The 57869-nt window shown below is 40.4% G+C and overlaps 4 protein-coding genes across 5 annotated transcripts; 2 read left to right on the top strand and 2 right to left on the bottom strand.

Annotated features, from left to right (window-relative positions):
* Positions 1–23495: 23495 nt before the first annotated feature.
* On the bottom strand, positions 23496–29215 carry nsun3 (NOP2/Sun RNA methyltransferase 3). Of its 2 annotated transcripts, XM_053866832.1 has the most exons (7): positions 28973–29215; positions 28151–28254; positions 28040–28074; positions 27629–27949; positions 26564–26718; positions 26199–26320; positions 23496–25358 (listed from the first exon to the last, which is right to left on the bottom strand). In XM_053866832.1, exons 1-7 carry the CDS (start codon positions 29132–29134, stop codon positions 25028–25030), a joined length of 1230 nt encoding a protein of 409 aa, XP_053722807.1. In that variant the 5' UTR covers positions 29135–29215; the 3' UTR covers positions 23496–25027. The 2 variants fall into 2 exon arrangements, with proteins under 2 accessions (XP_053722807.1, XP_053722806.1); XM_053866831.1 differs by having other exon boundaries at positions 27629–28074.
* Positions 29216–29822: 607 nt separating this feature from the next.
* Positions 29823–31954, bottom strand: LOC128758899 (ATP synthase F(0) complex subunit C3, mitochondrial-like). The gene is made up of 5 exons (XM_053865373.1): positions 31868–31954; positions 31539–31616; positions 30645–30716; positions 30270–30466; positions 29823–30161 (listed from the first exon to the last, which is right to left on the bottom strand). The coding sequence occupies exons 2-5, from the start codon at positions 31575–31577 to the stop codon at positions 30047–30049; spliced, it is 423 nt and encodes a 140-aa protein (XP_053721348.1). The 5' UTR covers positions 31578–31616; positions 31868–31954; the 3' UTR covers positions 29823–30046.
* Positions 31955–33264: 1310 nt separating this feature from the next.
* On the top strand, positions 33265–36093 carry rrad (Ras-related associated with diabetes). The gene is made up of 5 exons (XM_053865803.1): positions 33265–33342; positions 33440–33830; positions 34421–34494; positions 34603–34807; positions 35240–36093. The coding sequence occupies exons 2-5, from the start codon at positions 33458–33460 to the stop codon at positions 35515–35517; spliced, it is 930 nt and encodes a 309-aa protein (XP_053721778.1). The 5' UTR covers positions 33265–33342; positions 33440–33457; the 3' UTR covers positions 35518–36093.
* Positions 36094–36606: 513 nt separating this feature from the next.
* On the top strand, positions 36607–57635 carry cdh16 (cadherin 16, KSP-cadherin). Its single transcript, XM_053866211.1, has 17 exons — positions 36607–36651; positions 36734–36832; positions 38194–38328; positions 38585–38714; positions 38911–39069; positions 40962–41158; positions 45360–45485; positions 46877–47027; positions 47365–47577; positions 48344–48420; positions 51945–52136; positions 53575–53816; positions 53892–54022; positions 54679–54918; positions 56722–56838; positions 57348–57464; positions 57541–57635. The coding sequence occupies exons 1-17, from the start codon at positions 36607–36609 to the stop codon at positions 57633–57635; spliced, it is 2466 nt and encodes an 821-aa protein (XP_053722186.1).
* Positions 57636–57869: the final 234 nt, after the last annotated feature.

Genomic DNA, 57869 nt, shown 5'->3' with positions numbered 1-57869 from the left:
TGAGGCATTTGCATTGCTAATGCTCATTTTATTACTGCTGTTGAACGGCAATTTTAATAATGTTTATCTTTGTTTAGTAGATCTGAGGAATATGTCAAGCTTTCTTCTGATAATGTCATACAGTATGGATATTGGCAATAAAACATTGTTTTGGTAGCTATCTGGCAAGATCATCTGGAAAACAAAGCAGGAGCTGGAGGTTGTTGGGTTTTTTTTTTCTCACTACTTTGCATTATAATCTCCGTATAAAAACTCTATATCCTGAGCACAATCTGAATTGGGGTCACCAATGAAAATGAGATCTTGGGTGTTTCCAGAATTGCAACACGTAGACACCCTCACATGGAGCCACCCAGCACAACTCAGGACAGGAGTCGTGAAAGTAACAGAAATGAATTATTAAATCATGATAAACAAAATGTCCTTTAAAGCTCAGAGTTCCATATGAGACTGCTGTAGTTGCTGTCACACTTTCAGGACTGTCCTTTGACAGTGTGTCATTGTTCAAATCAAATAAAAGACATCAGCCAGTCATTGCATTTGCGACAGGCTCTAAACATCCATGCAACCATGAGTTGAAATGCTTTAATAGTCAGTCTAGAGACAGGTAGTTCAGCACCTCTGTCTGTGTTTCATGTCTGACAAACAGTATGTAATGAACAGGAAGTGCGTCATGTCCGTCTTATTCCATTGCTTTTATTTCCGGTTGTGTTCCATGTTTTCCGTTTCCCTGTTTTTCTCCAGCTTTCCGAGCGACATGGGTGGCATTAATTTGCTAATCATGCTCCCACAGTTATCAAACACCTCGATGCCAGCTTGTGTTGCCAGATGGTTACTTCGCGTTCCTATGGTAAACTCTCCCATGACTCCACTCTCTCGTTTTGCCTTCTTGAATTTTCTAAATTGTGTGCGCACTTGATTTCCTTTTCAGCCGCCTTCTTAGCTTCATTCTTATCGCTATTTCCTGCGTGTGTGGGTGTGTGTTTTCCACCACCGAGCGTTTTCAGTTTATTGGGCCTCCTGAGTTATTTTCCAAGTGCGTTTGTGTTGTCCCCGTTTGTTAGGCTGGATTATAAATCGCCTATTTCAGGTTTTCCCCGGACCCTTGAGTGCATTTCCCATTCTGTGTTCTGGCGTCGGCGCGCTTGGTTCTCCGTATCTGTTTGTCTTTGTACTACTCGTCTTTGTCGAAGAAATCTCTTAATTTAAACTCGTTCTCCGAGTCTTCTGTCAGTCAGTACACACACTGCACCTGGGTCTGATTCCATAGACAGCCATGACAAAAAAGTGTCCCCTAAAATATGACTTATATTACATGTTGTAGCACACTTTGAACACTCTTATACTCAGTGTTAACCCGAATTATATCATTTCTAAAATGAATAAAGCAAGTCATTTGAGGCACGGGGTAGTGCCTCAGCACCCCCTATTGACTGCCATTCACTGCTAACTACTCAAACCTTGACCAACAGATGGAAACAAAATCTCACACGAAACAACCGCAAAAAAAATGGTTTACTAAGGTGAAAGGAAATTATATTTTAACATTAGTTTAATATACGTTTCAATTCTTTGGCTGCAGATGATGTATTGTGTTGATATGATAAACACAGTTAAACACTAAATTATTCTGAGGAGCCTGAAGCTTGATATAAACGTATCGCGGCGCTATTTAGCTGCGCACAAGGAGTCTGTTAAACAAGGTTTCTATTGCTTGCAAAATACAAACGTAAGCACCATCAACACATATTTCTGTAATCCAATGGTTTGAAGTAGTACCATAGGAGAGTCAGAGACAAAGATGTTCTGCTTCACTTTAAACTCCTCTCTTTCCATTCTGCCTAATGGCCTGTGATCTTTAATCTGGAGCAGGGTGGAGATGACTGCTAATAGAAGTCCACTGTGAGTTAAAGAGAAGGTAATGACCCCTCTTCCTCCAGGGCAGCAGCTCAGATGTGAGAGGATAAAAAGGGCTTCTTGGACTAAAGCGTCACACATCAGTCACTCGGTGTCTTGTTGAGTGACAGCTGAAGGTTGCATAGGTGATGTCAGCAAGGAGCCTGCTGACATGCAGTGATCGTATTAGACTTAAATATCATGTTTGTGTCGACTAACTGGTTTTATAGATCAGTGCATTCATGAGAGACAGGAATAAAAATAGTGACAGTGTTTGGACGACGCAAGACGCCCAAAAGAGATTCCAGTAGGCACAGGTAATTTCATGGTAACAATAATTATGAAGTAGTCAAAATGTATAAAAAGAAAAAAATGCTTGAAAAGATGAAAACGAAGCAGGGATACCTACTTGGAACTGGAGTTTTTTCTCTTTAGTGGTTGTGGTTCAGTACATGTTCTAACACAGGAGATGACATGGAATAGATCAAGCTCTGGAAAAGACGACAGGGAAGTCCAGCTGAGACAAGTGGTAAGTGTTTTCCTCGCAATAGTTCTGGAGGACTAGTGGTAACAGAACTGGTTCAAAAACAATAAAAGGCAATAAGATGAGAAGCAGCAACAATTCAGCCATAAGAAGGCCAGTGTGTTTTACACCTGAGGGAGCATGATTGAGTTTGGCAAAGTGCTGTAGGTGATTAGGGACAACAGCAGAGATGAGTCAAGAAAAGTGGGTGCAACCCCACAGAAGGCTGTTATCACTTCAGAACCAGACACCCAATTTGTTCTGCTCACATCTGCTTTTCAGCATATTAATCATCCAAAACATCACAACACATTAGCAGTGTATCGGATAAATGCTATTCATGTAATGGATACTATGGCGGCGACAACCTTTTTAAAAGACTTGCGCTGGTGTCACAGTTATTGATGCCGCAGCCTCACGGCATCAACGAGAGTATGTTCTGGGTTTAACATGTCTCCGTTTATATTCATTTACTGCTCATCCACAAATAAGTTAGACATGGCATCTCCAGTCAACGAAAAGAAAAACTGATGAACTGATGCTCTGAAAATTGTCGACTCAAAATAGCAACAAAAGCCTTGATTTTTACATCATGTGCATTTGCTGTTCATAGAGAATGGGCTTTCAGCACCAAGGACAGAGGCGGCACTCAGGGAAATCGCTATCAAGGTTCAAATTTTGATATTTAAATGCAATTATTCAATTATAGTTGATTAAATTCAAGGGAGTAGCGCTAAGAAAATGATCAGCATTTTCAATCCACTCCTTGCAGAACTCTCCTCACTAGTGAAGAGAGCAGATCTCTCCAGCTGGTCCTGGGTCTGCTCCATGGCCTCCTCTTTCTGGAGATCCCAGAAAACCAACGATGAAAAGCAAAAACATGTAGACGAGGAAAACTTTGGATATTTGAGAGCCATGTCGTGAATATTGATTTCATTTTTAAACCTGATGCACTACTGACTTGGAATTTGGTTGTGTGCCTGTGCGCGCGTGTGTGTGTTTTACTGTTGTGGCCACAGTGGGACGGCCATCAATCCTCCACTCTGCCTGCTGTTTGAAAGACTCATGGCATGTGGCCATTGATTTAAATGGTCAATTTTGAACCATTTACTTCCAGCAGAGCAAAGGGAGTGTAAATAGTTTCTATATTCACTGGAATCTATGCTGCATCACTTGGCTGAGCAAATGGACACAAACCTGATGTGTGGATGCATTCTATATCAGCAACAGATATTTATATTGGCATTCTAGCCACACTGGAAGGAAGCTACATTGGCAAATCACTAGCTCTGCTTTTTGTTGTCATTTTGTGTTTGTTAGACAATAAACACCTACAAAAGAGACTCCAGTGTATTAGCCGGGTGATGTATCAGTAGCACCAGGACTTTCTTTAAACAGGATCTAATCCCTGCCATGGTTACATGGGAGAAAAAAAAAACTAAACAAGAAACTTCATGTGCATTTTTAATGTAAATAGTTCTCAAGACAATCCTTTTTCATGTGTCACATTCATATTTCATTTATTAATCGACTAAATGATGCATACATGTTGCCGGGCGTGTAAGAAAAAGCTGCTTGAAAATGATAAAACAACATCCATAATGTTAATGTCCTATGTTTAAAAATGATTTTTCATTGGCTGTTGGTAGTGATGATGAGGCTTCATGAAACAGTGTCCTCATTCCCAGTTCAGAAGGTGGCGCTCTTTGTTTGTTTGTACAAATGATGCAGTTTCCTTCAAATACTTGCTGGGAGCCAAAGATTTTAGAGCGCCATCTAGTGGGCTCCGAAATCATAATGCCTCGCCAGCACATCACTAGCCATTGGTCTCCAATGAGATGCTGTGAACATGCTGTATTCTAGTGGTGTCAGAATGACCAAGTTGCTGACCATAAACAATCTTTTTTTTTAGCAGCACTGCTCTGCAGCTCTCTTGCAAAGACAGTGACAAATCCTACAAAAGACTCCTGGATCCACATGGTAATCCAGAACACCACCAAACAAGCAGTTTCTCCATTCCCTTTCCCTATTTTCAACTGGCAGAGATGGACAGGCATCACTAGCAAAAACGTAACCTTCTTTGGTTTAATAATTTGCTGTGTTTTCAGATAAAAACATTCATGTGTTTCTTGAATGTAGCCATTAACGTAATGCTGCTATGCTCTTGTTCACCTTGCTCAAAAATGCCTAAACCACATCGCTTTGTGGGTTCATCCTCTTCCAGACCTTCCAAGTGATAAACACAACCACTTCTTAAACCATCTAATGAGCATGAAAATGCACTTCTTATATGCAAGATCAAGATTGACATAAAAGCTTCGCATTAAATTGTACATAAACAGGAACCTGTGATGACACTCAAATTCTGTCACCTTGATGTGTGCGAAGATACATAAGCTATAAGACTCTATTAATAGATGAAGCTCAGAGTGGCAAGAAGGGTAGCGCCAGGATGACACAAAAAAGGAACAGATCAATAAACGACACATTAAAAACTGTAGGATGAAAGGTATGCTGATAGTGTAAAAATGAATGTGTCCTCCAGCTGACTGGAGTGGCTTCTGCAGAGCATTATCTCTTCGTTTGTGTTGGCTAAACCAACCTTTTGCAGCCTTCAAAAACCGAACCTGATAGCTAATGATTATGCTGCGCTCTCCTCTAAGGACCTCTGACTGCAGAGCGCCAACTTCTATATCATGCATGTCACAGGCTGCACTCGAAGCGCATGCAAATATAATGATGAAAACAATCATGCACAGCAGGCCAGCAGCGAGCCTGGATATTGCAGGCTTTGCAAGCGCAATATCAGTAAGTCCACTGTGCTGAACTGGGTGGGATGTTCATTATGGTCAGTACAGAGTGAGCGGAAAAGTCTAAACTACTGCCTCAAAATAAGAAAGGCAATATCCAAAGAAAATTATTTTCACAAAATACCAAAAACATGGAGAGTTCATTGACAACGCAGTTGTGAAGTTCATGCTGGACTTTGGTGGTTTAGGATAGTTTTTGGCAACATTATCAGCTAATATGAAGCCAGAATTCAAGGACATTGTTGAAATCAGAAAAGAGGCCATTGGTTCCAGCTTTTTCGAGACACAGCTATTCCATACACTCTATATGCGTCCTGATAATTGTCTGGCTGTCACTCTGCATCTTCACATGCCCATCTAGCAGCAACACTCCTCTTTCGTCAGCCCCGTCTACTTTATCACTCTGTTCATCCCCCTTTCTCAGCCGAAATCCTCCCCACTTCCTTTGCTACTTTTTACTCTTTACACACCTGATTCCTGCTCCTACGTCCTTGGTCGAGGCAGAACCCACGCACACATTTCCCCCGGTCTATCTTCCACCGCATTATGTGTGACCTCTCTCTTTTTTCTCACTCTTTCGTTCTCTCCACCTCCATCCCTCTCTCGCTCTGAATATTTCATGATTTGGTGGCAATAGGCTGAGGTGAGGAGTCTTCCTCTGTCTAGAGCACAAATATTGACTCTCCAAGCTCTGCTTCCAAGAGTAGGACAAGTGTATGTGTGCGTGCGTGCGTGAGTCTGTATGTATTTGAAGTGGTGATTACATGTGACATGGGACCCAGAGGAGAAGGCAGGTCTGTGGTCCCATCAAACATTATCGTTACTGCTCCATTTCACTCCACCCATTCATCTACACGTCTATTTATAGCAATACTTACATGCTAATATTTCTCTTCATGTGCCACTAAACTCTATTGAATCAACAAATTGATTTGTATTTGTACAAGACATTAAATATTTTGTGGAATGAAAGAAACGACACTAGAAAGCGCCAGAGAACATAGGCCACCAAGCAGCTCTTTTCCACCCGTGTTATTGTCAACTTTTTTTTCATCATTTATCAATATTATTAACAGTCAATTTTAAATGATGTGATTTGGACAGCAGTAGTGTTCTAGAACTCACTTAAGCACTAACCCATCTTCACTCGCAATATATTGATGTTGGGAGTGTAGGCTTTTCTGTCCGACTCCTAGACAACACAGGCAGCCTTCAGTGTTACTTGTTGATGCATTGGCTGTGCGACCTGTACAAAAAAGAGGATGATGTTGGGTAAGCCATGGAACGTAGAATGACTGGATCGCCATCACTGAATCACAGTGGATGTCAGTTTCTTTTTATAACCTCTTAGGTGGCTTTCCTCCATAGTGTCAATAGTCTCTCTAGTTCTCATCCTAACCTTTTTTTAACAGGGTCAGGATGTGCTGTGGAAGTGCCTCAATTGGCAACCTAATACACCAAAATGCTGTATGTTGCTTTGTCGTCAGTATAGGACGCAAAAGTCCATTTTCCCAACGTCAACTTATTACGCCATAGGCGTGGGGATGGGCGTCCGATTGTGATGTACTAAATACAACTACTGATGAAGAAAAAAGTAAATTGTTTTATAGCGTCTAATTTGTTCCAAAACTTTCTTTTTATTATAATTTCTAAACGTGTTTTGGAAAGCTTTTGTTTCGTTTCTTTTGTGCTTTTATTTGGTTATTTCCTGTGTTCTTGTGTGTCATTTCCTGTTCCTTCTCGCTCTTCAGCTTCACAGCAGCGCAGCTGGATCACATTCCGCTAATCAGACTCCACTGATTTCTACACCTGGGTTCCAGTCTGCGCTTCCAGATGGTTGTTTCGCGTCCTCACGGTAATCTTTCCCTCGACCCTCCATTCTTTCATACTCATGTACATATTCCACATTCTGTGCGTGCTTGATCTTCTTTCTGTCGCCTCCTTAGTTTGTTCTCCTTGCTCAGTTTCTTGCTATTTGTGTATGAGTGTGCTTTGTATGTCCTTTTGCTTTCCTCTCGTCATAGTTATTTCCAAGCGCTTTCTGTTATTTGGGCTATTTGAGTTAATTTCGGAGTGGGTTTGCATTTTCCCTGTTAGTTAGGCTTGTATGTAATTATTCACCTCTTTTCTGTTTCAGGTTTGTTCCCTGCCCTTGAGTGTATTTCCCATTCTGGGATCGGCGCCCTTGGTTCTCCGTTCCTGTTCGTCTTTTGAGTTCTCATGTAATTGTTAATAAACCTTGTTAAATCTACCCTCAATCCCCCGAGTCTTTTGTCACCCTGCAACAATTCAGCAACTGGGTCTGATCCCACAGACAGCCATGACAGCTGGTCGCACAGCCCCAGCCATTTTTCCTCACTGCGGATTGCACTACAGTAGGAAGTCACACACATGTGGTAGAACAGTCACGTCACTCTCATTGATACAGCTAGTCGCTGCAGCACAAGACGATTCCTTTGAAAAATTCATTGATCCAGGTAGTAACCCAGAGCGCTACCAAAACTGAATCGATAGCGATTGTCGAGTGGACTTTGGCACTCAAAGTCAGCCGTCTGCTTTACATGTGACACAAAATGCATGGGGTTTGTCCCACCACTTTAAATGGCACCGCAAATTCACTTGACTTTTGCACATTTTCAGTCGCCACTGAAACACCTGTGTCGCTCTGGTAAGCCAAAGTCCACTTCCGATGTTCGATGTGTGATGCCTCAGGACTGAGAAGGTGTTGAACCAGCTGTCACATTCAAACATTTTTTTTTTAAATAGACCATGCATTATTCAGTCATTTTGCTAACAGGCAGATAAAAGCCATCGATCAAATACTAATTCTTTTGAAGGCGATAGAGGGCAGATAACAAGGAAGATGGGAAGCTGAGCCGTAACACTTGGGACAACTAACCACAACTCCAGGGTAGCCGATCAGAAAACAGTATTCTTCCCACCTTTGCAGACTATATCCTCTGTGTTCCAAACTCAGCAGAAAAAGAAAGAAAAACTTCGATTGATGTGCGACCACCTGATGTTACAAAATCGATCTGTGTGACGGGAGGAGAAGGGCAGATTTGTGGTTTTAGGAATTTAACCGATGCTTTGTCTAAGAGGCCCAGTGGGATGTTGAGTCCTCGGAATGATTGTGGGACGAGACAGGCTGTATGTCCTTCAAACGTGTTTCATAAGTACAGGTTTTTCTCGTCTCTGACGGACAACCGCACAAAGAGAAGGACAGCCAAAGTGTGTGTGCACATAACTGGGCTCATTGGACCACTCTAAATATGACAGAAGTCAATCTTTAAAATGCTAAAAACTGAAAAGCAAGACGTCCTTGTTGGGTCACACTCTGCAATAATTCAATAAACAAAGTGAGGATGTGTTTCAGTCTCATATCCTTTACATGCTCTTTCCTAAAATGAAATACTGATGATTATGTAGCAAAAGAGAGGTTTTCTGGAGTTTTTCTTATTTACATGTAGTAACCTTAATACAGACAGCCATTTTGAGTCCAACAATATGCAGAGGTTAATTGGTGACTCTAAATAGAAAGAGGGGATGGGGGTCAAATGGGCAAAACTGCAAGGTAAAGAGCTGATATGTTTTCAGCTTATGTGTATGACATTAACTTTTTTGTTTATATACAAGCTTGGTGGGCAACAAACAAAACAAAAACACAAAAGTTTTTTTTGCAGAAATGTACACACTCCTTGTTTTCACAGCTGTTCCAGTGTGTCCTTGCTTTCAATAACACTGCGAAGCAGCAGTGAAGTTCTGCAAAATGTTACTTGAGTAAAAGTACAAAATAAACTAACCACAATCTACTGTGGTTAAAGTTGAAGAGCGCTTTTGTCCTCATTGAAAAGGGGAAGCAGTCAAAACATTCATGAAAGATAAAGCATTTTGTTGTTTTCAAACACATGAATTAAGACTGAAACAACCCGTATTTTAAAGTGTTTTTCGACGTTTAGAGGCCCCTGGGATCCTTGGGTCTCTGGCAGTTGCCTGTGCACGGTAAGCCCACCCATACAAAGGACTTGGAGTGTGTGAGTGAGACGGACATCATCTCAATTTCTTTCTGATCCATTTCCCGTCACAACTGGCAAATATTACAGAAAACATTGAAACCAAGTTTCCGTACACTGGTGTCTCCCACTGTTCCTCAAATGCAGCACGAATAGGTTCTGAAATAAGGCTCATCATCTCTTCCTTGCATCATCCTGACAACTTGACAAAGGAGGACAACAAACCACAAGGAGTAGACAACTGCACCACAGCAACCCTCGTTTTCCGGCTTGCCTTTAAAGTAGTGCTCTCATGAGGATTAAACCCAGTAGGATAAGATGAGTCAGTGAGACACGCTCCTCCGGGGGAGATTCTAAAGTGTGGCAGCAGACTGCTGACCTCTTGCTGACCACAAAGGCTGTCTACATTGCAACTTGCAGCTAAATCCTCCCACGCTTTGGTCCAGCAACAGACTTATGGTTAATTTCATCCAAATATTTCTCGCTAGGCTTCAAATACATGACAAGTGCAGCATGGTTAATGAATAATCTTTAAGCCATTTGCAAGCGCTGGCTTTGAGAAATCGATTGTACAAATCAATTTAAATGAAACAAATCCTGATTTAACTGACGGTACGGTCGCATACTTCACAATGGATCAATAGTGAACCAAACTTCCAACATGTTTTTGTCTTGCATCTATTTTGGGGGAGGTTCCATTTATCTTCCATGTGAGGATGCATCATTATTTTTATGACTTTGCTCTTTTTGTCACACAACTCAACTACTGAGTTGAGTCAAAAGTTACATGTTGGCCTCATACATAGCTGAGCCTTGTTCCTGCCAGTATCATCTGTGCCAAGGTTAGCTACCTTATCTCAGGATACAACATCTACCCATTTAAAAGAAGCCACATTGGACTGTACATGTGTATGTCGTGACCCATTAAACAGTAACGACTAGTTTATTTAAAAGAGATAGTGAATATGATTTGAAAGACAACCAACTTGTGTTGCGTTTACACATAACTCTCTAATCAAAGCAGATGCCTGAACAAAAATGCTCCATGCAAACATGTATTTCCGAGTGAAACTACCTGTGTCATCTCATTCCATGTCCAATTTCCTTCTTATCAAGAAGAGAGGATTATGCTGAGCGTTGAACGGGTTGTCTGTCCGCGTCTTCTCTCTGCATGTCCCGGCCACTTGACCAGTACGGTCCATCTCTGTGACTAAAGAAAGCGCGGCAGCAGCAGAACTGGCAGCCTCAACAGTGAAAGCTCCGCCAACAAAGCCGCCACAGAGGGTGGATGTCAATATCAAAGCATTGCAAAACAAATGTCTTAAACAAAATACAAAAACAAATAAATGTAATAATGTAAAATTCATTGTGAGAGCGTGTTGGTTGCCAGGTAACAGATGGCGGTTTGTATGTTTGTATGGACTGACCAAGTAGCGCAGCAGACGAGTTTTTTCTTCTATACAGCTATTTAGACTCTGCTTTATGGTGCTATGTATGTCAGATGTGCGGTTCGAAATAAATGCTTGCTGTATAAGCATGTTCATTTGAATTAGACTAGAATTTGTATCATAGTAATGTACAGTAATTACAATTATTATCATTTTGTGTCATGAAAACAGGGGAGAGAGAGAGATTATATTTATGGATATGTGTATAATAGATTTACTTATCTTTACTTATATTTTATTTGTTTATTTTGTTATGATGTCTGTTTATATATTATGGGCATTGATTCATTTATTTGTTTTGTGTTGTTTTCTAGCTTGTCATTTCATGTTTGTTTGTTTTTTAAGCTTTGTGTTTTTTTGTTTTATTTTTTGTTTACTGACACTATGTGGACAACTTTGATGTTTTTTAGGTACCTTTAATGTCTTCGTATTCTGCTGTCATTAGTTTCTGTGACACGTTGAATTTCAACACTGTGGGACAAATAAAGGACATATATTTGTATTAGTGGTGTGACTTTAACAAGTGAATTACGATTAGTAACAACATTATTACGATAAATGAATTACTATAAATTTAATTTAATATAATTGAACAGTTTGCTCTCCAGACAACACAGAACCTTTGTAAGTGCAGGAGTTCCTGGTCCACTCTGATGCACAAGACATGGCAACAAAGCAAACAGATTGCTTTTGTTCAGTTTCTCACTACACAATGGCCAGGGTTTCCACTACTCTGAATGTACTTGAAATTCTTATAAAATTGAAATTCTTATACAAATATTTTCAAGACATTAAAGGAGCTTTAGTTTAAATCAGGTGATATAAAAACTTGAATATAGCCATCATCGTGATTTATTGTGCTATTGTCAAACTGATGCAAAACAAACAATATTTTGATGTTTAAATGTATGTATGGGTCATTTCATTCAGTAATATACCAAATTCATTCCAATTGAAAAATGTGGTTTCTTGTGGCAAATATTCTTGAACCATTAAACTGCGATTAATTGAGATGAATTCATCACAAATTCTCGAATTAAATAGATAAATTTTTTAATCGAATCCTACCCCTAATTTGTGTGTGTGTATATATATATATAGCTATATCTATATCTATCTATCTATCTATCTATCTCTATATCTATCTATATATATATATATATATATAGATATATAGATCTATCTATATATATAAATAGATAGATATAGATATAGATATATAGATAGAGAGATAGAGAGAGAGAGTTTAATACTTACACATGACTATTAATCCACAGAAGATGTCAGCGCAGACAAACTTGTGCAGCGTGATGGCTTGCTAAAAAAAACAACTGACTGCTAGTCTCAGTAAAAAAAGAAGGAGGCCAAGTTAAGTGAAGAACAGCAGGAACACTGAGGTGGATCTATTAAACCTTCACTGGAAGAGTAAAGCCCACAAATAATTGAGATGCACTTATTTTACTCTGAGGAGCTGACGTGACAACAAGTAGATGAAACATGGCTGTGAAAAATTGATGTCTGGGGACCGAGGAAGTAAAAGTGATGAGAGTTTTAATCAAGATTTAATGAACATTTAATTAGCAGAAGAACAATTGAAAGTGAAAATCACTGGTGTGATAATAAGACGCCGCGCATCGTCGAGAGATTGCACTTCTTTATAAATTGATTCATTTCTGAAGCTAGTGATTTACTTGATATCAATAATAATAAAAAAAACGTTGCAATTCACCTGATGTGAAAAGTTGAGAAGAGTTTTCTGCGGCTGCTGGGTCACAGTCAACAAACAGGTTGTGATAATTGACTGCCGAACGCTGCGAGCAAAATCTCAGGGCACCCACAAATACTTTTTATTATTCATGAAGATAATTAAACTACAACCAGTGGAACAATTTAGTTACCTGCATTGTTCGAAGGGAACTGGCGTAATGACTGTGGAAAAAAAACGATTTGTTTTCAAGCCGTCACAATAAGAAACAAAGCCGGCTCCAGTTCAATGAATAAAAGCAGAGCATGTGACAAGAAATGGGTCAGTCAAGGTAATGATAAGCAGCACAGAAGAGATCATGAAGTTGCTCCACTCCATCCACGATACATATTCTATGCCCAAACAGCAGCTCCTCCTGTGTGAGCCTGCAAATGTATATTGTGGGTCTTGAGTGCTTAGTGCACTTGTAACTTTCACTAGAACATCAAAACACAATCAAGTCATGTGAATCCCTGTGGCTCACGGCTGCGTGCGAGCACTTAGGGAAGGTGGGGGCGAGGGGATGAAGGCGTAAGGTGAAGCACTGAATCATTTATTACCATGTAGTTATCAGAATCACCCCAGTAACTAATAGAGTCATACCAGCAAGCGTGTTTATAATTAATTGACTAGTTCATCATTTAAAAGTTTGAACCCCTGCTGCTGCTACCGAGAAGCTGAAAAAAAAAAGTCAATCACTAAGAATGAATGTTGGCAGCCGGCGAATCGGAGTCAGGTGGAATTAACTGTCTTGGATTTTTTTTTTTTTTCACCCTCGTGGTCAAGAAAGTCTGCTCCATCCTGCTCATTTTTTCCAGCTCCACTGTGAGCGATGGTGATTGAGCCATCACTCCGCCACAGAGAGAAAGATGAATGGGCGGCGCGGTGAGAGGGAATGTAAGAGGAAGAATGACTAAAGATTAACTCACAAAGAGGAATGAGAGCAGAGAAATGTTGCTCTCCAAACTAGCCTTCTTTTGTCTGCGGCTCAGGACTGCTCAAATAAATCCCTCAAAAGCACCATCTAATCAGACACTTCTTTCAATCTTCAATTAAAGGCTTCTCCAGCTGACATGTTCAGGCATTAGCTGTATAATCCAATTATTCAAAGCAGCCTGTGGGATCTTTATTTCGCGACAAATCTGCTTGAAGGGAGTCGATGTTTACATGCTGGTTTTAGTAGAATTTTACATGCGGAATATTCCAGCTGTCACCAGTGGACGCTAACGCTGGGTAGCGACAAAACAACCAGGTCCAATGGAGCCTGCGCTCCCGCTTCGGTGGGGTGCCATTTTCTGACCGAGGCTGGGAAAGGCTCTCTTCGAAGATCATCCTAAAATAATCCAGTGTAATCCTATGTATACCTGTAAAATATTGACAATCAAAAATCTGAGCGCTCTCAAATTGAACTGAGGCATGAAGCGGAAAAAGAGAGCTGACCAAGACACAAAGAAGCAAGAGGAGTAGTTTAGATATTTGTTGGTTTGATGACAGTAAAATTGCTCATTTTTAATCCGGAGGAGTAAATCTTGCAACCATCTGGCCCCGTTTTACTTTGGTTCCGCGAGCGGTGGTTGTGTTCCTCTCATTTAATTTGGTATTTATTCATGTAGACTTGCGTGTTGTGCTGCAATGTTACTTCTTTGTTTCATCTCATATGATAACACTAGATTTCTGGATGAGCTTTTAGGATAGAATCGTGAGGTTTTCTTGATTTTTTTGTTTTTTCTTAATCTGAATGTGTGGAGTTTCTGAATGAAAAAAATCCCATATGATTTAGAAAATCCTTATATGTACCCTGCTTTAGATATGAGAGGTCAATTGGGAGAGGCTTGAAGTAGTGCCACTGCAAAGAGAAGGTAGTTGAGGTCACGATGCCTGCTGAACGCCTCACTTGCGAGGTTTTCTGGGTCCCAGGCAGATAGAGGACCAGAGAGAGGGAAGTGCAGGCCTCTAATTCTGCTGCAGCCCCTGAGACCTGAGATTTGGATAAGCACTGGAAGAGGCTAGATAGGTACTGAATTTCAACTGACGTGAAGGACAGTGAACTTCGAGAAAACACACAGGGATTCTTTTCATTGCAATGTTTTCCACATGCCTCGGCGGGTTTTCACAAGGCCCTTCGGCTTCCTTCCACTATAAGAATTGAGTTCAAATGTGCATGTTAGTAGCTGTTTCTGCTCAACCCGACCGGCCAGGACCGATTTTTGCTATGGGCAATGTGGGCAATCGCCCAGGGCGCAATTTATGTAAGGGCGCAAAAAAACATGACTACCGCTCATTTCAGGGTTTCGCTATATGAGAATGACGGTGGCGCATGGCCATAGGTAACATGAGAGCTGCCCTGCCTTCAGCAGGAGGAATCCCCGCCTTCTGCCCCCCCTTTTTTTATATAATTATTGCCATTATTACTATTTTTTCATATTTATTTCATTTACTAAAATAATTAGAATTGGTCAGAAGCAGGACACATGGAGAAGAGGGATCATCTCATGCACACATGTAGGCATACAGACACAGTCATGTCTTTAAGTTTTGTGGGAGCATTTCATCAAAACAAATGGCCAACCTCAACCAGGGCCTAAACCAAACCTAAACTCAGTCTTAATGACCCAGTTATTTTGAAGTTTTTACCCGCAAAATGTCCCCACAATGCCCGTGTTTCCAAGCACTGTATACAGTCAGGTATACAGTACCTATACAAGTACACACTTAGTCTTCACTAGAGTTAATCTAATGTAAATCAGAATAAATTACTTACCTGATGATAAAAGTCATTAAAACTAGTGAAGAAGAGGCCATTTTCCTCCCACAGAAATATATCAATAACAGCACAAGCTGCTTCAATTAGCAGTTTGCGTTGGTGGCCATCTAGAACTGATCACTTCCATAGATCAAGGTGAAATTAATTGCCAACTGAACTAATAAAAAAATAAAGTGTGTGGGTTGAGTTTAGATGCATGACTTTGCCTGTCCTTACTGGAGAGAAGGACGCGCTGGCTCAGTATAGGAACTACTGTCTGATTCTGATATATGCTTCAGAATATATGATTCATATAAAATAATGTAAAAACAATTCAAATTAAAACAATAAACAAACACATCACATCACCATCATCTTATCGGACTTCATGAATCTTTTTAATGAGTGGAAGCAGAGCCCATCTTGGTGGAAAAAGTAGACAAAAGGAGTGTGAAATCGGGGTTTTGTTTATGTATGTGTGACTCTTAAGAGCCATGAATGCATTTTGTCACATTTTTTTCAATGACAAATAAAAAATGGAAGTCAGCTCAGTTGACCCAATTTTACCTACTTGCACAATGGACATTACAATCCAGTCCAATTCACAAAAATATTGGGTTTACAATTATCAGTATTCAGGCCCTGCTTTAGACCCTGCAGTCAGGAAATGATGTCTTAGTAAAGCCACTGCAGGAGGCAGGGCAAGCGTTAAGACATTTCAGGTGGAGGAAAGCCACTGAGCATCAGTGTCTACCTCTGTTCCAGGGGAGGAAAGATTAAAGGCTGAGAGAGACATGCAGGGAGAGGGAGAGGGTGGTGGGATGGGGTGGGCGGAGAAAGACAGCCAGATACATTGACACAGACAGAGGAAAAAAGTCAACAAGGAGACAGGGAGAGTGGCAAGTTCTGAAAGCACAGACGGGAGAGGGAGGCAGGTAAAGTTAAAAAAAAAAAAAAAAAAGTTGACATGGAGGATAAAAAGAAGACATTTCCCTTCTGCCACCTGCATCACAGATGACTGCAGAGGTCTCTGGACAAGGAGAAAGGCAGGTATGGAAGTTAGGAGGTCATAATGCAGTGACGACTCAGCCAAGCCTATTCATCCGTGAATAACAAAAAAATAATAACATTTCTAAACATCAAAAAGTGAGCAGAATGTAGACAATCAGCATAGTGACCCAGAATGAAATGGAGGCAAAGTCACAAGGAGCTAGTAGAGAAGAGCCATGGAGAGACCATGTCGCATCCAGGAGAGTCTTCAACTCAGCACAGGCAGTGGAGCAGCAGGAGAAAGAAGACTTAAAGCTTATATGGAACAACCGCTTCCTGACTAGCTGTCCACCAGCAATATAGAAAGTGATACAGAGATGGACTTCCAGAGGATATGGGTCAATATTATAGCAATCGGTTTGAAGATAAACTGATCAGAAGGGAGTAAAAAAAATTTAAGAAAGACCACATTGGTTATGTCCAACTGGATGAGCACACACAGTAAAGACAGCTTAAAAAGTCTGACTGACTCAGAAATAAAGTCCACAATTAAACAGAAAAAGAGACGCTTCAGGTGGAAATGGTGTCTGAACCGAAGGAGGACCATGGCGGGGTCACATGATGGCCCTTCAATTTACACTGGCTTGAGTCTGCCGTGACTATACGGGCCGTCATCACAGCTCGTCGATGCAATCAAAGAAACAGTTCTGCGGGAATGGCAGGATTCAAAGTGGAGTGGTGGACCATTGAAGATTGAGAGCACAGGCTTCAAAGGACTTCTCAGATGATTTGGAAGATGGACCGCCCGTGCAGTACTTTGTGAACAGCATTCCAGAAGCTGATATATATCGATCAGGTTTATGGTTAATATACCATCAGGTTTGTATTGTACTGCGCCTTCTATCAGGTCGAAAGTTCAGCGGGTGAGAATGGCTGAAGCTCTTCATAAAGAAACACATTTAGAGAAACTGAAACACTAACAAAAATGATTATTATGAGAGAACTAAGGAGGAAACACTGTTGAAAAATGCATTTTATGGGCTGTTCTGACTCGGGATGAAGAATGGTTATATTAATAATAATATTTCATATTTAATAATAATATTTGCAGGACCAACACTATGATAATTAATTTAGCAATCCTGACCCGATGACACACTCTACAAGCTGATGTCCTGGTTTGGATGCAGCACAAGTAATTCTGTGGTCCATAGCAGTCAAATGAGGCTAAAAGGAGGCTGTGAACTGGTAGACAGACTCGATACTGCAGCTTGCAGGTGAAATGAATGCCACAGATTTCATGCTGTGGTTGAGCACAGACTGTGTTCCATCTTTAAGGTTGGCAAGGTTCAATCGCCATGTGGTCAACACCACCAGAGCTGAGACCAAAACACAACCAAGACCACAACAACCTAGCCAGACCAAGACTTTCCGAGGGGGGAAAAAGTTTCCACCCTAACTTGGGATACATTCTACAACGTTAGCTTCATAATGTATGAAACCACACAGTATGCATATCAGATCAACATTAACACCCTCTACAACCCAAAACTACACATTATTAACCATGTTTATGGTATTCACAAGCTAAGTAGGCATGTCAGCGCTACATGGACATAAATCTGAGATGTCCGTAAACTACTCTCATAGCAGTTTAGAAACAGTCCAACAGAGTTGAAGAGCTTCAGGAAAGTGTCAGGAGGCTTGGGACTGAATGCTAAACTCAAGCCAATGGGTGACATCCCTTAAAGGTCCTGGGGTGTGAGAGTGTGAGATGGGGAAATACAAATAACTCCAGCAGGCACAGTCGACTATAATAATAGTGGTTTAGTCGGAAACTGCAGACGCTCAAGGACCATCGGGCCAACAAACTGTTGAAACCACATTAACATGAAAATGTTAAGTTTGAAACCAGCACTTAACACTCCATAAGTGTTTACTATTCAGAGCACTACAATCCGACAAGTCACACGTGGGTCAACCTGTACGCATCATATACGATAAATCGTCGATAGTTGTGACTAGTGGACTGTGCATATGGTTGTAATTGAACGTATAACTAGTGTTCCCTATAATTTAAAGGTATTTTTTTTCTTTTTTCTGATGACTATTTCCCACAGCATAATCACCTGTTTAAGTGTATTAGTCAGCCTGCAGATGACACGCCGACAAGCAAGTCGGTGACTAGTCAACTATTAAAGGAACATACTACTGCTATTCCATCATAAAATGTGTTTTTCTCTGATCTTAGACAAGTTGATGCATCCCTCTACTGACTTGGTGCTAGCATGTAGCTCATGGTTTCATTAGGTTCCAAAACGGCTAAGTTAGAAAACTACAAATCTACAACTTTCAGCCTTAAGCACAATAGTACTGCCAACATACCGAGCCCAGCAGTGCATTGACTACACTATTGTTGATGTTATCAAAATGCGGTAGCCTGTGCATATTTCCAGGCAAGGTTCAATCTCTTTGTGGACAATTTTTTTTTTCATAAATGCATCGTAAACATTTCTTTTAAAAGATGAATTCCAAGTATATATATAATATAAGCCCAAAATGCATAGGACACATTTGCAAGTCCAAGTCATTCTGCACCTACACAGTGAACGGTTGCCTAGCTACACACAATTTAGTGTGCGTGCACCTGAGCACTCGCATAGCACACAGCTGACTTTACATGCCACTCTGTGAGTGAGACATCTATTTTGGCTCGAGACCTGGAGGGACTAGAAGATATTCCGAGACTGGACTAGCCAGAGACCACTCCAACAACAAGGATCAAATAAGATTTTCTTTAGTCAACACAAGGGTCAAGAAAAAAAACAGCGTTTACATATCATCTAAATATGGATTTACAAAACATCAAAGAAAACATGAAGCCATTTCTGTTGGAAATGTATCAGCACCTATCAGCTCTTCTTCTCTCTGACATCCTTTCCCCTACATTGTGTGTGAAATCAATTATTCAGAGTGTCTTCTCGCTCTCAAGTGTCCGCTTCACTAAGGTTTTGAAGTCTGCAAGTTTCTCACAGGTGTTGCAAAAATTGAGATGTGGCAATTCATTTTGAGGAAACTTCACTTTCGTCATTGTAAAGTATCTCACCGAGTTCAGAATTGAGGGTCAAAGAAACCCTGGCATCTTGAATCTTGGCTGAATCATGAAATAAAAAAGATAGCTGGAGCAAGAAGGGAGTAGATTTCGGTTTAAGGATGTTTTTATAAATAGTGTGACATTTGGGGAATGTTTGTGGAAAAGTGATCCAAGGAGAGAAGATACTTCACTTGATATAGGAAACGTTGCCCCAAATTCTCCCACCATTTCAATTGCTTCTTCTACATTTTAGCGCCGGATGAAAGCAAGTCTGTATGGTGAGCTCAAATGACTGCCTTTTCCGTGAACTACAGGTCATTACGGTAACGCTCCCTCTTTTTTTTCCATTTATTTTCTGGCAACAACTGTCAGCACAAACATCGATTCCACCCGCCGTCTCAGCATTAATAAAACATGGATAGAAACCAGCTTCTTAGAAGCGCAGAAACTTTAATTATTTAAAAGCAGAAAAAAATAATCATACCGGAAGTGTTTCCAAGAACACAGAACCTTTTAGATGATGTGTATATTTTGTTAGGATTTCAATCCTAGCCACAAGTCAGAGAACAGAAGTTGTACGTGTGTGTGTTGAAGAGGAAAGTATGAATATGGATTTTGTCTCTTTCTGCATCAAAGACTTGGAGAGGGAGGATAAAGATGCTGCAGTGCAACTGCATATAAACCAGAGTAGTTCATCGGAAATTATAGCAGTTTTTAGCTGATGAGGACTACATTTATGAATAAATATATTATTTTCAAATGGTCTGTGATAACAGGTTTCGTATTGAACCGAGCTCTCAGGACAGTATGAGGAACCTCCAGAGGATCTAACTTTCCCTGGGCGACCCGACCAGGAGCTTGTCCTGAGAGTGAGCAAGCCACAGCCCACCCACATGACTATCAAATCATTTTACGGCTCATAAACATGTCAGTGTCCGCTACTCATTTTATTGTATTCAGTGTTGCTGCAGGTACTTTGAAAAAGTAATCCGACTACTGATTACTCCCTGAAAAAGTAACTTAGTTACTTTATTGATTACTTGAATTTAAAAGTAACCAAGTTACATTTGGCAGCCGACTACAGCTCTCATTGCCTAAACAATATCTTTTATGTCAATTTTGAGGCTGGAGTTCTTGGGGGTCCAGTATTTTTCTATGTTTGGGGTCATTTTTTTGGCAATCTCAATTATATGAATGTACAGTGAGTGTTTTACTTTGACATAGTCTGACCCGTTGGAGCGAAAATCACACGCAAAAGCAACAAGTATGAAAAACAAAAAGTGATATATTACATTATTACATTATTCATGTTAAAATATATTATTATTTTACTTTCTTGCTTTTTATTAACTACAAGGCAAAAGTTGAGTTAAGTCTTAGTGTGTCACGTCTCCCGTTGGCCACCTGGAGGCAGGAGTTGCACTTAACTGTTACTCGCCTCTACGCTCCGTCGTGCTGGAGGATGATTTTTTTTCTGACTTTCGAGAGAAAGTGCAACATCAGTACGTTACATCCCTCCCGTTTCTTCCTGCACCAAAGAAAAACAAATCTATAAAAGTCGTAACTGGTACATAATGTAGTTTTTTTGAGTCCGCACTTTTGACACATTTGCAAAGCTACTTTATTTTGCTCTCTTTAACCGGTGATTTCTTCGCGTTGAAGGAACCTGCAGGCATTAATACTGCCATCAATAGCAGACACTAATTCAAAGTAGTAGCCAGAAATGTGCAACTCTCTCCTCATGCCATTATTTACTGCTGTGTATCCGGCAACTTGACAGGTATGTATATATATATATATATATATATATATATATATATATATATATATATATATATATATATATATATATATATATATATATATATATATATATCCAGTTGTTCTTTTTCATTATGTATTGGTTGTTGTTGGTGTCAGTGACACTCTAACTCACACTTACAGTCTAATCTTCCTAAAGGTCAATTGAAAACTACTTGCCTAAACAACTTATTTCATCATTGGTAATGACAGAAAATGATTCCATATATTCCACAACAGTCAGTTGAGCTCTTCTAGCACAGCACAGATGAGCCTGAGTAGAAGGACTACTACTGGGAATATGAATTGGTAACTCATCAAGTGATTTCTTTTATTCCACCTCCTATACTGTCGATGAATAGGGGGTTTAATGATTACATCTGGTGCTGCCACAAATTAATTCCTGCCTCTCTTGCAAAAATCTGTTCCCACCTGATTATGCAAAGTAGGCCTACATTCTCGGCCTTTGAAGTGCAGGAAAAGCTGCTTAAACATTCTTCCCTGGAGGAAACTCTGCAATATGGGGAGCACCAACAAAGTGGAGTTCACGAAAAGGTCAGGGAGATGAGTAACCTCGTTGGAGCCTCACCACACATCCATGTTTCACTGCTTTAAAGTCGTGTCAAAGTAGCGTGGATGGAAGAGGAGAAATTTTAAGGGCATGGATAGAGCAAAGTAGGTCAGAAAAACGGTTAAATGCAGGCTATTTTGATCGCACAATTATTTTGGGCCAACTAAATTAGTCATTTTGGCATTATGTCGGTAAACAAGTTACAATGCAACAGTTTAACACATTTGCATGATTAAAAGTTAATAAAATATTTGGTATTCGCCCTTGACACATTTTTCTTTTTTTAATTTCAGAGATAAACATGAAACCTAAAGAAAAAAGGTATTGCACACTTTGTGTCCAAGAAGGATTATTTTCAAAATGCATTGAAATATTTGTTATGTTATAGAACAGTTCATACAGGTAAACAATTGGTACAGTATTACCTTCATTTATTTATCTTGATTTTTTTTTTTCGTTAAATAGGATGAAATGTTTTACATACCGGTGAAATGCCATTTGCTCAATCTTAAGCACCTTTAGATTTTAGTACTTGACTGGTATTCTTGTCTCATTTTTGAATTATGAAGGACAAGTCATCTTTTGAACTAAAGTACTGTAGGTTTATACGCAACTGAAGAGCCCTTAAAAACAGACTGGTGTTAACCATGAGACTGAATAATCACTTTGTCAAAATAAAGCCATTTCCTTTGAAAAGTTTTCTCAGGTTTTGCACCTCACGGGGACGAAATGTAATGTAATGGAAATTCGGGAATATCTCCCAAGGGGATTATTAAAGGTCTATTTCATCTCCTTTTTTCCTCATAATAAAGAAAGGGGATATGTAACCGTGTTTTTATCCCCTATATAGGAAATTGAGTTCCAGTTGCCAAGAGCAATTCCGGGTTCAAAGTCTTGCTCAAGGACAGGCCAACATGGCCCTGCAGGTACGAGGAATCAAACCTGGTGTTTTCTGATTTCAGGCTGACAAATTCAGACAGAAATCCAGAAGGGAGAGGCACAAAACCAGTTGGCACATATTAAAGGAAACACTGCTTGATGACAATCTTCCTACAATTATTGACCAACCTTTAATTGTTGCCATTATTTATTAGCAGCAAGCTTTTGGAATCACATCGATGATGGAATATATTTTGTAACCATAGCTCCATGTCATTATGGCAACAGCTAAAATATCTAGAAACTCTTACCTCATCTCCTGACAAACTGTTTAAGACAGTTGAAGTATTTTTTTTTTTTGGTTTGGTTACGGTTATATTTTGCAGTACATAAACAACGGCATCATTTCTCTCTTCCATCTCAATAATGTAGCTCAAAGGCATGACATTCAGAAGCAGGGTTTCTGCCACATGTTATCTAGCACCACCATGGCACTGACATTTGAGTACAGGCCAATACCAAGTACAGATACAGGTGAACAATAACATCATGACAACCATTTTAAATTATGATTTTGTTCCCTGAGCAATCTATCCATATGCTGACATATAAGATCCGAGAGCCTGGCACTGACTACACTGCAAAAGATCTAAAGACAAGATAAAAACACTCATTCCTAGGTAATATGTACTTGAAAGAAGTGCAATTTTCAGTCCATGCCCCATGATATTTTCATTTGACAAGATTTGTTGAATTAAAATCGGCATATCTAAAAATGAGATGTACCCAGTGGGCTGTAAAATTAGCAAAATAATTGCAGGTTTTTTGTTGGCATTGCTTAAAATGTAACTTTTGATAGCTCAATAGTGTAGTATACTTATTATAGCATAATACAGCAGAAAATATCTGGTTTTAAGTTGAGTCAGCTGACATAACAGCTCCAAAATGGGTGAAATAAATTGCTGTTTGACCAGTTATGTTCTGGCTGTATTTCAACATGCTTGAAATAAGAGCAATACTTAAGAATTGAATGTAGCAACTTGAGTTTATTACTAAATCTCATAAGATCTATTTTTGATGGGACAGGGGCAGAGATGTAAAATATTATATTTCAACAGTTATTTACCTCATTTTAAGATTTCCTGTTTATTGTAGACAAAAAAAAGACAAGGTTAGATTTATGATCTTCGTGAAAAGTGGAACACTAGAAATAAGAAATGTTGGCTTAAAACAAGATAAGTTATCTAACACTTCTAAAACTAAGTTTATACTTTATCTTGTTAAAACAGTAGCGCTGGAGGACGAGAACATCACACATTAACAGAGTAGAGTTGTGTTACGTCACAGGGTTTCATTGTTACATTAACTTTGGTGTTAAGACGCAGCAACAAACATCCAATATACCAAGATAACACGTGAGTTCGTTTTGTTTTTATTAGCAAACAGATTTGTTTAAGCTGTTAGCTTTAAATGCTCCACTGCGTGACATTTGTGATCCATTGAAACTGGATTGGATTCATGGGCATGGCTCATTCCGACGTGTTTGTAGTTTTTTGTGATCATCGTCGGCCATTCAACGTAAACAGAGCATTTCAAGCGAGGGAGCCATTTTGCAAAATATAACTTATGACTTGGAAATGACAAACATTTTATTGTGATATGAAGCTACTCCATTAGCATGTGGGATTTGATCACCAAAGAGGGAAAACTGGAACAGAGAGACCCTTTACAACTCAATTTACAAGGAAAAAAAAACAAATAAATATGATCATCTTTGATGTTAATTCTCAAGTATGTCACATATTTGGTTGAGCTCCATTTGTGCATTAGTCGAAACTGGCACAATGATGACAGTGACATTTAACCAGTGAGCCAAATGAGAAGCCACAGTGTTTACTAGTTGCATAAAAGCCCTAAACAGTCCACACTGCGGTGTATGCCATCATTACACATTCAATTTCTGAATTTATTAAACAAAAGAAGCTTCTGACTTGCTACTTGTTCTTTGCTTGTTTCCGGGTTTAAATTGGGTGCTTGTGAAGGAAGGAAAAACTCAAATGTGACACCCACAAAAAAATAAACGTGTTTACTATAATGTTTACAACACTAAAGAATAGAAGTAGGACGTGCTCTTCTTTATCTTTGTAACTGCGTCTATGTTATACATAAACACATGAAATAAATATTTTTTCTACGTACAGACAAACCATGTGAAACACATGAACAGTTGAAGATCACTTATCAATGGAAGATGTGGCAAACTTCTGAATCACTTTACATTGGAGAGCACCACGGAAAACTGATGACCATGAGAATTATTAGCATCAACACTAAGGATGTGCCACCTTGATCTATGACTCGGCTGAACCTATTTCTGTTGGATAAAGTCACTGTAGAGTCAGGTTCAAGTGAAGCTGAGAAATGCTAGTGACAGAAGAGGGTTAACACTTATTTATCATAGACAAGTCTGTGTTCTTGTACTTTTGATGAAGAACATGAAAAACAAGTGTTTGTTGTTATGACCTCCTTCTTATCCGGGACAAAAACATTGGTCCCCAAGTTCTGCTTGGCTGGGGAACAACTAAGAGGCCAAGTCTGTGGGCATTTAAGGACACAGCACCACCCTGTGGATGTGAAGACATCAAGTGTGGTACCTGTCCTTGATGAACAGGAAGGAAGGTAAAATAGTCTGACAGCAGAAAGCCAATCTCCTCCCACAGGTCCTCGACTTCAGCGTCAGGACAGTCCTTCAGCACTGTCTCTACTACAGCAAAGTTCTCCAAACTAGACAAGGTACATGTCGAGTAAACAACTGTTCCACCTGGACGCACCGCTGTCAAAGCAGACCTGCAAGAGTTGGACAGTGAGAAGTAGTGGCAAAAATAACCCTCGTACAAGGCTCAATGTTCCCTGGAATATCAGCTATTTGTGGCTGTTTTCACGTTATGTAATAACTGGTCAATAATTCATTTTATGCTTTCACCTCACTTTTGCAAAAAGCTGTAACATACTGCAGTCAATGCAAGATGCAGATAATGAATTTCTTCAATAACATTTATCTATATTCTGTTAGCTAGACATAGATATGTGTTAGATGTATGTTTACACCAAGAAGTTGGGTAAAAACACTACAAAACTGCAGATATGTTTGACAGAACCATCATACATATTGAACTGTGTGTGTCCAGCCATCATCATCTTCATCTCCCTGTATTTCCCATCAGGCTCCTCCACCTTCATCTATCTTGTGTACCCTCCCAGGTCAAACCTGCCTTCTTCATGGACTCCTTTATCACATCCATGTTCTTAATCTTGTCCTACCTAGTCATTCCCCAAAATTTAAGTTTGATTGTATGAACAAATGTGTGCAAAAATTGTGCACTATTCATTCTTATCAAAAGCATGTGTTCTTTTGAAACTGCAATCATCCATATCATATACATTCATATCTAATATTTTCATTAAAATACTGTTTATCACTTGTCAGTCTAACTGGTGTTCTGTCAAACGTGCCAACTTTTCAACTCCTACACCTCTTTATTCAACATTTCATCTTGTATTTTGGCAACAATAATATTATACACATCCAACTAATTCTTTTTTACAAAATGAACATTCTATCAGCGGTGCAAGTAATGTTGCTACAAAATAATATTATTCATGTGAACAGAAGTTTAAGAGACCAACCTCAGGAGTTGAGCCTGGAGTGCTGGGAGTCCTGCTCTTTCACTTAATCTCTTTTCTACCTGGTCACTGCCAGTTGAAAACAGCCAACTTCTATCATTAGAACAAGGAGCATCAACAAGAACCTGAAACCAAGAGAGCTTGCCATTAATCTTTCAAGCATGATCATTCCAGCAGAAGCACTGTCCACCCCACAGTCAAGACAATAGCAGCAGCAACAAAAGTATCAAAACAAAAGTTCACAAGACACACAAAAATACATAGATTCCTTGCTTATACACTTTCTTGCTACAGAGAGAATACTACTTGTGTTACTCTGCAAAGCCACTTTTTCAAAACGATGTACAAAGCTTGCTTCATTTCATCACCTTGTCGTAGGTTCCTTCCTCAATTTGCCCGAAAGCCCGTCCATCATGAGCAGAAACTATTACTCTGGTGTTCAACTGTTGAGGAAAAAACGACTCCAGCGTTTTGGCTAGCCAGTCTCGTCTGTGTGGATCTGGTTCATTACAGCACAGAACATCTGGAACAGAGTCATACATCTCAGCGTCATTCATCCATTGTGTTTTCAGGCGTGGAGAAAGTTACAAACAGAAAATATATAATCCACTTCTATAATCCACTTCTAAAGTCCCATCTCACTGTCATATTATACTTCACTTTAAGGGGATGTCACTGAGCACCACTATTTACTAGATTGCATGTGTTGCTGCAGCTACTAAATCAAGTATTTCCATTATCTATGATATCACCCATAGTTTTTAAATAGTACTTCAATGAAACAGATCCTGCATTATCTGAATTATTCATTTTTGCACAAAAGTATCCAAATTGAAACTTCATTATAATGTATTTTGTTGTGTTATAATCGAAGGCAGTTGAATGAAAAAACTTTTACGTGTATTGAGTGGATTGTCTGCTTCAATCCAATTATTTAAATTACCCAGTTTAAAAACACTTACACCCCGCACAGCTCCAGTGATTACACACCGGGTCCTGGACGTCGAGAGCTGAATATAGCTAAACTTAAGGATGAGTAAGCTCCTGCAATGTTGCAAAGCACTATTTTGTAAATTACCTTGCTTTTGTACATATTTATGTGATAGTCCTCCACATTACCACTGCTTACTTTCTGTCCATCTCTTACGCATTGAAGCATGGTTATTTATTTTTGTTATTATAATTACTTTAAATTATTTTTAATTTAATTCTATTTTCTACTTTTTCTTGATCATGCTGTAGGACTCTGGGAAAACAGGTAAATATATGGTTAACATGTATGACAGACCTATATTTGTAATGTGACTGTAACATTTCTTTCTGTAGAATAAAAATGGTGTCAAATAAAAGCACATTCAACTGACAGGTGCAACATTCTGAGACAGTACTCTCTCTTTTCACAGTTAAATATTCTGTTCAGAGGGTGAATTTACCTGGTGTGGCAGACTGCATAATAGCTATTGATTTTCCTCCTGGTGCTGAGCAAAGATCCAAAACCTTCTCTCCATCCTGGACTTTAAGTGCCAGAACTGGAAGCAGGGAGGCAGCATTAAGGAGGTAGTACTGCTTGAGTTCACCAGGCCTGTGTGTCTGTGGTGGAAAACGGACAATGTGTGGGTGTACATAGCACTGCAGCGTTGAACTCAAAGAGGGAACAGGAGAGTTGATGACGGGCTGGTTGCCAGGATCATCTAAACCACAGTCTGATTGGTGGATGTGTTCTGCTTGGCTTTCCGAACTGGACTGGATGAAGCCTTCAGTGTGACGCAGAAGTGTGGAAAAGCCATGAGAGAGGAGGATTTGTTTGAGGTGTGTGTCCGCAGTAAAGCGGTTGAGTAACACACCATACTGCCAAGAGCAGGGGTCCAGAAGCACTGCTCTGTGAAAGCGAAGCAATTACGTTAGCCAGAAATCCACTAGATGAGTAGCTCAAGGAATGGATTCAAATAACTAACCTTGTGGACTTCCACAACTCTCCAAGTTCTGCAGAATACTGATGATCGAAGTGACTCAAAATCCCTTGACATGGAGATCGTACTCCTGTGGAAGCTTTGGTTATCTGAGAAACAGAAGGACAGACTGAACTTGTCGATTAAATATAAAACATTGGAGGCAAGCAATGGCTGAAATATCTGCCTGCATAGGTTGTTCTTTACATCATGTCCGCTCATGGCCACATGACCGACAGCCCCAATGACCATGGAATACAGGGAATTAATAGACTGTGAATGGGGATGTATACATAAATACATGAAATCTCATTTCTCTAGCAACAGTAATAACACATCCAACAATGGAGGCACGCAGACGACATCACTTTATCACTGCCTTCTGCTGCTCTCAGTTTGCACTAGAGAGATGTAAACCAGCAAAACGGTTTTAAGTGCAGATTCTCCATTTGCGAATGTGTAGTCATGTCAGGGGGAATCTGGGCTCGTGGCAGGCAGCAATTTTCTTGATTGTTAATGGAATTTGACTCTTTACCCAAAGGCATATCAAATCCATATCTAAAACGCAAGCAAGTCGTTAAATTAACGGTCATTTAATATACGTGTTTGGCAGAGCCACGCAATTTATGTCAATATCTATGCAGATTGTACTACGTCGCATCAGTTTCAGTCACCAGCTTCACAGAACAATTGTAAACCAACTACCCCTAGTGGGAATTCAGTGTAAATGCAGCATTGAGCTGTCAAGCAGAACATTAAATACCTTCGTGTGTTAGTTAGAATAATTATAATAGTATATGTACTACAACTATTTTCAATAATGTTTACCTGGGTTCTGGTGGCGCGTTTGAACGGTTTGGCAGGAGGCGCATTATCCGCGACAGAAGTGTGGTCAGATGAACACGAATGGCGAAGAAGCTTTAGTGTTCGCTGCCCACCTTTTAAACGAATTATTCCCCAAGTGTAAAAAGCTGGGTTTCTTGAGAGCATCTTTTTGTGTAGGAATTAGTGGGGGAAAAGACATTGAATATTTACAAACGTCAAATGGCATTGACTGTCACTTTAAACACAGTCGGGTACGTTCCACAAATGACCCCGTGCTTGTACAGGCCATATAACAAAGGTTCCGCCCGACATGTCGGGTCAAACAGGATGGCCGTTAAAGACGAAATTCTGTAACGTATCTGAATGCATGGAGATGCCACGCATGAATGTAATCGTTACAGCTGCTCCAGACAGAGATCTGAAAGTTATATATACAAGCTGGTCTGACCCAGGCATATTCCACCTGCTGGACACTTAAAGAAAAAGACTTGAAATAGCCCAGGAGTTTGACCCATTGTCCTTCCACACCTGAAGGGACTGTGCTAAAAAAATATAAGTTGATATTGAAAATACCAGCATGTCTGACTCTGAATTTGAAAATGCATTGTGTATATTGTAGTATTCAGAATAAATCCAACCATTTAGATTCACTTAATGATCAGTTGAACATTCTCATTTTAGTTTAACATGAAGATTATATGATCAGATCTCTCCTTTACTCACGCATTTGACTTGCATTGCAGTTGAAACAGTCAGTTTCAAGTTATTGTACACAGTCGTCTGTGTGATGCACCTTGAACATTTTCGGATGAAAAAAAAAGTAGAAAGAAGCAATGAAAAATAGAGCCAAACATATTTTCAATGTCCTTTTATTCTCTGGTCACGTGTTTAAACAAAACATTTGATTAAATATACAATATCAGGGCTAAACCATGTCAGAATGATTTGAGTTTTGATGGGTATCAGCAACTTCAAAATCATGCTTCTTTTTACATTTTCTGAAGTTGCTGTACCATTAAATCCATTCAAACCTTTGTTAGCATCACTACTTGGCTTAACTCTAGAGGCCCGAATGAATTACATGGCAAACAGAATGAGGAAAGCCACCATCAGACAGAAGAGACCCATAGCTTCAGAGAGGGCAAATCCCAGGATAGCATATGAGAAGAGCTGTTGTTTCAGAGAGGGGTTCCTAGGGGGACAAAACAAAAAACAATGAAGAGTCGATGCATATTCAAAATACAGTGCAGCAGAAAAAAAAAAGGCGTAAATCTGAATTTCAGGTAGTGTTCTTACTTACCTGGCATAGCCAATAATAAGGCTGCCAAACACAGTCCCAATCCCAGCTCCTGATCCAGCCACTCCAACAGTAGCAGCTCCAGCACCAATGAACTTTGCAGCAGTATCAATGTCACGGCTGACAGCGCTAGTTTGGAAGGCTCGCACTGCCACCTGCTGCTGGGAGGCGACACTTGTGTGGGGCAGAAGGGAAGCAGTCTGTAAAACATAAGAACCAATCGATTAAAAAAAGTTGAACATGACAGTGTTGTGTCATAAAATATTTAGAAACATGACGTGAGTTAGCCAGTTTATGTCAGTGAAGTAGCAAAGAAAATGTAACTTAATTTTTATCGTGGAGAACAAAAGAAAAAAAAATCTGAATCCATCTTCTCACCTCTACTCTCCTTGCATCTGACACCACAGCAGCTGAAACCGGCCTGTACAGTGCTCGAGATCCAAGACGGACCTGCAATGAGATCAAGTAAAATGCATGGGCACATTAACAATTCCAGACGATCATCCTCAGAGTAGCATTGGTAGCAACATTGAGTACTGGTTGATAAGTTGAAGAAACTTAAATTTAAATACTGACTGGGGTAAGGGACATTGAAAGTTAAAATGGTAACAGAAAGGTCAAAGTTCTGATCCCATTGTGTCCTTGAGGAGAAAACTATTAAATGCCTCACATCTGATTAACTTTATTTACTCAATGATTTATTTGAATTGGAAGTCCAGAAACACATGACCAAAATACCAAGCAGTGTCTGGTAATATTTTAGCATTCACACTTGCATAGTCTTATAGTGTCCAATAAGTAGACAGACAGCCTCTTATCTCTTCAAATGACTGTTACGTTCTCAATTACTGCCAATTTCCAGTAGGTACGATGCAACCTGATTTAAAATCTTGTGCAAATATACCCTGCTCAGCTTTAAACTTAGTGGACCATTAGCTACAATGACTGCCAATACACATGATCCATTTGTCTACCTGTTGAATTAAGTAATGTGCTTTTGGCAATACCGATTCTATTCACTATAGATGGTTTAATACAAGCAGGCGGAATAATATCGAGCTGCTGATAATTCCACATAAATAAAAACATTTGTCCAAATGACAATGGACGTCCTTGCCGGTGCGGCTAACATTAGCAGTAGCAGGGGTCAGCTCCAACTGTACATGACATTCACTCAGGACTATTGTCGGCGCAACAAAACAGGATTGTTCACTGTGCATTCAGTCTGCAGTTAAGCCAAGAAGACATGTTCTGCCATTCACTTAATCTCACCAGAGAGGGCGTGGAGGCGAATTTAGCACAGGCGTACATCTCGGCAAAGTAGCGCTGGTCAAGCGAAGTAGCTGCTGGCTGCAGAGAAAAAGCGCAAATGACAGTCAGGCACGTTATCACATGTTGGACCAAACTATTTAGTTGACCGCTGGAGAGCGTGTGAGCCGGTAACTGCAGCTGCAGCGACAAAAAAGGTCAAGAAGGAGGCGGAATATTCAAGGAAAATTTACAAATCAAACAAAACGCCAGGGATGAATTAGTCCTAAATCAGCAATTCTTTGACAGAGGACAAGCACGGGAGTCATTTAAGAGATCGAATAGGCGCATACCCCCTAGGTGCAGAGTGCGTTAGCTCCTGACGGATTGTAGTAGAGGTCGAACTGGGAGGAAGAACGCATGCGTACAGTCATATGAATGAGAAGGACTTCCGGTGTCAGTTAGCCTCCGTTTCCGTTTAGTGAGAATCAAAGTAAATAAATATTTAGTCTCTAACACATTAGCTAAAATGGCGACTCCGTTGTTTTTTTTTTTTTTTGCCCATTAGATTCAACTTTATAATAGTATGCTGATTACTGCACGTATTTATTTTGTATTTACTTTAAAGGTCATCCGTACATTGTTTGAAGATATTGTTGACGTAGCTCGTTAGTTTGCGTTACATTTCAACATCTTTATCAATCCATATAATCTATTTTGTAAACAATGCGATGTGTTCCTTTTCAAATTTTATCATGCGTATGCAATCGTCACTGAGCTGAAGATGACAGCCATATGTGCCTGTAATGTAAAATTCAACCGACAGAGAGCAGCAACACAATGTCAGTGTAAGCGTTACTAGTACTTTTGCGCTACACATTATACGTTCTCGTGTGAAATCTATTCCCACCCAACGTTAACTGGAGAGTAATTATATTATATGTTTTATAATGTATTGGTTGTTTTTCGTCTTGCAAATGAAATGGAGCCAGAATCGGTGGACAGCCATTGCTTAAAATGTGCACTATTGTCCCACATGCACTTCCTCTGACATTTTAGCATGTTATTAAAAGATAACGTGGATGAGTGAGGAATTTTTTTCCCCAAGTGTCCACTTAACTTAACTGAATAAACGTAGTTAACTTAAATAAAGCTACTACATGTAATTTTGTTTAATCATCACATTTAAAACAATTTTGATTGTTGAGTCATCTATATTTTACGGTCAGTGTCCCAATTTTGGACCCCAATTCACCGCAGTTTATAATACCAATCAAAATATTATTTGCCTGTTTTTCTTAAGAGCAGGTTTCTCAGAACAGTGATGATTGTCTCCACCAGTCCCGACTTGAGTGACAGTGCACTGTCTTTTAATTGATCAGTGACGTCATATTTAAGGCTCATTCATCTCGACCACGGCGCTCTTGCATTACATCTTACATCATGTGCACCAGCTCTAAATATACCTCACCAATTAGCATTAAATATTTACAGTCCCTGTAAGTGTTTCTTTTCGCCGTGAAATATCGGCATGTGACATGCCGTGGACGTGGGCTCCATTTGGCCCTGCGGAAGGGAGATTCCTCAGCTCTTCCAGTCAGACGCCCCCACCTCTGAATGATGATGCTGCCGTTACGCACCACTGTAAAAAGCGGAGACGTGATTCTCCGGGGCGAATCCCTGCTGACGTCACTCCCGCTCCGTCTATATAAATGATACGAGCACCGTTCGTTGACAGACCGAATAAGAAACACGTTCTCGGCAGCGGCATTTCTCCCACTTAAGGATTACGGACTTGTTCATCGTTGGATTTTATCGCCGGCACCGAGTAAGTGCTTCGAACTAGAATGACGACCTTTTTACGCACCATTCACCAGAAAATGACTTTAGATCACACGTTTTACGCCTGGCACGTTTGTCCACAGATCAGCCACACAAGCACAATGACTTTGAACAAGGGGGACAAACTCAGGAGCATGGATAAGAGAAGAGGGAGCATGCCTTTCCCCATGAACGTGCCCAATCTGCACCGGAGGAGCATGCCGGTGGATGACCGGGACCTGCGCGCCACCGTGCCGGAGACCGTGCAGACAGACGAGATGTCCAACCTCCTCCGCTGCACTTCTTATTCACCGACCGAGCAGCACAGAGGCAGTTGCGCGTCGGACTCCTCCGACTCCGTTATTTCCACCGGGAGCGAGCCGGAGTCCCAGGTCTACAAGGTCGTCCTCCTGGGGGAACACGGCGTTGGAAAGTCGAGTCTTGCCCGCGTCTTTGGGGGTGTCGAGGATGCCGGTCACGACTGCGATGAAGCAGGTACTTGATGATGCAGATGAGTCATCAATATTACACACAAATGTGCGTAATTCAGAGTAATTATCCAAAAGAGGTTTTAATACAGTCAACAGCATGCAGCAGCAGTGCGTTGAAATTGAAAATATACGGGAATATTTTAGTAAAATATCGCCATAAATGCATTTAAAATGAAAGTTTAGATCCTGGACGTTGGCAGTGATTCCCACACCTTTGCCATCAAGGCATGTGAGATGTTTCCAAGTCAGATGTTAAATCAGTCATCACAGTTCTTCTTTTATACACAAAAGAATATGGCTATAATCTGAATCTCTAGCGGGTGACTGATCCTCTGACCCGGTCACTAAAGAAGAGGTCAGCCACCATCATCTCTTTTGGGTGATGGCATTTATTTCAGGGACACATGCCAATGCTGAATTGAAAATTCTTGGATATAAAAAAGTAGTCATTGTGCTGTTTCTCTAGACATCATCATCATCATCATCATCATCACTGCCCTCACTCATAATGATGTCATCACATGCAAGACAACCACAGCAACCACTGACACGAAGCTTCAAATATTAACCAGTATATATTTTTGCCTCTTGCAGGAAACACTTATGACAGGTCGATCGTGGTGGATGAGGAGGAGGCCTCCATCGTGTTGTTTGACATCTGGGAGCAGGTAAGAAAGCTAACGTGTCATTCATTATTAAAGGCTACATTTAAGTCCACTCAATTGGACCTGGCAGAGCCCCTGTGATAATGCTGGACTCTGTTGTCTCCTCGGTAGGATAACAGTCAGTGGCTGAAGGAGCAGTGCATGAGGATGGGAGACGCCTACATCATTGTTTACTCAGTGACAGACAAATCGAGCTTCGAAAAGGCATCAGAGCTGCGTATTCAGCTCCGCAGAGCCCGGCAGTCTGAAAACATCCCCATCATCCTTGTCGGCAACAAGAGTGACCTGGTGCGGTCCAGAGAGGTGACTGTGGATGGTGAGTTGGATCACTTAAAAACACTTTTAGGTTATCAGTCATTTGAACAGACAAATGGAAATGTATTACCAAGTCAGATGTTGAAACATAATTCAGAATATCATCACAATCTGGACGAATACTTCAAACTTAAAAAGGTTTTCAAACATCAGCACCAGGTGAAAGTAAATGTAGGCTGCACGTCGCACCTTATTGACCGTCATTAAAGCACACGTAGTCTTAGATGAAACTGCTTCTGCTACTTGATCCTTTCATCCTTTTATCTAATGTACATGTCCTATAGGTAGAGGCCTGTTTAGTGTTTTAATACCTAGAATCCGTACAAAAAGGAGTTAATCTGTGGTTCTGGGCACAAATAATCTTCAGATCAGACAGTAAAAGTCATTGGTAGACCAAAAATGTGTACTAAAACTGCTCATGTATTTCTTCCAGAGGGAAGCGCTTGTGCAGTTGTGTTCGACTGCAAGTTCATCGAGACCTCTGCCTCTCTTCACCACAACGTTCAGGACTTGTTCCAGGGCATTGTCAGACAGATACGCTTGAGGAAAGACAGCAAGGAGGAGAACGCGCGACGAATGGCCAACTGCAGGCGCAGGGAGAGCATCAGTAAGAAGGCGAAACGATTTTTGGGTCGAATGGTCGCACGCAAGAACAAAAAGATGGCCTTCAGGCAGAAGTCAAAGTCCTGTCACGACCTGACGGTTCTCTGAGGACACAGCAAGACCGAGGGACATTCAATTATTTGGCCTCTGAAGACCAGACGCTGTGTGTTTTTAACACTAACCCCTGAGGACTTATAGAGCTGTTCAAAAGTCTATTTTTACTTTCTAGTCGAGAGGAATTTAACCAGTGCATCATGATTTTAACATGCATGACGCTTTGACACTTTCCTCATCTGCCTTATTATGTATTACCATCATAGTGAGAGGAAGGAAAATGCACATTGTTTTCTAATAATCAGCAAATATTTATGTTCTGTTTGTATTATTCTTGTTTGGATGATGAATGTGAGGACATTATTGTAAATACGTTATCATGACTGCGGCTGAATAAAAGAAACATCTCATGGTCCGACACAAAGATCGCAACACTTGGGAGTGGAGGTGTGCAGGTTCGTGCCTCAGCCAAGTTCGACTCGCCACAGCAACGATGAAACTCTGTGATTCTTTGTTATTTTAAAACATTGAATTCAGTTTGTGAATGTATTAGTGGAGCAATAAATTATGGCAGTTTTGTGACATCACTTAGGATGTTTTTGTTTACATGAAATGCATCTTTTTTTAATAAAACAGAAAGCAAAAACCTTCTTGTCTTGATTTTTTCAGTCACTTTCATGATGTTGAATATTCATTAGATGTTATCAGTGGAATAAGGGTGAGCTGACCGTTGGTTTCACAGGAAGGAAACATGGTAGTTAAGCATGTCTGTGAGAGAGTGTTAACCATTAATCCCCTCAAAGAGAACAGTTTTTCCACACATTTTAGACTCCACTCACACCTCACACAGACCAGCACGAGTGCCACTTCTCCAAGGTAAGACAAGTTTGCATTTGAAATGATGCAGGAATTATCTTTATGGACTGAATATAGTTATGTGTGCTACATCGATGCTTCAACTTTGAATGCGGAACGGAACGGAATTCTCTGTTTTTACTTATCACGTAATATTAGGTTTGAATCCATAGTGAATTCACATTGGCTTCGACACAAGCTGAGGATTTTTAACCAAAAAGAAATGAGCACCTTGACAGTGTTATGTTTTTCTAATGGTGGATATTTGCAGAATCATCACACGCAAGCATGGCAGAAAGTCTGGCGACACAAGCATTCATTACCTTCCTCACTGTAAGAAAACAACTAAGAATGTTTTCAAAATATGTGCACTTCTGGTGGACTGAGTTGGATCATCTTTTGTTTCCCTCCACAGTGGGTGATATTTGTCGGTTGTGCGCCATGTTGCGGGGAAAATGTCAAAATTGGCGTACCGGAAAACTATGACGGAATATTTCCATGGTATTTGGCCAAGGTAGGACAATGAATCCATATTTACTAGCTGCAAGATATCTACACTAGCCATCACTTCAAATGTTGTATAATAATGTGTATGCCAAAGCCTTTTGCCGAAATTTCAGAATATAAGTATAAGTATTCTGTTTTTTTTACTTATTGTGCTTAGTATGTCTTGAAAGCGTTATTATTTAATGAAATAATTTGCTTTTAAAAAAAAATCAATGAAGCATATTGTTTTTTTTATTAAACTAGGTGGATTCATTAAGGGCTGACATGGTGGAAAACTAGTCCAAAAAGTTTGTAATTTGCAAACCGATGAAACTACTTTCCCCATTGAAACAAGATAAAGAAATCATTGTTAGGTTTATTTATTTATTTAAGTACAAAAAACATCTCTGTGTCCCTGAAAATTCAAATGATTCAAATTATTTACAAACCTAATGAGACCATAAACTATATTGTACACAATTGTAAATATATTTTGGAAAGAAACCAACAGAAACTGACCTAAAACTGTGGCCGGTGGAACCAGGGTCTAATGAACTAAGAAGACAAAAATCTTTGTGCTAGTGAATTGGAGGTGGCTGGACTGATGGATGAATGGATGGGTGAATGAATGAGTGGTCTATATGCATTGAAGAAACAGGCTTGAAAGAAACAAGTGGTGAAGAAACTCAACACAGTGGTTTGTGCTGGCTGTGCTTTTACAAAAGGAACAAAGTGAAAGGCTTTTCTTCTCCTGTTTGCCCGCACTGAAGGTCGAGGATGAATGAAACGCTGTCGTCATTTTCAGACTATAAATGGAGCCCTTATAAAGCCCATCTTGCTCATCACTCAGTGTGGGTTCTTTTTTTGTCGAAATATGTCACAAATCTGCATTTAACACTTAAAACCATGTGGCAGCTTAATGTACACTGCTTTTTTTCGTTCAGTTCTGCTTCGTCATTTTTCTCTCAATGTCAGTAACACGGGCTAATAACGTTTTACTACAGTATTATAGTATCATTATAAAATAATAGTAATAACACAATAATAATAATAATTACTAAAACATACAATACTGCTCACAACAACTCTGTCACAGTATCATCGCTAACTGCAGGGCAAAAAGAGAACAAATGCTGCAATATGATTTAGGTACTTACATTATAATAATGACGATGAGATGGACTTCATACCACTTCTCCTGCACCCGGAGCCAAAGAACACCACAGAAGCCTCCAGTGTCATATAATGTCCCAAGTAAGGTTATTTGCCCACGCCAAATGACCTCAGTCTCCTCAGAAAGTGGAGGCAACTCTCCTGCTCAGGGTCTCAGTGTTGACTGATGATGGAATGAAGGCCCAGAACCATAGTGAGTTATTGTCTTTTCCACAGCTTCCCAGTCTGCAAGTGAATTATAGTGACCTGGTCGTAACAGGAGATGACGAGGGAATCTTCGGTGTAGATGCCCAATTTCTTTATGCTTCAAAGCCTTTGGACAGAGAGAAGCAGCCATCTTACTCTCTTAAGGTAATGAAGTATGCTGAACTCCATCACTGATGTTTCCTGGTTCATACAAAAATAATTCACATCAGTTGGTGAAGTGAACTGAATAAATGAAGTAGCTACTTGATTTAATTTTATGATATTAACTTTAAAATGAAGCAAGATTTTAAGATAATTTAAGATTATAGATTAGCGATTTAAGATAATAATTTTTTTTTTCTTATAAAGCTGACCTTATTGATCTGTAGCACAAAGACTTAATGGACACACTGTCTGGCAGGTTTCCTTCAAGACATCGGCGCAGCGTCAGAGCTTCACGGTCGAAGTGTGTGTCATCGACAAGAATGACAACGTGCCCTCCTTCATCGAGGAGAGCATGAGAGGAAGCGTGCAACTTGGACTCCTGAAAGGTTTGAGAACATTCATTTTATCGTTTTAAAAAACGCAACTGGTGAATGAGGCTGAAAAAACTCATTAATATCAAAAGTTTATTTCAATTGCAATGTCCATGCTAAACACCATTTGACATCAAACACTCTATTTACTCAATTATTCTGGATGCAAAGATGTAGATGCTCTATGCTCCACCTCCTGTACATCATTCAGGGATTCCATTCATGCGGGTGGAGGCTGTGGATCGAGACGACCGCAACACTCCTCACGCTGAGCTGCGATTCAGCCTGATGGAGCAAACACCGAGAATCCCCTCCAGTCAGATGTTCTGTATCGACTCCATAACAGGAGAAGTTTCCCTCACTGAAGAAGGTCAGCAAATATGATGTAAAACATACAATAATGCATTCGACTGGCTATAGGAGCTCTGAAAGACGGAAGCAGCAGGGATGAGAATCAGTACCTTTGAAGTCTATAAAGGCCAGCAGGTTTGCTCAGACACAGTATGTCACCTCCAATAATCCATTTAATGTCAACTCGCTCTCAAATGCAGAGCATTTTTAATGCAATTTGAGTGTAGAAGGTGATTTTTTTGTTTATTTTTTCTATGCTTCCTTTTGCTCATGGAAGTGAATACAAAAAATGTAGAAAGTGTGAAAGCTGAAACACCAAGTCCAGAGTGTTTAGCAGAAATCTGATTTTTTTTGATGGAGAGATTGCAGTACAAATTTAAGGTTAACATTGAGTAGAACCTGAATCCCACCCAAATACAAAAATAATTTTAAAAAATGAATAATAAAATAATGAATTATTTAAGTGATTTCACTTGTTTTCCATAATCATTTGCATATATTTTAACAATATGTTATGTAATCACAGAGTGGCATAAAAATTCATCTGAGGACTTGCTAGCGAATGACAGCATGTGTCCAGGGTGCTGCAGATTATATATATATATATTTTTTTTTTTTGGTTGACATTTTCATATTATTCAACATATGGTTTTATTGTAAAGGAATTTGGACTGATGGTGCACAGAGACTCGACCTAATAAGTTGAGTCCAAAAGTAGAACAAGAGCTGCCCAGAACAATGAACATCGTGAGTTTCAGCTCCAGCAAGTCTGTACTTACTTGGGTAGAAACACTCATAGTATATGACGAAGGAATGAAGAAGCCTTGAAAGTGTACCATTCCTGAGGCATTTCTGTGTTTGATATTCATTATAGCAATGTAATGCTGGGGCCATCCCTACTCACAGGGTCCACCACCCCTATAACCATATACTAACTCAGGGGTCTTCAACACAGTCTTCAAAGGGACCCAGTAGGAAGGTATTTTCTATCAGGTGTCAGCTGAAACAAGCAGCACGAGACTGAAGATCAACTGATGACAGTCTTCAGACAATGTGAGCTAGACTGGTTGGAACAAAAACCTGTACCACCTGGAGACTCGTGCACTAACTGATCTAGCAATGTTCAGCAGGGTGTGTTATTATGCACATCTGAGAGTAGTGAATTGAATTGAGTGTGTAACAACACTTGAACTCTCTGCGTCTATGTATTAATGCACAGAGACAGTTGCCATGGTATTAGATTTGAACAAGCTATTCTAGTAAAACGCACAACACTGTAGTTCTTCCCTTAGAGATACACATAATTTAGTATGAGCAAATAGGGATCTTAGCAGCTCATCTGCAACAGTACGTTAATCCTGGCAAAGCTTTCTCTATTGATCCTTTTATCAAGGCAAGTGAAAGAGATGGTTACCTGGGCAACCTGGCCAAAAAAGAGAAGCTGTTGAAGTTGACGATGAATAGTCTTGGAAACAAATTGTCATCATCTTAGTAAAAAAAAATCCATTTTGTTCTTCAGGGCCAGGTAAACTCATTTATTAGATCTCCAGGAAACGCATAATGCTCATAATTTCACTCAAACAAGCTGCAACAAAGAGATGAGTGATTACAATGGCACAGACACGATGCGGTGAAGAATGTCGGACCTATTTCTGGACCTGTGGTTTTCACTCTTTGTTTCAACTTGGCAGCGGTTGGGTGACTTTCATGTCGTGTGAGGGTTGCTACCGCTGATGTGGACTGAACTTAACTGTTTAATCTTTGGACAAATGTCAATGTATGTTTTTCAGAGAGCATGTAAAGGAGCTGTAGTCAAAAAAAAAAAAAAAACAATATTAGCAAAGCAACCTGTGTCATGATCAAATCAACTCCTTCTTATGATGATGCCTAAGGAATCACTTTCTCAACCAGGATCCTCGACTCTGGACCCAGAGATGTGTGGTCGCTACAAACTCTCCGTGATGGTTAAGGACATGGCTGGGAGGGCAAATGCTTTTTTCACAACTGGACTTGTTACTGTGGAGGTGACCGGAAACACGTGGGCATCTCCTGACCCCGTGAGACTGCAGGAGAACCTCCCTGGACCCTATCCCATCCGGATTTCTGAGGTGAGGCCTTTGATGAAAGCTTTTAATGTGGACCAGTTACCCATCTGAACTGTAAAAAGGCATTAACTTGCAGTCTAGAATTACTAAATTACTACTGTCGAATGAATGAACACTGAAACCCACACACAGGAGGATGGCGAGCCATATGTCAGGTTTATGTTTGGACATATTAATTGTGAGGTTTGCTGTCAGACCGAAGTGGTTCCAAGGGCACAGGTGTGTGTAATGAGGCCTAATTGATCATCACTTGTGGGAGGGAATGTGCGGGAGGAAGAGAGAAAACATGAGGAATGACACATGATGTCTGGTGTAAAAAAAAAAAAAAAAAAAAGCAGAGGAGGAGAGCCGGACTTTCATTTCAGCCATCTTCTGTTTCGTGTGTGCTACAGCTATGTTTTTCAACTACTGTGCCGTGGGGAATGATCCAAATTCACGTAGTTTGTCTGGAGATAGAGAGTGTCAGTAGTTTTCACACATTAAAAGGCATTTTCTACAGGACTTTAGATTAAGGCCAATTGTGCTTTGGCCCAGGTTCCTTTGGTGATGTGACTTTCAATGAACCAAGTGCTGTGACTTAAAACAGATTGAAAAAAATATCAAAATCTTTGGATTCAATTTACTAAAACAGACAAAAAAATGTCAGTGTACCAAATGCTAATGGAAAACCAGAACTCAGCAAGTCGAGTTAACCAATCAGAGCCCAGATTTTACAGTGACATATGCATATGCATATGCATAGAAGTAAAAAATGATCAACGACACAGGGAAATGGAACAGACTGTAAGAATTCACGACTCAAGCAAGCTCCTCTGAAGGATCTGATGGACCCAGAGACAGTGGCGTCCAAATCTTGTTTGGTTTTGATATACTACCACAGTAGATGAAGCGCAATGTTGACTCTCCTCTACCTTTAGTCCCACCCGTCCCCCAGATAACTTTTGGCTTGTGGCTTTGATGACGAATCACAGCAATTGTCGGCAAGACTACGTCCAGACTCCACACTCACCAGATCAGTAACATCCTCGCATTACACTGGAGTACTCATTTATTTGTACTATGTGTCGAAACTTTATTGCATGCATGTCATGTTTGCTATTTACTGATACAGGTGTAATTTTCACAAGATCACAATATTAAAAAAGACTGTACTTACTGTTCCTGAAGTTCAAACACATTTGACGTTTCCCACTTAAGCAATAGTGGTTTACAAAGCCAAATACCTTTTGTTGTGTAAAGAAACGTATGGGTAATTGTTATGTTTTGATCACTAAATTCTGCTTCAATGAAAAAGAAACATCACAGGGAAATTCATTCATAATAACCAGCTTACTAAATAGCTTTGTCATTGTCTGGTATCAGGGTTAGTTAAGTTGTTCATCAGGTCAGTAGAAATGTGAGCAGGGTGTTCTACAGAAGTCGTTTTTGACTATGTGAAACTAGTCTTGCTTCTGTAAGCACTTGTAAAATCTTTAAATCAATGAACACCATTAATCCAGAAGAGTTCATTCACTTTGATTTCTGAGTATTAGCTTCATAATTTTTTTTAAAAAATGGATACATAATTTCAAACCTATTAATATCCTGCGAACGCTTCAGACGCTTAGTAACCAGCATGAAAAGAAAGCACTTGCAGCTCTTATCCTTGGAGATTAAATCCATGCTTTTTGCCAGCATTCAAACAAAGAGGCTTTTAAAGATAAATTATGCAATTAACGAAATGTGGTGAATGTGTCCTTAGACTTTCTCTGGCCATCACACTGCCTCCCCCTCCCTCTCTTTCCCACCGCCTCCACACTCGCCCACTGCTTCTTGTCTCTGCTGCTCCAACAGCTCGTAGCACCCACTGAAATTGTGTGGATTTAAAACTGAAGATCAATTTGATCTTTCCTGTGTTGTCATTAGAAATACAAGATTCAAAATTCCTTTTAACACCAAAACAAATAGGAATTTTCATAAAGCACCTGTGGAATGGGTGAATTGGGGGTCGATGAACCTCCGAGATTCATTTCCTAGTTACATCTCAAATCATTTCTAAATCCTAAAATGGTGTTTACTTGAGGGAAGCCTCTCTATCGCCCACATGGACTGACGGCACAGCTGGGCCGAGTAGGAGGTGGGACTCACCGCTGCGGATGACACATAAAGATAGTCATGTTCAAGGACTCGCTGGTAGAATGTATCTCCTCAACAGCCTCAAGATAACGGAGGGTTCACTGTTGATGTTTATTTTCCACAATACATTTCATAACATGTACTGGATATGCTTTTAAGTGAGCTGTGCACAGGCCAGACATAAAACTTAATTGAAAATAAAACACTTCAATGATATTTTGAGTTTGGCACTTTCCTCCTTGGTAACAAAGCAACCCTTTATAAAATGAGATATAGTGTCAGGGTGTTTGTGCAGTTAAGGAAGTTGTCCAAGTTCAGATCTTTAACATGATTTCAACTTTATGATGCCAGTCTATTAGAATTGGTCAATATGATTCCGACCGAGCGAAACCCAAGTGCAGATGATTTACGAAATACAACCAATGAAATAAATAATAATAAGTTGAGTAATACCTCTTACAGTGAGGTGAGTCCAAGCTCCAAAGTTGTATGATGTCCATACAGCCCAACCCGAATGAAGTAAACATCCTACAGGGTTAAGATCTTTCCTCTGAAGTTGGGTACTTGATGACTGTTTCTTGTTGCTGGAGTCAGTGGTGATTTACAGCTCACCCGCTGAAGTTATTAGTTGGTTACATGCAGCTGTGACGCTCAACAGTGAACAATCTCAGTGGAAGAAAAAGAAAGTAGAAGAAAAAAAGTGACAAACATAAACTAAATGATATGAGAATACATATTTACAATTAATATAATTATAATTAATGTGTACGGTTACATATTAATATTAATTGAATTATCAATAAATATGCAGTCTGATCTTACAAATTTAAATTGGAATTTTGAAAATTGTTTTCGAGCACAATTCTTAAAACCATATGAGGCTCAGAACACAGTGGAGGGATGATCTTAGTGGACCTCTGCAGGGCTCCATTCCTTCCCAACCCACTCAACCTCAGTGGCTCCAGGGTTGACGTTGCAGTGTTTATCCGTCTACTGGGTCCCTCCTTCACCGGAAACCTGAGGTGGAAGATGAACACTGGTCTTGTCAAGAAGAAGGCCCTGAAGCGGATGTGCTTCCTGTGTCAAATAAGGAAATTCCGCCTCCCTTGAGTGATGATGTTGCAGTTCTACTCCACCACTGCGGACCCCACCATCGCTGTGTGGGACCCCACCGTTACTGATGCGGACCGGCTCAGAGTGCAGTTAATGACCCATTCTGCAGAGAAGGGGACTGGCAGGATCGTCTCTGACCCCTCTCACACGGGACACCTCCTGTTTGAGCTGCTCACTTTAACCATCTGCTTTATCCTTTCAGTGAACTAATTTCACTAACTTGATTTTTTTGTACTCACAAAACAAAATAATCATTTGTATAATTATCATGAATATTATAATTTCTGTTGTTTAACAAATATATTTAGGCTTCATCAGCAGACTTAAATATTATATATTCAATAAATACTAGAATATTAAATAAATGATAGTAAAAGTAAATAGTCAAAGAAAAAAAAGACAGGTTGTTGAACATGCTCTGATATCTGTCTTACAGAGGTACAGCAAACATCTAGCAGTCAGCGTCAGATAAAAGCTTTGGGCTCTAGAACACGTTAAACTGTGGTGGAGCCAACTGTGTGAAGTGACTCCATGTACACAAAAGCTCTGCGTCTCTGAGCAGCTCTTTCCAAAACAAAAGTAGAAAGTGTGACAGTTACTTCAGGAGATACACGTGTTCAAATGCGTCTTAGCTCCTCTCCTTGTTGGGTGCTGTTTGACGGCTCCTCCGGACCTTTCAGCTCCGCTGCACAGCCCACTCTCAGGGGCCATAAAGCAGAGTGGAAAATCCCTCTCAGCCTGCATCGTTACTCTTGGCTGAGCTCTCAGTACCACATCATTGTCAGAGCATGTGCTTGGCTCCTTATCATCTAAACAAACCGATGTTTTAACTTTCTGCTTATACGTGCAGGCTCAGCACTCATCCGTGTTTGGGAATTGTTGTCCATCTTCAGCTCCATAGCAACAGTGTAGTAAACACTAAAAGATCAAAGAATTGCCTGTCTTTTTTATATTGTTTTTACATGTGTTTGTGTAGGTCACTTGGAGTGGAAGTCAGGCAGCGTACAACCTGGCGGGGGAGTTTCCAGAGATGCTTTTTACCGTCACCAGAGAAGGCGTCATTTATCTCAACGCACCACTGGACCGCGAGACCCAAGACCAGGTCTGACTGCTCACCAACTAAATATCCCCAGCACCTAATAATATACATCTGTGTTTATACCCTCTGTTTAAAAGAGTCGTAATAAAGGAGCTGGAGCTGCCAGGTCCCGCGGGATGAGTGCGTGGAACGTGTTCAAAGTTTATCCATAAACAAGTTTTATATTGCAGAAAATTCAGAATTATTCTTGCATTTTGTTAATATAGTTCTGATGTTTTTCCTTTTATTATCATTGTTTAATGACAAATGGTTCAGGAGAGTTTTGTCTCTTTTGTCAACAATTTTATTTAGCACTTGACCTGTTGTCAAGTACAAGTGTGCTTGACCATAAATCTATGATTTTTTTCGATTTGTCGACTAATGGCGGTTACCCAGGTTTGGACCTGTTTTGAATTTCTGTTTAACCAAAAGTTGCTTACTGTGATACTCCGAAACTGTACATTTTTTAAACAAGTATATTAAAATAATGACGTGAGTGTTTATACATAACGCACAGATTTTGACATCGACAAATTTTTGTTGTCAACATTATCGATGACACCAAAATATACTCCAAATATCCTCAGTTTCGCTTACATGCTGCAGCATGCTGCAATGTTGTTTCGATCTTCCTTGGTGCAGCTTGGTGTTTTTGTTTAATTATTCAAATATTTGCACCAAGTTATACTTTTATTTCAAATTCTTAAATGATGCAGGGTCTGCTGCATTTACTAGCGCAGTTAAAGGCTTTATGTTTAAATAACACCAACACAGTTAGGTGTCAGCATTAACATTAGAAACTACATTATGAGACACAAATGGAAAGGTATCACCCGATCCTCAAAAATGTGGTGTTGGATGTGGAAGAGTAGTCGTGGTCCATCCCCATTTTTAAAGTAAACCAATGAGCCAGGAGATACTGTGTGGATTGAGCTCCAGAGTATTTGAGCTCCTGCATTATTTGGTTGTGGAGCGAAAATCAGCCGGGAGGCTAGATGTCGTGATATTTTGAGTGTGTGTGTGTGTGTGCGCGAAGATAGCACAGGACTATAATGAAATAAACTATGATGAATATGTGAAAAAAGTAGCTCTTTGCGGTCTAAATCTGTGGAGGCCTCCGGCCTCCTTCCTCTCGTGGGTTTCTACGTGAGAACCAGAAGCTTGTATTTCTACTTTAACCCGCAAACATCTTGGGATTCTTTTGAACTCCTGCATCTGCAGTCCCTGTTACCCAGCAACGCATAAGCTGTTGAGATGACAAATGCGATGTGTCTTGAATTCGGAACTTACAGGCGCAGGCAGGGAGGTCATTATCACTGAGTAGCGGTTATAGAAAAGCAGATGTTTCAAGTGTACGGTATGTGGCGCTGTGTTATTTGGAAATTCAAAGATTCAATGCTTCTTTGCTTTGCCAGTTCCTTGTCAATATTCTGGTGGAGCGCCCGGACGGTAGAGAGATTGCCAAACCTGTGGAGCTGAGGGTGATGGTCGGGGACGCCAACGATAATCGGCCCACTTTTCCACAGGCGCAGTATCACACTGTGGTCAAGGAGCTGGCCCCTCGAGGTAACAGAGAACTCTAATGAATGTACAACACCACGAAAGTTCTGCACGAATCGGAGACAGTTTCAGCAGTGAAAAGCAGCATAGATCACTGAAAGAAATAGTTTGTTTGGACTCTGCCACGTCACTTGTGCCGTGCTGATTCGAGTATTATTCCCCTCTGAGGTCTGCTCAATACTAGACCGTGCTCTATTGTCATATAATTGGTATGTTATCTCATTTGTTGTTCTATTTTTACCTCTTTTTTCATCTGTTGGCAAAATGCAAACTCCGTCTCACTGTAATTGAATTGCATCCAAACAATAAAGATATTCCACTCTATTCTTATTCCTTCCCTCAGGCACTGAAATCCTGACTGTGCAGGCTGCTGACAACGACGATCCCAAAACTGACAATGTTCGCATCTTCTACCGCCTCGTCGGCCAAATCCCAGAGACTCCACGTGCTCTGTTCAGGGTGGACAGAGACTCGGGGGTTATCTCGGTCCAAGCAGACAGCATGGAGGGAACGGCACCACAGTACACCCTCACCATTGCTGCTGAGGATGCTAAGGGTGATGTTTTGCATTTACTTTGATGAGAAGAAGTAGGGTCTCTGTCGACACAGGAAACACTTGTTCTGAACAACTGACAAGGAATGTCAGATGAATGTATTCTGTATGAATTGGTCCATGCCAGCCCACCGAACACCCAAGAAGAAGTTCAAGACCGAGACCAAACTGAATTCAGAACACATTAGCCTATATCATAACCCTTCTTAGTTAACCCATTTCCAAAAAGCCCTGAAAGTTGTAATGAAGTTTTTGATCTATTCACAGCTAGCTTGCTGTTAAAGCCCCCCCCTCCAGTCTCTGACGCAAATAGAAAGATCACAGCATCTGAGTCCAGCCGAGACCAAGATGAGATTGAGTGTAAACACAGTGCACTCCAAGACCACCATGACCTTGAAAATGTGGTCTTAAGACTGGTCTCAAGTAGAACAACACAATTGTTTGTTTGTTGTAATTGTGAAATGTGTACATCAGAAACTAATGAAAGCGGCAACAATCCAAACCCTATTCCAAAGCTTGGCTTGTGTTAATCTAAACTGGCGAAGGAGCCATATCTGCTTTGGTAAAATAAATAAAGCTTGATAGGAAGCTGCAACACTGACGTCTGCCATGCTCAGAGCGAGCACAGTCACTCGGGCGATCTCTGAGTGTTGCGTATACTGCATGACTGAGCCGTGAGTGGTCGATCGAGGACAAGATACTTTGTGTCCCTCTCTGTTTACACGATGGGCAGACCCTGAGTCACTGACAAGCTGTGATGATTTCTCAGGTCTCAACAGCTCCTGCACCGTGGTTGTGACTGTGCAAGACGAGAACAACAACCCACCAGTGTTCTCCCAATACGAGGTACGACTTTACCATAAGATGCTTGTGTTTACAATCAAACTCAAGTCTCGGCCGAAGAGAAGCGTGGAAGACGACACACTGGCTCAGACTGCTGAAGCTCTCCACCAGGCTTGACACTGATCTAATTTTCCAGACTGGAACCTAATTCCACACTACCCCCTAATCTCAGGCTCAGAGTGACACCACTCTGCTATTGTTAAAGTTGGATCGGTGGTTTGATTAAAATTAATTTGGAAAATATTTTCCGCTTGACTCTGAGCGAGACCATGCTGTAGCTCCAGATGCGAGTATTGCATGCATGGCAAATGAAGGCCTGGTTCATCAATAAAAACAGCAGAGTCAGTAAAAAGGAAGTTTTGGGCAAAGTAAGTAAAAAGGAAGTTGTTAGTGGTTATGATGAACAAAGAATGTTTGCAATAGAGGAACCAGGTAAAAGGAGACGAGACGGACAACCAATGAGGTTCATGGATGTGCTAAAGGATGATGATCGGTATGACAAGGGTGTATGATCAGTATACAGTAGGAAGGGTCAATAACTTATCGTACATGATGTACCAACAAACATAATCTCCACGATGACAATTGTGCATCTTACGATAAATTCGCTGAACACGCGGCTCACTCGCTGCGTTGTGTAGAGTGTGGTGGACTTTGGTTCACGGTCATAGTTTTAAACTAATTTTTAATACAGGAAATATTTGATAATGACACTGGCCGACTCTGAGTCTCTGGATCTGTGTGTATTTTATTAGATGGAGTGGTCCTCATATGTTCTCTGACGCGGTCGTCTGCCTTGGTTCACATCAACACATGCAGGTTTCACGCTGCGCTGGCGCCTCTGTGAAACACCGCGGTGAAAATAGTTGGGTATTGGACAAACCTCCGCTCCGCTATTGGCGGTGGCGTCCACTTCCCCGTCCCCGATTAGGGTTCACTGATACACTCGCACAGGTAGTGCTAATGCTACAACCCGGCATCAGTTAGGGACCATCAACAAATTCTAAAACGGTAGCATTAGTGTTAGTGAAATTTTCAATAAGGCAATGAAAAACAACCATTTTAGGAGAGAGAATTGTGAAAAAGTTTGTCATCATACAAGAAAAAGGACTGACAGTTTGTATAATAGTTTCGACAATAGAATATGACTAAATGATAATTTATTCACATTATTATAAATATTTCTTTAATAACATCTGGGGAATGTGTCAACTGTAACTTTATTTGTTTTATTTTTTACTGGAATAAATCCTTACATGCTTCATTTTTATTTTTATTTTTATTTTTATTTTTATTTTTATTTTTATTTTTATTTTTATTTTTATTTTTATTTTTCAAAAACACCAACTCAACAAGTTAAACATCACATAGTGACAAAGTGTTTTTTTAAGTTCTGCAAAAGCAGAGATTTACTGATCAGTCACATGGAACTACTCATGGAATTGGGTCACAGTGCTCGGTGCCCACCTTACGCAGTACTTTGCTTTGAGGATTACATCCTTTATCTTTTGAAACAGGCCATCATGAATCGTGGATACAGGCTTGATTCAATGCTTTGGGTCTTATTGCCGTTGTTATTATCAGCGGTGTTAGTGTTTAAATTCCATAATTTACTTGAATAACTTTGAAGTTTGAGGCGCCCCCTCTGACAGCTACAACAAAGGACTTCTCAAAGTTCTGACAGGCAGAGTGAGAGTGGTGGAATCCTTCCCTGAGCTTCTGCTGGTATAAGAGATAAATGAGCTAAAAATAACTAGCAACAGAAAATCCCTTTGCTTCCACCCACTAGTGGCTCTTTTAATACAAAAGTGTGAAGTCGTGAGGCTTGGGAGTGCTGCTGGCATTAATTACTCACTTGTATCTGCCGTTATTTCACACATGGATGTGTTCAACGATGCTCTTTCTGATGGTTCTGGACACTGGCTAGATAAATGCCAGCACAGACGCACACAAACACTGGGGTGGAAAAAGCTCTTGAGTAGGTCACACCTAAGTGGAGCTGCTTTTTCCATGGGCGGTGTGTGGATAGGGCGTAGGTGGGAGGCGAGTGGTGACAGTGCAGGGTCCAGTGACCCGGTGGATGGAGCGGGAAGATCAGAAGCAAGGCTGCCTCACCAGTGGACATCAGTGAGTGGAATGCTTTCTGTAGTGAGAGGTGTGAATGAAGGTCAGCTAACACGAAAGCAGATGAAGGTGAAGCGCACACTTAAGTCATGCCACTTATCGGTATGTTTACATGCTAATAATTGAGTTTTGGCTGATTTCTGAAGTTGAGTTTATTCTAAGAAAATCATAGCAGCATATATGAGATGACTGTCGTGAAGATGAAATGAAAATACATCAGATGCAATATCTGAATTAGGCCCATTAAACTACAGTCCATTGTCCACATGTAACCGCCAATGTCATTATAAATATAACTACATTATCTTGTTTTTTGTTTGTATTTCAAAGGAAATATTTAATTGAATTTTCAGCCAAGGTCAATTCTGCATTTCTAAAGTTTTATATCACATTTAAAAGACTGAAATATAACTATTAGCGTATTGGAATCAACCTATTTACTCAGCAATAACCCTGTGACAGCTCTATCTCTATCTATGATACTGTGGCAAGAATCTGAGAGATTTAAAGCTCAACATCATGTTTTAAACTCTAAATGTTTTTAAATACAGTATATTTTATTTATAAGGATGGAGCCCAATTGTAAAATAAATATAACTAATTAATTACAGGTTTATCCAGTAATTCATGATCGATTATTTTTTTTTATTTCATACAAGAATTATCTCATTTTAGTTGCATCTGGACAGATAATCTTGTTTCTAAAAAATTCTCATTTGCGTTGGTTATGATATCACATTTTATAATGTGGTGGAACATCTGGAATTGGTGCATTAAAAAATATTCCCACATTTTTTTCACCATCGATCTGTTATTTGCATTGATTAATAATTGGTTGAAGAGCTGCTGTAATTGGTTGATCGAAAATGAATATGTTAAACTCCCAGTCATAAATTTTACACAACAAAAAATATATGTTTATTATGTGGGCTTCTACTGAATCTCTGAGTCTGTCTAGGTTTCAGTGCAGCGAGATGCATATCTATTCAATATAGTTGGTATGATTGACAGATTCGAAGTTGGCACATTCACAATGGTTCAAAAATGTTTTCAGGGATATTAGTAGTGATCAGATATTAGACAGTAATGCTACAACGAAAAACACTAGTGATGCTTTACAGACAAAGACCTGAAAGTCACAGTAGGAGAGAGACGTTTTGCCATTGGTACGCTGGACAACCTTGAAGCAAATAAGTGTCAGACAGGATTACGGGGGGAAACATCATGCTTATATGAAGGCATACTGACTGACTTCTTACATATATACATACACTCAGTCTTATTATCTGCTTTCTAACCACTATAGAATGAGAAAGAAACTGTTAAGCTGTTATGTAATCTGTTCAGGGGGAAATGGTATTTTTAAAAAATCTAATTTTGTCTCCCACTTTTCGACAAATTAGTATGGACCATTTCACATCCTGGAGGACGCTTCCGTGGGCACCACTGTGGCATCTGTGACAGCAGGGGATGCAGATGTTCGCGGGGGTGACAGCTGGCTGGTTAACTACCGCTTGGAGTCTGGCAACGAAGAGGACGCCTTTGCTCTGCTGACCGACCGCCAGACCAACGAGGTCTCACTTGTACTAGCAAAGGTATGAATACAAGGCACAAAAGACATGTACACATTACTTTTCATTGCTGAGTGACAAGTTAAAGTGAGAGTCAGCTGAAACTATTGAACCAAATCCAATAAACATATTTATATCAAACTTTGTTTCAAGAGCACCTGGAGGAGCCGCAGCGTCTCTTTTTTTGTCCTCCATTGGAGGCTCATCACGATTTAGCTCCGACTAGACTTGAACAAATCGCCATCCTGTCAGTGCGTGAAGCCACCACGACTCATTATTAGAAATTACGCACTGCTCGCAGCCGCTGTAAAAAAACAGTCAATGTGTGCAAACGCTAATGGCGGTTTGCCACACAGGGCCGTGTCGGCAAATGAGGGTAAATGTATGATGAACTGGGAGAAGGCACAAAGCAATCGAATTAGGATTGAAGGAGACAGCAGACTTGACGTCACAGCTGAATCATTTGTTCAAGAGGATGAATGAACAAGGCTCCATTAGTGGTTTTGTGGCGGTACACTTACTCATGTTAATGCTTTAATTGAGCATGATTTCATTTGGATATGAAAGCTGTTGGAGGAAAATATTCTTGCAGTTTGGTCCTGTTTGACAAATATAGGTGTGAGTGCACACCTCAGTCATCATGTCTTTCTATGGATGACATCAACTTGAGGCAGCACAGTGCGGTGGAAGTGGTCTGACCGCAGCCTCACTGCGTGACGTGTGACAACCAAAGCTAGACAGAACAATAGAACCATGTACACTAGTTAGGTTATTCCACCAAAACTAGATTGACATTCGTCACCATTTTATTTAAAAATGAGATTTTTTTTTCAACATAAACCAACAGCTCGACCGATCACAGCTTTTAGTTAGTACTTTTCAAATGGCGACTACCTCCTATTGTATGTCAATGTCATAATTCAGTTACGGACCTTTGGTTGATTCCAGAGAAAACACAGTCAGAGAAATGTCATTCAGTACAGAAGTTGACCACGTTTCTCTGCATTTTGTGCTCTGATGTCTGGCTGGAGGCCATCTGATGTGCTGATAAATACTAACCAGATTGACGCATCAGTTCTTGCGCACAGGACGAATGATTGTTCTCCATGGCAACAGACGTGCATGATGTCACCGCTTCTGTGCAGTGTTAACTGTTCTGGAACATCATATTTGTTTCTAGGATGTTGCTGTTTACGCTTGTAGCAGGGCTGGACAATATAGTGTATCTATGTCAGGACATGTACATTCTAGATATCAATATAGCTAAATCAACAACAGGGACAAACATCACTTTTGCCCCTCAGTGCACAGCTAAGACCAGCCAACCACAAACCTCTGCCATACAAGCCAAACATCTGGCTCTACATTGACATTGTTTTTGAAGAAACTCATGGAATCGATGTTGTGAGATCAAGAACATGGAGCTGGAAATGTTGAGCCCTAACTTGTGGTCCCCCTTTAGGCGCTTGACTTTGAGCGTGAAAGCGAGTACATCCTTGTGATCAGCGCTCACAACCCGGTGGCGCTTGTTGCCGGCCGTTACGGACCAGCGTCCACTGCGACCGTGTCTATCTATGTTGACGACGTCAATGAAGGTCCGATACTGTCCCAAAGCCATTACGAGGTGACGGTCAGAGAGGGTGAAGAACCCGGCCGCGTGATCGCGACCATCCGAGGTTACGACCCCGACTCCCACCCAATTAGGTAAAGTGAAGCACAGTAATCCACAGCGGGATCAGGTTTCCTTTCTTGTGCTGCAATGTTTTCTTTTGGGCACAGGTATTCTCTTCAGGGTGATACGAAGAAGTACTTTTCCATTGGAAAATACTCTGGAGAGCTGAAGACTGTTCAGGCTTTGGACCGAGAGGAGAACAGCACTTACACCATGGAGGTCCTGGCTGTGGATGGACGTAAGATCAATTCATTATTTTCCACCATTCATATTTATAAATGCGGAAAGACAGTCCACCAACCATGTACAAACATCATTCAGATCACCACCAAAACCTACTAAGAGTATACAATATCTCACCAAGCACCTGTTAGGAAACCTAGGTTAAACACTATCAAATCTTTAATCTTACCCCAGGAACACATATTAACCAAAATAGGGTTAGAATGTGATAATAGTATTCAGGGGCAAGGTTCAAACTAACACCATCATGTCAAGACCAAACAGGAAGTTACAGGATGCAGGAGTGAATATTTACATCAGCAGGATCAGCTGCTGCACTAGACCAGCGTCACCAGCGAACAGGAACCTTGAGGTTTGGGCCCCTGAGAGTCTATGTGTTTCCAAGCGTTCAAGAAAAAAAAGATTCATGTCAGTCGAGCAGCAGTGGAGCGAACAGTAGTAGCCACAACCATTGACTTTATACAGATGGGGGATAGAAACATGGTTGAAACTGCAGAGAAAGGATATAGGAAAAATATTTACAATACTGGAATGGAGTGAAGTGGAAAGGAACAGGAAACATGAATTATCATCACAGCAACTGAGATTAATAAAACATACTGTATCAAGGAATAAAGCGGGAGATGATGTGACAACTTTCTGAACCCTCAGGAAATGCATCATTATCAGCCTCCACACTGGTGACGGTCCAGATACTGGATGTGAATGACAACAGCCCAGTCCTGGTTGGGGACTACTCCTGGAAGTACCTGTGCACCCCTCGCTGGGAGGACCAAGCGCTGGTGCTGGCCTCACGTGACAGTGATGGACCGCAACATGGAGGCCGACTGAACTTTTCTCTTCGCAGTGATGCTACTGTGCGCCGCAACTGGAAGCTGACACCCATCAATGGTGAGGAATACGACAATTAAAAGTAAATGTTTTCATCTATGTAACAGTAATTTTACGTGGTCGAGCCATTATTTCCCAGCTAAATGGAACATATTAGCATCCATATGACCCTGTTGGGTTGTAGCATTCAAAACCAGTCTGAGGCTCAAAACCACCTTGATATTTTCTTGACTTAGATGGCAAATGTGTGAAATTCCTGAGAATAAAATGGCACCAAATGAATGTGTTTTTCAATATGAAAAACACATCGAAAATAAGCACATTTGAAGCATTTTATTTTAACTAATAGCTACCAATAAAATCAGCTATTTATTTAGCATGTTACAAACACATGTAACTTTAAAGGAAATCTGACTGGAAATTATAACTTGCATAGTGGTGCAGGATGTGTGTGGTGACCATGAGAAATTACTGAAGTGTGAAGTGACAGTCGACGTTAGGGAGAGTCTCCATGGGCAATGATGGTTGTTGATGATATAGTGAGTTGTAGTGAGAGTAAAGAGGTGATAGAGAAGACTCTGAGAGAAGAGGAATGAAGGTCAGTCGAGCCATGATAAAATGTGTGTTAATGAGATGCAGACAGGAGGAACAGCAAAGATTCAAGCAGTGGAGGGAGTGAAAACAGTTTTAGTATTTAGGTTCGGTAATCTAAAGTAATGGACAGAGAGGTGAAGAAGAGGATGCAGGCAGGCTGGAGTGGATGGAGAGAGCTTTCAGGTGTGATCTGTGACATGAAGTTTTATAAGACGTCAGTTTGGACAGAACATTGGACAGGCCAGACTCAGATGGTTTGGAAATGTGGAGAGGAGACAAGTGGTCAGAGAATGCTTTAGAAAAGTTGGAGGCAGCTAGTAAGAAGTGGAGAGGAAGAAACTGAATAATTGTGCTAAATGGAGACATGAAGCAGACAGGTGTGATTCAGGGGGATGATCAAGGTAGGCTGCAGTGGAAGAGGCTCAGCCCCTGAAGACCCATGTTCTTCCATTGACCAGCTTGTCAGTTTTCCTACAAAACCAGATCCATGAAAATGAATTCATGTTAGAGGTTTTCTTGGGTGACTTTTGGACTATTTAAAAAAAAATTTCAGTGACATTGAACTGTCGGAAACAAGCAGACGTTTAGAGACAGACTCTAGAGTAAACTTGTCAAACAAACTCCAGTATTTCATGTGGTTCGGACTGCCTTTTCACCGCCGCTAGAAAGACCTTATTCACCGATTTATACAAACACCTCTCTGTGTTGACGTCACTAAATTATTCACAGCCTCAATCATGTTCCTCTCAAGTGTTTTTCAGCCCCCCCCTCCACTCCACCAGTCCTGTTGCTATTGATTGAGCTCAGCTGTAATTACATCTTCGACGCAATTTCTTTGGCGTCACGGCTGGGCTGCTGCCAGCTAATGGAGGCTAAAAGAGGAATGTCCCACAATGCTTTGCACTTGGTCACTGACATTCATGGTTGCTATGATAACACCTTTTTGGTATTTGCAAGAACAGTGGTAGAGATGTGGCTGAGCCATTCAGGCTCCTGTGGCAAGCAAGGCGTTTCATTCTGTGTATTTATTTTATGCTGTCAAATGGAGAGGACGCTTTTGACACTGCAATAAGTAATGGGTGTGTTTGTCCTCTGGATAAATGGAGGGTCGCTGATGCCGCACAGTAGTGTTGGAGCTGAAGCCATTATGTCAAGGAGCATGACCCACAGAAACATGAACTCCAGCATAGTTTGGGTCTCAAGTTAACGCTGGGGTTTCTTAGATAAAGTAGAATCGCTCTGGTCACAATCGACATATCTGTGTTGCAGATACACACACCAACCTCTCCCTCAACATCCCAGACCTGCCGCCCGAGGTATACACCGTGCCCTTCACCATCTCTGACAGCAGCTCACCTCCCAGAAGCACCTTCATCAACCTGCCAGGTAATGTGAGCGCAACAAGGACTAGGAACAATCGATATATATCTAGCTGTGTGTGAGAGTGTTTATCCTGTCCTGTCTGCTCTGCACCATTCAACATGCTGAGATAAATATCTGTGCAGACACATGAGGTTCAATTTAGTTGTTGGCAAAATAAACATTGAAAAGTTGAGTTTAAATAAAAGTCAATATGGATAAAACAAGTACATTAGCGAGTTAGATCTTGGTTATACACCATCTACTCTACACACATTCAAGTGCTAGTAGCCGCTCAGCAGTTGGAGTCAATACCCTGCGTTTATATCTAGCTACTGCTTTGCTAACTCATTCTCACTCCTAAGGAGTTAAACAGCAAGTGAAAATTGATTTGAAATGCTGTCGCCGAATTCGGGTGTTTCCACTCCAGCGTGCAGAAGGTTTGGTTTGTCGGAACGAAAGGAGCAACCACCCCACGGCTTCCTCCAAATGAAAACATGTCTAGTATCTGAGAGAGTTGTCTGTTCCTCTTGTAGTGACCGTGTGTCCGTGCAACGCCCGAGGAAACTGCAAAGTGCCCGTGGAGCCTCTGAAGGGCATGCCAACTATCAAATCTGCTCTGTGCATTCTGCTCGGCACTTTTGCTTTCATCGGTAGGATTTTGAATTTCAACTCCAGCAAAAATGACACGGACTGATTGAGACTTGTTTTTTGTTTCTGTGTTCTCAGGTCTGATGGTTACTTTGGTGTTTGTGGACTTGTGTCAAAACCGAGAAGATCTGGATAAAAATAAAGAAGAGCTTCCTCAAAAATATTCAGTTTAAATCACATTTTCAAAGTCTTCCTTCTTTTTATGTGAAATATCATCTGTACTTTTTAGAGTAGGCGATTAACCAGCAGTTCATGTCAAAGCTGAGACTACAATGTGCTTAGACATCACGTCACGGCAGTTCCAAAGGATTTCAACATTTACCTGTAGTTCTTGTCCATCTGCAGTTGAATTAATGATAACCTATGATTAACTTCCCATTATTCAACAAATAAACTGGACCAAAAAG

Source organism: Synchiropus splendidus, chromosome 5, assembly GCF_027744825.2.
Source record: "Synchiropus splendidus isolate RoL2022-P1 chromosome 5, RoL_Sspl_1.0, whole genome shotgun sequence".
In the NCBI taxonomy this organism is placed as follows: domain Eukaryota; kingdom Metazoa; phylum Chordata; class Actinopteri; order Syngnathiformes; family Callionymidae; genus Synchiropus; species Synchiropus splendidus.
This window is presented reverse-complemented; position numbering and strand designations above follow the sequence as displayed.

Coding starts and splice junctions, on each gene's coding strand:
- nsun3 (XM_053866831.1), bottom strand. CDS start 29,134: ATGCTCTCAAGAAACCCAGCTTTTTACACTTGGGGAATAATTCGTTTA. Junction 26,719..27,628: donor TATGCAGTCTGCCACACCAG/GTAAATTCACCC, acceptor ACTCTGTTCCAG/ATGTTCTGTGCTGTAATGAA. Junction 25,359..26,198: donor CTCCAGGCTCAACTCCTGAG/GTTGGTCTCTTA, acceptor CAACTCTTGCAG/GTCTGCTTTGACAGCGGTGC.
- LOC128758899 (XM_053865373.1), bottom strand. CDS start 31,577: ATGTACGCCTGTGCTAAATTCGCCTCCACGCCCTCTCTG. Junction 30,717..31,538: donor TCGCCTCCACGCCCTCTCTG/GTGAGATTAAGT, acceptor ATCTCATTGCAG/GTCCGTCTTGGATCTCGAGC. Junction 30,467..30,644: donor CAGATGCAAGGAGAGTAGAG/GTGAGAAGATGG, acceptor TATGTTTTACAG/ACTGCTTCCCTTCTGCCCCA.
- rrad (XM_053865803.1), top strand. CDS start 33,458: ATGACTTTGAACAAGGGGGACAAACTCAGGAGCATGGATAAGAGAAGA. Junction 34,495..34,602: donor TGTTTGACATCTGGGAGCAG/GTAAGAAAGCTA, acceptor TCTCCTCGGTAG/GATAACAGTCAGTGGCTGAA. Junction 34,808..35,239: donor CAGAGAGGTGACTGTGGATG/GTGAGTTGGATC, acceptor TATTTCTTCCAG/AGGGAAGCGCTTGTGCAGTT.
- cdh16 (XM_053866211.1), top strand. CDS start 36,607: ATGGCAGAAAGTCTGGCGACACAAGCATTCATTACCTTCCTCACT. Junction 36,833..38,193: donor TTCCATGGTATTTGGCCAAG/GTAGGACAATGA, acceptor TCTTTTCCACAG/CTTCCCAGTCTGCAAGTGAA. Junction 47,028..47,364: donor CAAGGAGCTGGCCCCTCGAG/GTAACAGAGAAC, acceptor TCCTTCCCTCAG/GCACTGAAATCCTGACTGTG.